The sequence below is a fragment of the Vigna unguiculata genome, chromosome 8, assembly GCF_004118075.2.
Source record: "Vigna unguiculata cultivar IT97K-499-35 chromosome 8, ASM411807v1, whole genome shotgun sequence".
In the NCBI taxonomy this organism is placed as follows: Eukaryota; Viridiplantae; Streptophyta; class Magnoliopsida; order Fabales; family Fabaceae; genus Vigna; species Vigna unguiculata.
Genome location: NC_040286.1, coordinates 23,842,202 through 23,914,290, shown reverse-complemented (window position 1 = coordinate 23,914,290; position 72,089 = coordinate 23,842,202). Strand labels below are relative to the sequence as shown.

Below are 72,089 nucleotides of genomic sequence, written 5' to 3'. Positions count from 1 at the left end.
ATTGAGTAACAGTGGAATAGAGTCTTTGGGGCAGCAGCGGGGGGATAATTTCATCAGCTTGGTTGGCAGCGACATCACAGCGGCGACGGGAACTAGTTTGAGTCTTGCGTTTTCTCGATGATTCAGCCATTTTTGGGGGATTTTTCACGATTTTAATGGTGGGTTTTGTGGAGAATTAAAAATAAGAAAGATTGCAACGAACGAAAGGTGATTCGGTTAAGAAATGAAGCAACAATGGTGAAAAAATGGTGCAGAAACGGGAGTGCGCGAGGGTTGGGAGTGGCTAGCAGAGACGGAGAGAGAAAATGTTAATTTTATAGTGGAAGACGACTTGTAATCAATTACAGGGTTTGTGTAATCGATTACGGTCATGATGTAATCAATTACAATGAGGTTTTTCTATAAAAAAAATACATAGTAATCGATTACTAGATGCATGTAATCGATTATAGAAAGATTTTTTTCTCGCATAAACCTACAGTTAATCGATTACGAGTACCTTGTAATCGATTACATTATTAAATTTTGCTTTTCAAATGATTTTTACTCTATTCAAAGGGTCCCTTAATCGATTAATGAGGGTCAGTTTGAATTTCTTCAAAGTCACATTTGATTTTCATGGTATCGTGCGTGTGTTGTGTATTGTTGCAGGGCGACAATAGTCAATTTCTTTGACAATTTTGTGGTCACCACGTTCCACTAATTCTGTTATGATTTGTAATAAAGGATTATAGGTGCAATCATGTATGATCGAGAAGTTTTTCTAGGCATCCAAATTGAACTCAAGACCGAAACCATAAGCACTCTTTGTGATACCAGCGCCTCTCAAAAGTACATCATAATAAATAATTATTAGTGAAGTTAGGATGGAGTTTGAGGATGAGGATGGGGTGTTTGAAGTTAAAAGAGAAATAATTTCTTCAACTGATATTGTAAACGTCACATACAACTCAATCATTGTGTTTAAAGGGAAAGAAGACTTACATTGCAACATTTGAAAAACATCTTCATTTGTCTTCAATTCAAATGTCTCATACATAGTATGTCCTTCAAAAGTGATGGTAGGTTGTTTTAAGTAGAAGTTGTTTATGGATGTGTTTGAGGGGCATGAAATGGTTGCGTAGACTTCATCATCAAATGATTGGTCAGCAGACGAAATGTATCAGATGGTATGAGTGATGTACCATTGCATGTACGATGAGTAATCACATAGGTGCCCATTCATGCTAAATGGTTCGCCTTGAACAAACGAATTGTGATCATTATTCCACAATGTTATATATTAATGATGATATTGTGTCCAATTAATATTCGTCCTTCCTCGGAGATTAATTCTGTGAACCTCATCCAAGTTAATTAGGTCTGGTGGGATGCTCTGTCGCCAACCAAATTGTTTGGCCACCTGGTCAATTTGGTGAAATTCCACAATCGCAAAACAGATTAGATGAACAAATGCTCGAATAATTGGAGAAACATTTATGGTGACTAAGCGATTCACCATTGATTGTAAATAAGGTGTCCATAAGAACTCCAACAATTAAGCTAAATATTATAACAAAGAAAAAACAAAGTTAAGATGTACAAAATTGTAGTGGAGAAAATATGATAATAAATCTATTTTGGTTGTATTTTATCAACTTTCTTTCGAAACTCGACTATTGTTGTTTGGTCAACCTGATCAGTATGTTTCAAAATCCAAATTGAATGTCGTCTTGTTCGGAGTACTCTCTCGTTTTCTTGCTAGATGTTGTTTGTAATGTGGTCGTCTTGATGACGCAAGACTAACATGTTTGTTGGAAGGTTGTTGTTTTCAGCCATAATGAACTACATAAAAAAAAACAAAATGAAACCATTTACAACACATCATTTCAACTTAATAAATAAAAAATATTAAACAAAATAAATTGATAAATTTCATCGTACCTATGAGATTGACATATGAGAATTATAACTATTTTTCTTACACTTGTAGTAGGTGTTGCACTTTAAAATAGAACTGCAAGTATGGGAAGACTTGAATGACATGTAGTCAGTGGTGCAAGAACCAATCCTATTTCAAAGATTATAAGAATTATTCTTACACAGTGCTCCATGATAATGTACTAAGACCCACCAATGAATGACGCATTGCAGCTTTTCTCCATTTCTCTCACGTAAACCAAGCATTTTTCTCACTCATAGGTACCTATTCTACTCTATCACGCATGCATATACTATCACCTACCATCTTCCTTTCACCACACATTGCAATTTTCATAAGTAATGGTGGTCAGAGATTATGTGCATTGAATCCCTTTTGTGTATGTTCATGAATAGTTCACGAAAAGATTCCCTTCATTATTTTAAAATGACAAGGAACGTGAATGAATAAGAAGAGAGACGTGAAATTGGAATAGTGGTGTGGCAGGGAAGAGAACGTGAAAAGACTAATGGCGTGGCAGTAAGAGTAAAACGTGCCAAGGTACCTGAACAGAAAATGAAGGGGGGTCAACGTTTTCTAGTTAGAAAATGTGAGGGGGGAAAATGTTTTCTAATAAAAAATGTGTGAGGGGACGTTTTTTAAGTAGAAAACGTGTTGGGGGCACTTTTTTAAAAGGTTTTTTTTTTTGTTTTTTTCTTTACACACCTCCCAACCCTCTATTTCGGTTCCAGATCCTCATATTCCTTTCATAATTAATATTATGTGAACCTCCTTCAAGTCCTTATATATACAAACACACCACCATTTCTTCTCCTATCAACTTTTCTCTGCATACACGCCAAACTAAGTAAACTTCACATCTATTATAACCCATTTCCAAATTATAATTAACATCATGAGTTCATGGAATTATGGAGGCTCTTCTTCGTCTAATTCAATCAAAGATGAACCAGCAATTTCAGACATCATAGACGAGTTTAGTTTTGATGATATTTTTGAAGATATTCCACACGATCATGAAATTGTTCAAATTCCTACGATGGAGTACAATCCAAATGTGGAAGTCTAACTGCAGGTAGGGATGGCAACGGGGCGGGGCGGGGACGGGTTTCACTATCCCATACCCATCCCCGTAAAAAAAATTCATCCCCATCCCCACACCCAAACCCAACGGGTATCAAACTTTTGTCTCATCCCCATCCCTACCGGGTAACGGGTATAATCTCGTACCCATACCCGTACCCATTTACTTACTACTTTAATATTAATTTTATAACTAATTTTTATAAAATAATAAAAATTACGGTAAAGGAAACATAATATTATCAAATATTCAATATTAGGAGTATGGTTGTTTCTTTGATATCAAATACTTTGAAATAAATTATAATTGTTTACATTTTAGATTACCAAATAAAATTTAATGAGAACCAAAACATTTATTAAATTTGCAAACATTAATGAAACCTAGTTGATAAACTTTAAAAATATTTTTTAAAAAAACTATAAAAGGAAAAAATATTTTTAAAAAAATATAAAAGGAAAAAAAAATTTAAATTAAAATATATTTTAAATGTTTGTTTACTTCAATTTTTTAAATTATAATGAATCTATATTTTATACACTAATAAAAGTTATAATACATCACTTGATCAAAATGACGTAAAGAACAAATAATAAACATAATAATAAAATTTTAACATAGATCTTGTATTCTTTGAATCACAATATATGTTGGATGGTGGTAAAAAAATATTCATGGCAATTACATTAAATTTTTATATTATAGTAAATAAAAATTATTTATACAATTATATTGAAAAAATTAAAGTATGATTGTAATGAGTTAAAAAATAAAAAATAATTAGATAAAATTTATCAAAATAGTATTCTACATGATGAAAATAAACAAAAAATAAAAATATTAAGAAATTATCAAATGTGTGTCTTATAAACAATTTGGAGACTATTGGAAGGAATCACACAAAAAGAAACAAATATATAATTAAGGCTATAAGATGAAAAATATCTTAGAGATCTAAGAAAACTTTTCAAATATCAACATATATACTCAATGGTTGATAAAGAAACGACGTAAAGAACAAATAATAAACATAATAAAATTTTATCATAGATCTTGTATCTTTTAAACTTCAATATATGTTGGATGGTGATAAAAAATATTCATGACAATTACATTAAATTTTTATATTGTAGTAAATAAAAATTATTTATACAATTATAGTGAAAAACTTAAAGTATGATTGTAATGAGTTAGAAAATAAAAAATAATTAGATAAAATTTATCAAAATAGTATTCTACATGATGAAAATAAACAAAAAAAAAATATTAAAAAATTAACAAATGTGTGTCTTATAAACAATTTGGAGACTATTGGAAGGAATCACACAAAAGAAAACAAATATATAATTATGGGTATGATAAGATGAAAAATATCTTAAAGATGTAAGAAAACTTTTCAAATATCAACATATATACTCAATGGTTGATTAAAAAAATGACGCAAAGAACAAATAATAAACATAATAAAATTTTATCATAGATATTGTATCTTTTAAACTCCAATATATGTTGGATGGTGATAAAAAAATATTCATGACAATTACATTAAATTTTTATATTGTAGTAAATAAAAATTATTTATACAATTATAGTGAAAAAATTAAAGTATGATTGTAATGAGTTAGAAAATAAAAATAATTAGATAAAAATTATTGAAATAGTATTCTACATGATGAAAATAAACAAAAATAAAAATAATAAAAAATTAACAAATGTGTGTCTTATAAACAATTTGGAGACTATTGGAAAGAATTGCACAAAGAAAAAAATGTATAATTAAGGGTATGATAAGACGAAAAATATCTTAGAGATCTAAGAAGACTTTTCAAATATCAACATATATACTCAATGGTTGAGAAATAACAAAAATTGTTTTAGCGAAATAAAAGAGTTCTTGAAATGAAATAAAAATTAATAATAATAAGTAAAGATTTTTTTTATATTACCAAGTAAATGAAATGTTTATGCTATTAAACACTTAAATTAAGAGTATTAAACATTCTCATGTGAAAGGAAAATATATAATAATTAAAAATATTAAAAAATAATAGAAATATTCAAATGTTAGACATTTTTTTTTAATTGACATACATCATTTTAACATAATTACATAAATATTATGATAAGATAAAAAATATATTGGAGATGCGAATGAGTTTCATGACAAGCCAAATATTTAGAAGAAATAAAAAATAAAAAGAATATATAGGGTTACTTAATTAATTATGAATATTTTAATAATTTAAACGATGATGGAAATATGGCGGGGACGAGTATTATGGCGGGGATATATTCATCCCCATTCCCATCCCCACACCCAATTGAAAAAATTGGGGATTCCCCATACCCATACCCATACCCATACCCAGTCAATGCGGGGATTCTCCGTCAAAACGGGGACGGGTTCGGGCAATACCCACGGGGACGGGTTTATTTGCCATCTCTAACTGCAGGAGCGCATGCACTTCGATTTGAAGGAGGCCACGGTATCTGTAATAAAACAATATCACATCACTAATGGATAGAACTTCAATGTTGTGGAATCGAAGCCCCATATTTACGTGGCACGATGCATCCATTACAACAATGGATGTCAATGGCGTTTGAGGGCTGCTTACAACAAAGTCAAACATCATTGGGAGATCAAGTCCATTGACGGACGACACACATGTTTCTCTACATTAATTTCCCAAGATCACTAGAATCTGGATTCCACTCAAATTGGTCAGGATTAGGGATGGCAACGGGGCGGGGCGGGTACGGGTATCATGATCCCATCCCCATCCCCATAATAAAAATTCATCCCCATCCCCATCCCCAAACCCAACGGGTATACAACTTTTGACCCATCCCCATCCCCACCGGGTAACGGGTATTTTCTTATACCCATACCCATACCCATTTTTTTATTGTTCCATATATCAATTAAATATTTTTTATAAAAAAAATTTAAAAATCACACCAACGGAATCATGATACTATCAAAATATTCAATATTAAAATAACATACTCTTTTTGATTTTCATGATGTCAAATATTAAGAAAAATATTATAATAGTATAAATCTCAAATTAAAGTATCAAATAACAACTAAATAAAATTCAAATAATTATATAAAAGCTAAAAAATTACACATTACTAAAATTTTATAATAACCAAAATATTTATTAATTTTACAAATGATCAGTGGTTTCATTTGCATTCGATCCACCTACACATAGAAAAAAAATGAAAAATTAGATATGATATAATAATTGAAATTGAAAATTTTAATTACTAGAATATAATGTACCTTCTTCATCAGATTCATTATCATAAAGGAGTAAAGATAATTAAATGTGTGACCCAAATTTGAGAATAACCATTTGAACATAACATAACGGAAAAAAAAATGTATAATTAAGATTATGATAAAAGGAAAAGTACCTTGAAGATCTGCTTAAACCTTAAAGAACAAGCCAAACAATTAAAAGAGAGTAAAAAAGTGTATAACCAAAGTAACAAAAAGAAGAGCTACAAAATAAGAGTCAAACATTTTCATGAAAATAAATAAATAAATAAAGATAATCAAATGTGTAACCTAAAAATTATTTCATAGAATGAAATTGAGGAACACCTATTTGAACATAACCATGTACAGAGAGTAAAAATTATGTAATAAGAAGAAGAAAAATTACCTTCAAAATTAAATCTTGAAAAACAAACCGGACAATTGAGAGAGTAAACAAAGTGTATAACAAAAAACAAAGAGAATGAGAAATATGTTATATATATATATATATATATATATATATATATATTATATTATATTATATTATATAATATTACTATGTATATATATATTATATGTGTGGATATCTTATGTTTATATATATATATATATATAATTATTTATATATATTATATTATATTATATATTATATTATTATTACTATGTATATATATTATATGTGTGGATATCTTATGTTTATATATATATATATATATATATATATATATATATATTTTATAGATATATATTTATTTTAAGTATATATTATATTATATTATATAATAATATAAATATAATAATATATATTATATTATTATGTATATATATTATATGTATATGCGTAGATATTTTATGCTTATATATATATATATATATATATATATATTTCTTTTAAATTTTTATAAATTTGTAATGTTATAAATTTGTTTATAAAAGATCTCACTAGTTAAATGATTAATTTGTTTTATACGTATATATTATATATATTATATTATATTATTATGTATATATATTATATGTATATTATATTATATTATATTATATTATATTATATTACATGTATATGTGTAAATATATATATATATATATATATATATATAAAAGTATATTTTATTTATATGTATATATACTATATTATATTATATTATATTTTATGTGTAAATATATTATTTATTTATATATATTTTTTAGATTATTTAATAAATTATAAATAGTTTAGTAATTTAAGCGGGGACGGGTATTTGGGCGGGTATATATATATCCCCATCCCCATCCCCATCCCCAGTTGAAAATTTCGGGTATTACCCATACCCATACCCATACCCAGTCAAAGCGGGGATTCCCCGTCAAAACGGGGACGGGTTCGGGTGATACCCACGGGCACGGGTTTATTTGCCATCTCTAGTCAGGATGAACCCAAGCATACATATTAAAAGCTTGGTCGCAGATATCAAAAGTCGTTATGGATATACTATGACACACAGAAGAGCATGGATAGCAAAGGAAAAAGCAATTACCATGAAGTATGGCGACTAAGACCAATCTTATAATGAAGTTCCCAGATGGTTACAAGCGGCCCAGCACACTAATCCTGAGACAATTTTCCAAGTTTCTTGTCCTCTAGTTAAAGTTGGTGGTCAGGATGGGACATCCTACTACATTATGGAACGTTGTTTCTAGGCATTTGGACCATGCATTGAAGGCTTTAAATATTGTAAATCTGTTGTTTAAGTAGATAGAACATTTTTAACCGGCAAATATCATGCCACCTTGCTAACTGTAATTGCTTAGGATGGAAATAGAAACATATTTCCTTTAGCATTTGTAATAGTAGAAGGTGAGACAAAATAGACACTGATTTGGTTCTTTCAACTACTATGAGAACATGTAACTCCTCAACCAATTCTATGCCTCATTACTGATAAGGGTAAGGGCATTTTGTCAGCCCTACGCTCAGAAATTGACTGGGAATCAAACAATCTTCACTATGTCTACTACATATGTCATCTGGCTTCCAAATTCAACAAAAGGTTCAAAAATGCAAATCTAAAGAAAGATTTCCTTAACTTGGGTACTACATTTTCCTAACCTTGCATTCCATATCTATAAAATTTTTCCTTCCAACTAAGCATTATTTCCTTTAATATGTGATTTCTTTTTCACAGCTTACGAAGTCAAACAACCTACTGTCTAAGCAAAACTTTCAGCTATGAAAAGTTGAACACATATGAAAAGTTGGATTCGCGGACCTTCTGTTCTTGTTAATCCTTTCCTCGTACCACATATAGGCCTTGTATTCCTTGCATATGAATATTGGATCACCAATATTTGCATACATTGTGTATAATAAAGTATATGGTTAGTAAATGGAGTTCAATATAGATGCAATAGAAACTTTAACTATTAAATACAATCTTATCTTGAAATCATGCTATGTGAAATTTCGTCATCTTGTTCTATATTTTCGTCTTCTATGTCTATGTTTACGTAAGGTGGTGAATCAGAAAACCTTACTGGTATATCTAAAAGGATGTTGTAGTTATGTCAACAAATATTTCTTTAGCAAATGTGGTACAAAATATAATTTACAAATTATAAGTTATATAGGTACAAATTTAGTAAGTACTACCTGTAGCGATATTTTCAATTGGTGGAGTTTTACTTTGATATATTGCAGCAGCATTTAGTATTGTTTGTGAAGATTTGACATGTTCATCCAACAACTTGAAACTTCTGAAATAGATTTTGACAATGAGAACTCTGATGAAAGAATTTGTAGTTCATTGGATTAGTTTTCCCCTAGGGTGGTTGACCTTTATAATATCCTGCTAAATCATTATTTGTTGGAATCTCTTGATTCAGGAAAGTCATCATTGTTATATCAGATAGTGGTCTGAAATTCCTTTTTTTTCGCAGGTCTTCATCAAGTAAGAGACTTTGACTGATTTTTGCACATTTCATTTTCTTTTCTTTAGCATCAACTTTCTTTTTAGTCTTCCATTTGTGCAAGCTAGATTCAATTGCATGTTCGGATCACTCATATTGGCCACTATGACAATAAAATTTATTACTAAAACAAAAACATTGTACACATTCACATTAATCTGTTAAAGTAAAAGACATTCATGGTGTAGATGGATGACTTTAAAATTTATCCCAATAGACAATTGATGATTTATTATTATTACATAATATAAAACTTTTACATTGAATTCCATAATAAAATAAAGACAGGGAGGATGTTCAAACAAAAAAAACATTAAAATAGTATTTAATCCATTATTATACCTCAAACTTCATTTACTAGACTTGTGGCCTTCTTTTTCCTTTACATTGCATGATGTTGTGTGTTTTACTCTTTCCCATCTTTAAACTTTTGAAACAAAACTTCCTAAATAAACTTTTCGTTCGGGGTATGAATAATGTGCGCCAAATAAAATTTATTTATTAACTTAATTTTATTAAATCCTTTATTATAGAAATAATTGATTGTATAGTATGCAGAGAGTTGAACTTCTAAAAGTTATTCTAGAATGTACTTAACCCAAATATCTACATCCATTAATTAAGCTTTAATTTCTTATAATTTATTTCCATCGTTATTTTAAATATACAAATAATTAGAGTTAATGTAGAACCTTCCATTTTGATAAATGTTGGCATTGCCTTAGAATTATATATAGTATTCAGTTTTAACTTTTTCTAAATGTATTTGGAACTTCACCATCCAACTTCTTCAATGAAGACTTCTAAGGGCAATGAAAAGGCTCCTGTCAAACTCTATTCCTTCAAAAATTTGTTCCAGAGTTCAATGACCTTGATATATCCAAAATGGGTAAGTTTTGAAGTTATGCTTCCATATTGCTTTAACACTATTTTCATTCCTTATATCTGTAAAAGTAATTGTTATTGTTAGATTTCTTGTAAAAATTAAATCTTTCATGAAATGTTCAACATCTAGACCGTATATATTTACTTTTTTTGTTTTTAAAATTGTTGCCTCATAAAAGTAGTCCTTTTTTTGTTTATAAGGATGAATCAAAAATATGATTCTTGGATTTTTGAAATTGTTTTGTAGGAGTTCGTTCAATTTGACGAAACTTTCTTTGTTTACTAGGGACAACACATGCTAATGGGCCGAAACTAATTTCGGGATCTGGTAGGAAATTATGTTATGGTTGAATTTGAAGATTCTTTGATGCAAAATCGACCATTTCGTATAACTAGTGAACTTGCAAATTTTTATAAGTTGGATGATCTGTACTAGTTAGTGATCCTATATTGTGGACACCGGTACTTTCAGTTTAGGGTTTTCAGTTTGTTTATTGACAAAATAGACTCCTGCATCCAAAATGGTTCATATTCTGCAACAACCTTTGTCTTCTTCAAGGTTTTTGACTTGTTTTAAATCTAACTTATTGGTCTCTGAGGTACTATTTAAAACTTCATAATATTGTCTTTAGTTATTAAATTTATCTTGATTTCTTTCCATTTTTTAACCTGGTTGTAGAATTTCATTTGCCTAGATGACTCATTTCTTCTTTTTCGGGGATATCAATTGACCTTTGGGAAAATTCAACTTATTGATCCATGTCAGAAGAAACATGATATTGGTATCCAGAGGTCGGACAATGGAGATTTGATCATACATAAAAGGGTCTTAGAGATATGTCAATACTACAATCTAAAGGAAAACAAAATCATACATATGAATTATGTTGACAAAATACCTTTTTATTTAAGGTTTTTTCTCCTCAAGGCATTGAGATTGAATATTCTCCCCAAATAGTTAGCAGTAGTAAAGATGATTTAAGTCTTGGAGCTTAAGACTCTATATAGATTTTTACCATTCAATGACAAAATACTTATCTGCATATGATGCAAAATCATCTTCACTGGTATTAGATTCTTAAACTTTTATGTTGTTGAGACTTTGGCAAATGTACCAAGTCATGCAAGTAATAAAAATGGTAAGTTCAAGTATCGTTTTTCCACAGGAATTGCATTTGTTTAGTTAACTAGGCGTACTTACTATTTTAAGCATTGAATCACTACAAAAATAATTGTTTTTAGTGGGGGTTATATTTAGCATTTCTAGGGGTTTTAACCCCCACTAATGGCTTTACCAGGGGCTTGCAATTCCCCTGGAAGAGCCAGCGTTGCTAACAGATTACTGGGGGTTTTTAGCAACCCCTGGTAAAGCGCAACTTACCTGGGGTTTTGAACCCCCACTATTGTCTGGGGTTTTTGAAACCCCCACTACTACCTAAGGTTTTCGAAACCCCCGATATTGCTTGGGGCTTTTGAAACCCCCACTACTGCCTAGGATTACAAACCCCTCCTACTTCCTGGGGTTTTTGAAACCCCCATTATTGCCTAGGATTTGAAAACCCAATATTGTCAGTCGTGGTTATTATGACATTTAACTATACCATAGTGTGTTTCATTAATTTTATTTGCTTTTTTAAATGAGTCATGTAATTATTTCTTAATTTTTAAAAACTATTACTATGTGATAGTGACATCCATTGCAGTTGAGTGGGTGTTGGGTTGTGATTATGTAACGTTAGAATTAGATTAAAATTGCATAAATAGTGTGTAAGATACACTTTAATGAATTTAGTTTTCAACAGGATCTGAAAAATCAAATTATGATAAAGACCGAATAAGAAAAAGTATATGATTCAAAACTTTAAGTGTATATTATTGACAGAGAAAAGAAAAATGGAGTTAATTAAATAGAAAAAAAAAAAAGAATCAGAACTAGTACAGAATAAGAAGCTATTTTTACATCCACTTAGTTAATTAATAGACTTTCCTACATGAATCTCGAGCCAAACAAAAAGTAAATCATATGTTTCAATGAGAATATACTGGACATCAAATAGAATCCACTAATTTTGACCTGGAATATTTTTATCAAGATGATGGCACACCATCTGTATACATGCATCATCATGAGTGTAAATTAACGAACGAATACACTAATAGTTCTGTGATTTATTTCATACCGACATATCATGATGCTCATCTATGGTATTAGATGTATAAAGGCACATTGGATTTGTCGAAGATTGCAGAACATTCTTCACACCACATACTTTTATGATATCTGGAGCATGGCCACCACCTGCACCTTCACTACCAATAAAATGTTTGAGGAAAATCCAGAATCAGCCAACTTAGAGTGGTAAACATATCCAAAAATATCTTTAAGATAACACATACCTGTGATAAGCATGAATAGTTCTTCCTTTAAATGCATCAATAGTATGTTCCACAAAACGAGATTCATTTAAGGTGTCAGTGTGTATGTTAACCTGTTATAATACAAGTTCATGATCAAAATCAACAACAAATAACACAATTAAATAAGTAACTAAGCCAAAGAAATTTGTGCATGGATATCATATTTTTATGCAACAGACAAACAAATGTCTATTGCAGCTGGTGTAGTTCCCCAATCCTCGTGCAACTTCAATTCCATAGCTCCAGCGCTGCTTCAATCCCATAGCTCCAATGTTGATTATGTCATGCAGTTCATCAAGTTGAGCACTGTTCCCCTGAAGAAATAAATGGAGGATTTAATTAACTTCATACTTATATCAAAATTTTCTACATAGACAAACAAAAAACTCAGAACAAGCATTATATATATATATATATATATATATATATATATATATATATATATATATATGAATAAAACAGAAAGAAAAATAACAGAGTGAAACAAAAGTTTACAGGCATGTAATATGTTGATTATTGCATCATTTCCATCTGATTTGGAGCTAGTGTACATGTCGTAGCACGTGTTTCATCAGCGGGTCTTGTTCCTCCTCCCACTAATGTTGTGATACCTATATACAATGCAGAAAAAGGCTGAATCAAGAAGTGTGTTTGTAATACATTTAAGAGAAGTTATATAATAATCACTTCAAAAAAAATCTTAAACCTAGCATTTTCCTTATCTACGTGCCCAAATCCCCTTGTGGTCACAACCTCCATGGCTACAATGCAATTGGAATCATTAACTGGACCATCAGCAATGTTATTACCTCCTCTGATGACTTTGTTACCTCCAATGTTGACAAGTACAAAACTTTTACATTCCCCTGCTGAAAGATTAAATATTTTTCAATTCATCATTTGTAATATAATAAATGAATACGGATAATAATTTATTATAATGCAAAAACTCAATGAACTACACATTATAAATTACTCTGGTAAATTTGAAATCTGGGATCAACAAAGCAACTTCTTTTAGAAAATAATGTGTTTGCAATCTTTAATTTTACTTTTCCATTTTCTTTGTGATTACTTTGATTTTTAATCTATCTATTTTTCTGTGTCTTTTCAGTTGAGAATCAATAATCTGTTTTTCTATCTTCAATTCGATAAAGTATCAAAGTTTTCTAGATTTTTTGTGAAAATTTTCAAGTAGTATTGGCTTAGGCTATGGAGGGGGTCCTCAATTTAATCTTTGTTTCGTGCACTTGACTTGAAAAGTTGAATTGTGTATATGTAAAAACAAATAAAAACAATCAAGTAAAGAAAAATCCAAAAATCATACCTTACTAACACTGACATATGTCCACTATATTGAAAAGTTGAATCAATAATTATAGCCCACTGGAGGTCCTTAATTATATGCTTGAATGTCTGCAAATAGAGAATTAAACCTCATCATCTTTTTTTTTAATCATTCCATCATAAAATTTAAAATATGACATAATTCCCAACTTATGAGTAACTAAACAAAACTAGAAACTGCTGCAACACCTGACAACTTTGTTATAGAGAAAACCAAAATCTTCAAGAACACAAACTAAGTCAGATTCACATGAGTGCCTCTCACGGCAGGAACAATTACAAGCACAATCAAAACCATCAAACCTAATATCGAAATGGAGTTTTGAACACCGTACATTCAATAGGAACTACACAGTTTAATTGAAATCAATGAGCTAACCAAAACCAAAACACGTTCCAAAATTTAAATTATGCTTCAACTCCATCCAAAATCAAAACAAATCAATGAGCCAGTCAATTATTCAAGTCAAAATTAAAAACTATTTTAACACCTAAATCAGGTTAATCAATAAGCTCATACTTCATAGAGTCGTGCCTTGACACGAACTCGTCGACCTCCTCTAGCAATTTCTCGTGTCTCGCATTTCACCTTGCCGGCAACTGCTCTTCCGTTGTCGTTGCTTATCCATTGGTGCTAAAAACCAAATTCTTCGGCACGCCATCGGAGTCTCTCTGCTTCTACGAAAAACTTGGCGGCAGGGAAACTAGAACCAGAGACTTGTCACCTTGTGCAACACTGATAGCGGTTGCCAAAGTTCGAATGCGACTTGCCTCAATAGTGGTTGCCAAAGGTACTAAACAATGCACCGCAAATTTGAAAAAATGCAACACCTGAAAGAAAAACTCTTCTCAGATCAAAAGCCAAAGAGAACAAAAGAAAAACCATTATCAATTGGAATATGCGGTCGGGAGAACGAGATTCGAAGAGAGTGATTGTAAGTTGGGATTCACATAGCGGGAAAGAAAAATGAAATGGAGAGAAATTGGGAGGAGTGATTCATTCAGAGAAAAGGAATTTTTTTTTAAGAGATGAAGATTTCAAAATAATTTTTAGGGCACTGGAAAAAAACAAGAGAGAAGAGGGAAAATGTTAAGCTCTCCACAAATGAAAAAGAGGATTTCTGAAAATATAGGAGGGAAATAAACTTTGTGGAGGTTAATTAGAAAAACTTCAGTTAGTTACCAGAGGTTTAGAAAACCTCTGTTAGTGTATTTGTTAGGAGAGGTTATTATAACCCTCATTAATAAACCCTATAAAAATTATAATTTTTTTGTAGTGAATGTAACCATAGATTAATTTGAAACAAGTGAAAACATAGATATTTCTAAACTTGAAAGTGATAAAATAATCAAGGCAAAGACTCATTGGGGTTGGAATTCATGACCAAAACTTTAAGCAATCATCTCACAATATATATCTCTCATCTACTCAAGCATTGACATCAAAGGTATTCAAGCCCTAATCCCTTAGGGACATGTTTTGAACTTTTATGTAAAAATACTAATCCCTTAGATGTTTAAACACAAAAGACACATTAAAAATGATGTCTAGAATGACCAAAAGCTTTGGTCTATGTCTAGAACCAAACCTCTAGGTTGTTCTATCCATGTTTAGGGTTCAAAAACACTTTCCAATGATTAGATACAAAAATGCATAGATATTCCATCATGCACAAAAATAATGTAGATAGAACACAAAGCAATGAAAGAGAATTTATTGTATAGATGAAACTACAATGAGTTTAGGTACATTACATCCAACCCCAATGAAATGGAGTTTAGCTACTCCTATACATCTAGAGCACAAATGGAGTTGGAATGATAGAATGAATGAAGAAAGATGAATCCTTTAAGCCTCAGCAGTGTCTTTGCCTCCATCTTGAGTTTCAACCGTGTTCCTCCAACCAAAAACTCTGTTTCTTTTCGAGTCTCGACACTTTTAATGTTTAAGCAAAAAGTGAAATTCGCAGGGTCAGCATACATTCTCGTTGGGCTAACAAGCCTTCCTCGCTGGGCTAGTGAGTATTGGTCGCTGGGCGAGCACGTCTAGGTAGCTAGGTGAGTGACTCCAGGAAGCTACTAGTGATTTTTTTTTCAATCTTCCATTCTTTTCTACAAAAGTCTACCAACATCAAAGTAAACATGTTTTTGAAATAAAATAACAAAATCCTAAATTCTTTCATGGGATTAACACAAAATACATGAATAAAACACAATTAAGAGGTTCTAAGAAGTGTAAATAATAGGTAACTATCACACTTATCAGATGTTATCACGGAATATTGTTTGATGTGTTTTAATTATAACCAAATTGTAACCTTTTTCAGTACTTGGATTCTGAATTTGCTACAAAAGCTTTGGTTAAAAAGAGGAAGTGCCACTTATTGGTCAATGCTGAAGGTGATTGTTGGCCTTATACAATTCGATGGTCTGGTAGAAGCAACAAACAATGTTATTTAACTTATGGGTGGAAAGATTTCTGCAATAAGAATGGATTCATGGACGGGACTATAATCCAACTTGGTATAGATAAGGACCTAACCATGTTTATCTATGTAATGGAGATAAAAATATAGTTGTGGTGTTCATGATATATTTTGTCAATAGCATGAATTATATCTATATTTTGTAAGTGTGTACATTCAACAATAATCATTTTGAAATATATATATATATATATATATATATATATATATATATATATATATATATATATATATATATATATATATTATCTTAAATATGCATCAATGTTAACTATTACATATCATTAATTGTGCTTGTGTTGTTATTCCTTAGTTTTAAATTTTGTATGTTTTTCAATGTTAATGTTTTACCTTTAAGAAAAGTGACACGAAAAAGTATTCAAGGAACGTTATACCTTCCCAATTCTAAAGATTATTTTTACATTTTATTGTTCCAAAGTTCAGTTTATTTAACAGCATATACGCTTTATCAAATTTGTACATCTACATAAAGAATATAATAAAATTAGCATTCTACTAATCATATTATATAATCATTGGTTTACAAAAAACTTTTGTTCATATAATAATAATAATATAACCATAATTGTGAATATAGATATTTAAACCATAGTTGCTACTTCTACGTAAAGAATCCAATTTTTGGGCACATAGATATTTAAACGCTTAACACCACTGATAGCATATGACATTTAATATGTGCCACAAAAATCTTTTTACATATTTGTAGGACTAACAATATATATATATATATATATATATATATATATATATATATATATATATAACGATAGTTAGAATATTATTAACATATGATGACATAAAATTTGGCAATTGTAGAACAAATTTACATTTCAATAAATATTTACATTTTACTAATAATGTTTGATATCCATTGGTGCTACCTAATTTACAACCATTGTCTATCCATGATAGCCAATTCCAAGCAAAAACCCAAGTGCACCATAAAAAAACATTAATATGGTTATGGCTTCCAAAATACACCACATCATGGTTAACATTCATCACTACACATTTAAAAATAAAATTATATATATATATATATATATATATATATATATATAGTTTCAAATATCACTGGCCCACGTTACTACTTTTTCTGTTTAATTCGTTTCTTAGTTTTGGTCCTAGAAAATTTTGCACTTGGTATATCGTCCAGGTGATCGCAATCAACTTCAAAGTCCAATAATAATTCATTTGTAGGGGTAACACAGAAATCAATATAAGGATCATGATATGTTGAACCACTCAAAGTCAATTGTAACATATCAAAACAGTATTGGTATGGCTTTAATTTTGGGAGTTATAAAAGATTCAATGTTTAAAGAAGTTATATATTATGTCTTACCATACAAATCTCAGCTTCAGTATTTTCATCACAACTTGTCTTACCACTAGATTCTTTAATCTGTGCATTTAAGGATAAAGTTCTTAGCACATGATAAATTTAGTATAACAAAATAAGTATAGAAATAGTTTCAATTACAGATACCTTTCCTGTATAAGTTGCACTTTTAATGGAACCAACAGTTTTAGATTGGGTACTTGAACCACATATAACTATGGGACTGAACTCTTTAATCTGTCATTTCCAGAACAATAGATTATTTTAAATTTAGTATCACCAAAGAAGTACAAATATATAGTTTGAATTACATATACCTTTTTTGCATGAGCTCCACTTTTAATCAAACCAACTGTTTTAGATTGGGTACTAGAACCACATAAACCTATGGGACTGGACTCTTTAATCTATCATTTCCATAAAAGTAGCTTATCATAAATTTAGTATCACCAGAGAACTATAAAAGTAGTTTGAAGTACAAATACCTCTTTTGCATGAGATCCACTTTTAATCGAACCAACTATTTTAGATTAGGTACTGGAATCACATATACTTGTGGGACTGGACTCTTTAATTTTTCATTTCCATAACAGTAGTTAATAAATCATTTATTCAGTATCAAAAATGAACTACTAACATAAATTTAAATGATTCTTACAACTTATGTCTAAGATTCGCATGTAATCAGAACAGTTGTTTCAGCTTCGTTATTAGAATCACATATTGGTACACCAAAAGACTTTTTACCCTGTGCATTCATAAATAAATTTATTACATCATAAAATCCATAAACATAAAGCAATTAATGACATATAAAGTACTTGACCTTTTCTATTTCGGGTCTACCCTTAGAATTTGCTTTGGTACTGGAATCACATGTACCTTCACCATTGGAGTCTTTAATCTACGTATGAAGAATGAAATAATTGAGTTATTAAATATATTTCGCTTTCATATAATTGTTTTGACTATAGTATAACAACTTAAAATGATGAAATAAATGAGTTACCATCTTTGACTCATGTTTACTTCTAATAAAAGCAATAGTTTCTAGATTGCTTGAAGCTTTCATCCACCGATGAAGATTTGTTCTTTGGTTGAACTCTAACCTTAAATGCAAGAGTACATCCTAGCAAAACATCTAGATCCTCTGGAAAACATTTTGGATCATCCTCCTCATCCTAAGAACAAGCAAAAAATAACCAACCTTTACACTTAAATTTACTTAAGTAATGGATCAACATAGTAATACTACCTCAATCATTTTATTCATTAACTCAACAGCTGATACACCAATCAAGTTAGTGCAGTCTTGATCCCATATAATGAAATTCGCATAACTGTCTCCATCACAGACCTATAATTCCAAATTATAACTACAACAAATGGATTTATTTAATTCAAACCATAGAACTATATGTTAACATGTAACATATTAAAAAAAATACAAACATAATTCCAAGTTTTTCATTATCAAACCCACACATAGCATACTTAAAAGCATTTATTTCTTAAGTCTTCTTCCTGCAGCCATTGCATACTGGATAACACCATCCATCATTCCCTAAATTAAACTTTATAGTAGTCGCAATAGTGACACAATACAATTTCTATATCAAACAAAAAAAAAGTTATTACAATACTAAAATTCAAAATTCAATAATCATCTTACAATCCATTAATTAGTGCTTCATTACCTCCTTCATTGTTGTGATTTCAGATATCGTACTAACAATAGCATTATACATAAATTTTTCATGTTCATTATACTAGGATGGTGAACTCAATTGGCTACCTTCTTGACTCAGACTAACTTCATTGCCAAAAGTCTATAATTCCAATATCTAAGTCATTGTCATACAATAAATGGTAAATAATGTTATAGGAACTAAATAATTCAAGAAACACATATTGTATCCATTGCTCCTTGAATCGGACCAATTAAGCATATTCATCACCCATTAACAACTTTGAACCATTCAAGGAGTTTGACATTGACACTAGCCACCTTCCTAAAAGCAACAATAAAATCATTATTACAAAACCAAAAGACACTGAAATTAAATTCGCAAACCTGAACACGATTTGATCTTAGCCTAAGTCAACATAACAACAATAATATACAAATCCAGGTCTCCCCTCCAATTACTCATAAATTTGAAGTAATAGGAATCCCACAACGTACACCCAATCACAACAGAACTGTAGAAGGAAACCACAATAGTTTATCAATATCAATTGATAAATGAAACCATAATAAAAAAAACACTATACTAAATTATTACTAACCTCAAATCCCTTATATGAAATACAACATTCTTAGATTGGGGATTACATCTCATGTTATCCACACCCTAATAATATCTAAAACCAATAATAACGTGAAAACAAAATCATTAAATATTTACAAGGTAATAAATATTGAGAAAACATATGTTTGATCTAAAAAAACCAACATTATATGTACCTACCATACACCAAATCAATAGAGAAATTTCCATCAACTATATCCTTGATACTTTTGAAGTTATAAATGTTTAGTGGAATACTTGAAATTTGTTGTTCTTTATAGTTGTTGCTCCTATGAACAATAACTTGTAAGAATGGTCACATACCCGAAATTGTCCTTGGTTCTTCAAGATTTTAAAATTATGCATTATATCATTGCATAATTTTCTTCCCAACTTTTCAACCAACTTTTAAAATATGTATGACCCTCAACCAGCTTTTCTTCCCACAAACCTAAATACGTACTGACAAGATTTTAAAATACTATGACCCTCAACCAACTTTTCTTCCCACAAACCTAAATCTTCCTTTTTTTATCATTGCAGGAATCATATCACCCTAAAAAAATAAGGTGAATCATAAAAATCATTCCACATCTAAAATGAAAACAACAACACAACACACTTTGTTTACCTTCTGATCCAAAAGAATCAACTTCATATGACGATTCGTATCCCAGTTATGAACAAACCACAAATCTTTTACTCTAACAGCAAGCTTCAAAGTTTCTTTCTTCTCATTAATATATTTGATCATATCAAATGTCCTCGCCATTTCAAGACAACAAACACAAATTAGACGAAGTAAAAAAATATATAAAACATAGACAATAAAAGTAAACCACAAACAATCAAGTCAAAAACACAAACAAATATTCAAAACATAACACTAAAATACATACCTGGTAAAACTTAGAGAAAGCAAGCACCGAACACCAACGTTTGAACTTCAAAAAACACATACACGAAATAAAATACATAAACACAATAGCAAAACTATAAAACAAACCAAAAACTCAGACATCAAAACAAAGCGAAGAAATGTCATACTTGATCAAATTGAGGAAACGAAAACCTAGACGAATAAAACGATAACGTAGACGAAGTAAAAACGAAAGTAAAACATATTCAATACACAATAAAAGTAAACAACAAACAAAGAACTGAAGAATACAAACACAAAATCTAAAATGATCTCAGAGCAACTGAGGTACAAGATCGAACCAAAAACTCATACACACAAACAAAGAAAAGAAAAATGATCTTAGAGCAACTGAGATACAGGATCGAACCAAAAACTCAGACACACAAATGAAGAAAATAAATGTCATACCTAAGGAAACTAGAGAAAAGAAGAAGCAAGAACCATATGCAGACGACGGAACCACCCAACACTACCCTTAAAAAATCGTCTCAAATTGAGCTCAAATTATTAATGCATGCAACATCAATCAAGTCATGCACAGTACTCCCTCCATCCAACACTCAAACAGGTGGAAAAGAGCAAATTACTTTTATCACCAAGCAATCAAACCAAATTGAGGCTGGAGAAGAGTATTACATGAGTAAAATACTCAGGATTTTAGTTTAGATCACGGGTGATGTGTTTAAAAGAAGGTAAAGTTATGAAAAAAACCTGTAAAATGGACTGGTGTCAATGAATTAAGTTATGATATTTGGGTAATATTTAGAGGTGTTTGTTTTTGTGTAGTGTCTTTTGAGAACTTAAAAAACTTGAACATTTTTCGATATAGGATGTTTACTAAACTTTCATGAAGATTTTCATAAGGACAATGTTGGCCATTTCAATGTGTTTCTTTAAGAGCTCAAACAATAAAGTAGTCTCACTAGCATGGTTCCCTGTGTTTTTTTTCAATTTATTGACATTCATTAATGTTTCAAGGTAAAAATACCATGCGATCTTTTGAAAAATCTTACTCAGTCTCATATTGCATTTCAAATGTTCTAACAAGAGTCAATATTACCTTCGTAAAATCGTAATGTTCTCTAATTCTTCCTTAACTAAGATTTGTCATCAGTTAGTACTTGAACCAATGAGTATATTTGCGTCTGAAGATGGTGCAATACTGAAGTCATATAAGAAATAAACGAGATAATAAATATATAATAATTAGTCATGTATATTTTAAAAATATTACCAAATTATACTATTTTAATAATTTTTTACTTATTATGTAAGTACGTGATTAGTTGATTTATTGTTTAGGTATTCTCATAATTTTGTCTATACAACTTATTGTAAACAAACTAACAATAAGACATAATTACTTCTTATTGACTCTAAGCTAAGTATAATGAACTAATAATCAATTAATCGTATGTGTCCAATTTTATGCAACAAAGGGAAATAAGAAAAGAGAAAGAGACATGAGATGAGAGAAATTGGTTAGATGAGATAAAAAGAAAAGAAATAAAATTATAATAGAAAATGGTCTAACAGATATTGGGTAAAACTCCTCATATCTACATAAATAAGTTCATTAACTCTACATTTACATTTCATAGTGGACCGTAACTTTGAAAGAAAATTTATTTGGTCAGCCAGTTGGAGGATAAAAGTCTTAAATATTTTATAAGAACTTAAAATTATAAGCATATTTTTGTGAAATATGAATAAATTTCATTGAACACATTAGCAATACAAATGTTTTTTTTTTTGCACTCACTTAATATTGTTACTGTATAGGGTGAGATCGTTGGTTTTAAAATAATTCCTCTAAAAAAATATTTTTTGAGATATATGTAGTTGTTATAATTGTAAAGAAATTGTTATTGAGCTATATATAGCTTTATCTTGTGCCAAATTTCTCTCCTCTATTATATAGAAATGCTTGCACCTCCTTTCTAATTTTTGAGAAGTTTAAATTCTCAAGGCACTTCAATTTTTCAATAACTTCCAAAATCACACTCAGTTCTTTTCTCAAATGATGAATTCTTTTACCTAATTTGGCTTCAACCTCATTTAGTATTAGTTGTTGTCCCTACTCAAGTTGATAGTCTTGTCATCATCAATATTAGCCTCAAATAAAAATTGATGGTTAAGGACTGTTTCAAGCCTTTCCAGCTAAGTAGAAATGTTCTTTTCAGAGTGACAATTTTTTGTGTAATTAGAGAGTGTAGTATATAGAATTTGTTTATTTGATAGGAACGACTAATTTCTAATTTTATTATCTTTTTAAATCAAGTGGCTTTATTATTTCTAAGACTTTCATTCTCTATTTAGATAGAAAAATGAGGAATTGTTCTAACTTTAGTGTATTGGAATCATTGGTAACTTAAATTTTAGCTTATTCGAAAACATTATTATTTCTCAATAGACCAAGTTAATTTTACACTTATCAAGTTCAAATAACTTTTCTATTACCTATAAATTAAATTACTTTTGTTGAACTAATCTAAATGTGAATAATCAATATTAATATAATAATATTCTACATTAGTTATAAAAAATTATAAAATCTATATATACATAACATTGTAATTAACATTAAGTAAAAGATGTTAAAATAAAGTATCTATCTTTGTCTAAAAGAGAAAAATTCAAATCGAATCGGGTCTCATGTAATCTTTTACCACACCAACGAATGGTATAAAAATCTCTTACAACATCAAGAAAATAAATATTAGCATCACATTCTTATTAAACAATGAAACCTAGAGTATCAAATAATAAATATATGAAATAGCTCATCTCGATGAGTACATGTGCCAGGGTCTTAGTTTGTCTAGAGAGGATTTAGAAAGTTGAGTATTTCAAGATGTTAGATCAAGTTTTTTTAGAACAATTAATGATACTGATTAACTAAGTTTTAGTTCACGACTTCTCTCTATTATCGGTACATGGTTTTGGTTTGCATCTTAATACAACCTATGAGTAAGCTCTTTCATAATGTTGCTTATAAAAAAAATAAAAGTAATAAAAACTCCTTTTTAAGGTTTAAACATAGGAGAATAATTTAACCGAAAAGACTACCTCGTTAACCTAAGTACCAGATTCAGATATCCTACTGACACTCCCATAGTAGCTAGCAAGAAAGATACTTCATAATATTATAATGTTGGTGGAACAATAAGACAATTTCTTTATAAAAAGAAATAGAAATTGTTAGCACACTTTCATTTTGGTTGCGTTGTGGGGGGAAATGTGATGTGGTTCATGTGAAAGGCGTTTTGTTTTGTATCGATTTGTGAAGAAAAGGACAAAGTTTTTGATAATAGAGAGGTTGTGTCTCCGTTCCTAACCAAGGTTCACTGAATGGAATAACTGGAACAGATTCCATGCTCTGCTTTGGGTTTAGTTCAATTTCCACCTTCCAACACAACTTCAAAACGTAGAATTAGTGAAAAGCAAAAAAATATTTGTTCACATTCTGTGATTTACTTGGTGAAAAAGTTAATTATTACAACCTCAAAGCATCACTGTTTCACCAAAACCAACCTAAATGAGAATTTCTACTTCAAAGGCTTCTGATTTTGAACCTAAAATCTGCGTTACAATTCCGACACACTCACATGGATCATGTTTTGCACCTTTAACAACACAAATCAAAACGGACATTATTCACATACAGAGTACCAGCGTGAGTTAGTGTCTTATTTGAAAGTAATTATGTATCGGTTCTTTTTAATACGTCACTGGATTGATTGAAACCAGAAACAAGGTAGTATAATTATTAAAAATAAATTAAAAAAGAACACATATATAAATTGAGATACAAATAGAATTGAATTACATAGTTGGACGAACACCAAAACATGGACAAAAACCTAAGTCATTCTCCCTGGCCAAGCAAGAAAAAAAACTAGCTGGCCAAGGCAGAGAGATTTACAACATATTGACTTCACAGTCAATGTTCCAATGATAAACCAAAATAAAAAAATAAAATAAAATAAACCCAATTATCCAAATCCTACATATGCAACACTGCAATCTTCAAAAATTCAAATTGCAGCGGAGCCCCTACCACCTACCACTATACTAAATTATTATTATCATAATTACCGACAAAACATTTAAAAAACATGTGTTCAGAGAGAATCCCAATCGATCTCATAAGAAGGAAATTTCTGCAAATTAAAATGTGCAGAAGCATCTTCCCATTGCGGCTCGCTGACATCAAAGGTGAGATCAGAGAGCAGAGAAGAATCCACAGAGCCATCACTTTCAGGAGACTGAACAGGTTCGGCTTCGGCTTCAAGTTCAGGCTCGGCCTTGCAAGCAAGGTTCGGGTTGGCATCCTGGTTCGGATTCCGAGCCTCCTTTGGAGCTGCCTTTGACTTCTTCGATGATGATGACCTGCCACCCTTCTCCGTCTTACCCTGCTTCGGCATTTCGGCCAGGCTCTGACAAATGGCGTCGAGCTTAGCGTCCACGGCGGACTGCAGAGGCTTGTACTCGCCGAGGCAAGAGCCCTTGAGGTTCGGGAAGTTGAGCCTGGCGAAGTCGCCTCGGAGTCTGTACGCGGCTTTGTCGTACGCCAAAGCTGCTTCCTCGGCAGTGTCGAAGGTTCCGAGCCAGAGCCTGGTTCGGTTCTTGGGGAGCCTGATCTCCGCCACCCACTTTCCCCAATGCCTCTGCCTCACCCCGCGGTACAGCTTGGGGGGCTTGGGAGGCCCACCCACATGCTTCATTGCCACGGGCTTGGGGCCCAGGAAGTTGAGGGAGAGGGAGGTCTGGCTCTGAGCCTGCATCTGAGCCTGGATCTGAGAAACCTGAAACGGGCTTAGGTGGTTGAGCCCGAGAACAGAAGCGGGTTGTTGTTCAAAGCCTATTAGGGTTTGGGTTTGGAACAGGTAGGAGGAGGAAGGGTCTGAATAGAAGAAATTAGGGTGTGGAGGGAATGAGAGAGGGGAAGGAGAGTAGGAATATGAAGTAGAAGTGGAAGTTGAAGGTAAAGCTGAATCTGAAGATAAGGAGGGAGTTGAGGAAGGACTTTTCATAAAAGGTTCTAGAACTTCCATCAGCTCACCTCTGAATGGATCCGACTGAACTTGAGGTTGTCCGTTGTAGAAATCCATCGTTGCTGCCATACAAAATTACCAACTACACACGCAAATCTTAGATAAAAATTTCGTTCCAGTACTCCAAATTTGAAAATTCAAAAGCTTGGATGAGGTTTATAATAGACAACCTCTTTAATCCAAAGAAAATTCAGAAGAGAAAAAAAAAAAAAAAAAGAGCTTTGAGGGATCAAAAACAACCCTCGTGGCTGAGAAAAGAAAAGAATGATTTTGAAGTAAAAAACCGAAAGAAAAAACCTGGATCTCGATTCTGAAAACACCTGGCTTTGGAGAAATCCTTTGAAGTTTGATTCTGTGAGAGAATATGGCAAACCCAAAAATCACGCGCTGAAAGACAGATGATTAACAGAAAGGGATTCAGAGAAGCGGGGCGTTACAGAGGGGGAGGGGGGAGAGTAGAGAGAGAGAGAGAGAAAGAGAGAAAGGCGCAGAAATTTTGAAGGAGAAAAGGGAAGTGAGGAAGAAGAAAATGTTTGTTTGGTGAGAATCTCTCGGTCACTCTTGGGTTTGTGGTTGGGAGTGGGTGTGGTTATATAGGAGGAGGCGAAGTTGAATATGAGTGTTGATTCATAAATTAATTGAAAAGCAGTGAGAAGGGTGAATTTTGGCAGCAAGAAAGACAGCTAAGTATGATTAACGTGGGAGCCAATGAATGAAAGACACGCGCCGATGGTTGTCTGCACAAGACACGTGGCCACGCCATGCTTCAGGTGTGGCTGTCTTTAACGTTCCTGCGAAGCCAGTTTGACCGTGTCTTTGCGCGTTCACACCTCACTCTTCATTCAATTCCAAGCATCATTTTTTTTTCCTCAGCGTTAGCTCGTAACTCTCACTCGATATATTCCTTTTACTTCTATTTTTTAACTCAATAATTTATTAAATTGTTGTTCTTTTATAATTTCGTTCATTGCATTTTTACACAATTTTTATTTTTAGTATTTAACCTTTTCTTACTCTTTTAACTTTTAATCATTTATTTCAAAACATTTAATTATGCAAATAAAAAATGATTATATGTATAGAGATATCGAACTGAAACTTTCTGATTTTTTAATAAATTATGAATTATTTTTACAAGCGTTTAAACGATGGAACTGATATCGCTAGGTCCATACAATTATTTACTTTTAGGAATAACTACTTTTAGAACTGGCCGTGCGGATTTTTCTTTTGTTTTTTTTATTTGAATAAAAAAGTAATATAATTATAATTATATTTAAATAAATAATTTATTTATATTGGTAAAAACGCATGTGTTCATTGTCTAATTTTAGAAATAAGTATAAATACTTTTTATTTATTTTGTAGATTATTTTTTTATTAAAAAAATATTGTAGTTTAAAAATAATTAATTTAAAACAAATTAAATAAATAAACAGTTAAATTTAATAAAACAATTATTTATTAAAGGATAAAATTGAAAATAAAAATGTAAACACCAAAATGAAATATTCTTTTATAGATAAATATATAATGAATTATACTAATAAAAATACTATCAATAACAATAATATCCGATACTAATAATAATAATAACAATCACAATAATAATAAAATTAAAAAATAACATTTTGATATGAATTTGTTTGTTTTAAATTATAAAATTAATACTAATTTATTAGTAATGTATAGTAAAACAACGTAATTATATGATTGAAAATTATAACTTCAAATTCGTAAGACGTTGCATACATAAATAATTCGAGAGTACAGGGTTTGAGATGTGGAGGTATATAATACCCAGACACATCCATAACAAGTAAAAAGAGGTCTCACATGGCCTAAAACAAAGTACAAAGTCTCGTCCAGAACGAGAGAAGTTTAAACTACAAAAACTCCATCAGTTGTGGGCTTCATAATGAGCCCGATACTCATCCATAACCATCAAGCTGCGGCATCCCTATTATCGTTACCACTGCCAGGGGTTTTCACATCTGCTCACATCAATAAGATTGATGATCATCGCAATGGAGGAAACCACACACACAATCATACAAACAAGCAAAGGGTAAGCTAGTGAAAAAGGTTCTTATATCATAACACTCAACATACAAGTTCATAGTCAAACATAATTAACATACATCCACACAAGAGGTACCAAACTATATAAGACACCAAGAGGTTCGAAGCTCATTCAGATTCAAGTCAGCTCAACCTCATTCTCTGTTCCACGTAAGTTGTTCTTCTGCTCATGCTCTTTCTTCTCCAGCTTGTTTTCGTGGTTCTTGTTAGGGTTCACCGTAGTAATCTCGTTTTCATTCTGTGCCATTGTTCTCAGCTCTTAAGTATGCTCCTAGAGCTGTTGGGTTCGTTGTCGTAGGTGTCTGTGCTTTCCACTAGAATATGTTCAGGTGAGGGAAGCTAGGATTTTTCATTCTTTTATAAATAATGTGCCTGTTTTGGTTTTGTTGGGTGCTCTTGATGATTTGATGTACTTTTGATGGTGTGAAAATAATTTGTGTACTGTTTTTGGATGGATTTTTGGCTTTGCATGCGTGAGAGCGGGTGAGATCTGCTATGCTCGCCTAAGCGAGCCGTTTCTCGCCCAAACGGAAAGCTATTGCCTAAGCGAGAATAGCAGTAACTCGACCCCTTTTGGTTTTCGAGTGCTCGCCTGAGCGAAGGCCTCTCGCTTGAGCGAGATGGGCTAGCTTGAGCAAGAACTCAAAATACTCTTTGTTTTCAATCTCGCTTAAGCGAAAGCTTTTCACTTGAGCGAGAGACCCTTGTCGCCTGAGCAAAAGCTCCTTAGCTTGAGCGAGATTGACAGCAGAGTTGTTTAAATGCTTGTATGCTCCCATGATAGATTTGTTTACCCTTTTAAAGTATGAAATATGATGCCAAAATTTTATACAACGTGCTTGTGTTTTCTTAAATTTTTGTTGTTTGGGATTTCGTGTTTTTACATGTTGAAACCAGTGAAAATCTGTCAGTTTAGCTTAAGCGAGATCAGTCTAGCTTAAGCGAGAATTTCTAGCTTAAGCGAGACCAGTTTAGCTTAAGCGAGATCAGTCTAGCTTAAGCGAGAATTACTGCAGAATTTTAATTCCTTACTTTAACTTGAACTTGTGGATTGATTCAATTACTTTTAAAAGCATGAATTGGGCGAATGGGTATGAGTAGAATGGTTTATGGCCTGTGATTGATAAGTTTAACATGACCTTGACATGTGACTTGTATAGGATGGTTGGTTATCAAAGTGGCATGGTTTTGGTATGATAAATGATTCAATATTGATTGTTGGAAGCATGATGATTGGGTTGGTTAGGACGTAATTCCACGATAGTTTCGTGGTGGTGCCTCATTTGGTTAGGAAGTAATTCCATGAGCCTCTAGGTGAGACTTCATGGTGGTGCCTCAGTTGGTCGGGACGTAATTCCATGACCTTTGTTAGTGGGAGTTCATGGTGGTACCCCATCTATATAATTTAGTAAGGATTCAAGGTAAGGTTGCATCCTGACTCTCTAAGGAGTCAGTTAGTTTCACATAGAGCGGACTGACTCTTGTGGTGAGAGTAGCAGAAGGTCTGAAACCCATTAAGGGCTAACCTTGTGTGGGGGGTTGAGACATTATAACACTTAGCTCGGGGGAGAGCAGCTCGGTAGAGCAGGGAAGTCCACCACAAGTGCAAGCATCCGCTGAATCCGACTAATTATATGTATCCGGATGAGCCGTGTCTGAGTCTTAGTGTATTGTTTGGAAGGTCAAAACATGATTGGTTGATATTTGTATCTTTGGCTATGAAAGTTGTATGCATTGGTATGATAAAGATCGTTTTCTACTATAGCTTACCCTTTTTGCTTGTCGTATATTCTGTGTGTGTGGTGTTTTTTTTTTTGCAATGATCATCAATTTATTGATGTGAGCAGATACGAGAACTCCTCGTGGTCAACAGGATAATGGAGATTCCGCTGCTTAGCTTTGGGTTGGATTTTGTCGTCCAAGTTTCTTTTAGGGTTGTAGCCCATGTACTTGTCTGCCCCTTGGGCAATTATTTTGAATACTGTAGACTTTTACTCCACTTTGGTCACTGGCATCTTGGTGTGCCTAAATTTCTGTTCAGGTTTCTCTTGGTTAAATGTTAGGAGTAGTGTCTATACTCCAGACCTTTATTTCCGATATTATCTTGTGTGATATGTCCTTTAATTAGCGTGATTAATTAAATGGGGTGTTACTAAAATTCTGAAATGTTAATTCTTTTAATTTTATAAATTACATATTAAGATAAAAATCAAATCAGTAAAAAAAATATGACAATCATATTACTTCAAGTGATCGTAAAGACTTTAATTGTAAAAAAAATTAAATATTTTAAAAGGTTTAATTACGTTTTGATATTTAATAAACCTAGAAACTTTCAACTTTCAATTGAGTTTCTACACTTTGACTTTTTTGTTCCATGACAATTATATCGTGATAATTAGGGATGTCAATAAAATTCGTACTCACATGTATCCGTGGATAAAACCAGCAGCAGGTAAGAAATAGAAATAGATATATTGTAAATAGATACCTGCAGGTAACTGATACAAATATTTTTTATACCCGCATGTTAACGGAGCATGTACGAGTATCATAATATTTGTACCCGGGGATACCCGTACCCGCTATACTCTAATTTAAATTAAAAAAAATAAAAAAATATTAAAATATTAACATATTGATTCTGAATGCAATAGAGGGGCCATGACACCCTTCCATCTTTTTCTTATATTTATATAATTTCATATATATTTTTTAATATTTAATATTTTAATATATATTTATATTCTAATAAACTTTTATATATTTATATGTATAGATGAGAAATAGTTTTGTTTTCCACATTTATTTTTTGATTTTATTTTTAAATATTTTTTAAATCAAAAAATTATTTTATTAATATTATTTTTGAAGTGATTATTTATTTAATTTAATATTTTTTATTTGATTAGTTTTCAAACTTAAGCATTATTAATGAAAATTAATTATAATAAAATAAAAATTATTTTATATTTAATTTTATAATTATAATGATAACAATAATTATAATTTTATTATTTTTTATTATTATAAAAAAAGTAAATACAATGTTTTTACTAGATTATATAAAAATTTTGGAATTACTCTTTTGGTTTCTATTTTTGTTCAAAAATAATAAGTTGGTCATTGAGTTTTTTTTAGTCTCAATATGGTCTCGATTTTGGAAAAAATAATGCAATTTTGTCATTTTTTTCATTAAATTTTTTGAATCGGACCAATGTTTTTTCATCAAAATTTTTAGATGAAAAAATAGATTAAAAGAGTAATTCAACTAAAATTTGGGCACCCCCAACATATTGACTGAAGATCCGTCATTGTCTGAATGAGTTAATTTTTATCAATTAATTTTAAAAAAAATCATTTCTTTGTAAACTATCATTCAACACTATTTAAATGGGTTATTTGGACTTCATTTGGAATTTATGGATGTTATGTACTATTGTATTTTATTTAAATTTACCATTAAAATATGTTGTTAAATATTTTTTTTTTGTAAATATTTGCAGGTACCGGTGGATAATAAAAAATTATGTGAGTACCCGCATTATAGATACTCGATGAATATGGGTACGGGTATAGGTTGGATATTTATCTAGCGAGTATGGTACAAAGTGAATATTTATCCAGCAAGTAGGGTAAGGAGGAGCTACTACATGTATCGTATTTGTCCCGTTGACATCCCTATTCATAATATATCGTTGCAAATTATCATAATGACGGGAATCTATCCCAAGTATTTATTGTTTTATTTAGCTAACATTATTCTTAAAGTTCATAAAAATTATAAATTTATAAAATTAAAAATTAAAAAATTAAAGAAATATATAATATCACAAAATAAAAAATTATAAATATATAAAACTATGAAACATAAAATACAAATATATAATTTTATGATTTAAAAAATTTATAATTTTATATTTTATAAAATTTTAAATATTTTATAAAACTTATATTTTTACAAAATTAAAATTTTACATAATATATTTCTATAAAATTATATAAAAATATAAAAATATAAAATATAATTTTATCAAAACATATAAATATAAAAATGTAAAAGTATAAATTTATCTATTTTATATAAAAACATAAAATATAAAATATAATTTCTATAATTATATTTTTATAATTATAAAAATATAATTTTATAAAAATATGATTTTACAATTTTATAAAAATATATAATTTAAAAAAAAATATAATTTTAAAAAAATATAATTTTATAAAAATTATAAATTTATACAAATATAAAATTATAAAATTATAAAATGATATAATTATAAATTATACAATTACGAAATTATAAAATTATAAAATTAAAAACTATAAAATTATAAAATCATTAAATTATAAATTTATAAAATTATGAAATTATACATTTTTTAAATCACAAAATTATATATTTTTATTTAATATTTGATAATTTTATAAATTTATAATTGATACTTTTTTATTTGTAATATTATATTTTTTTAATCTTATAATTTAATGTTTTATAAATTTATAGTTTTTCTTAGTTTTAAGAATAATTTTAGATGAATACAAAAATAGATCTTTGAGATATGTCATTATGATACTTTACAACTATATATTATGTATGTGACAATATTTAAACTGTGTAATGTAATAGTGTAAGATAACTATCATCTCATATGGATAGGGATGTCAATGGGGCGGTTAGGGTATGGATAGTAGCTCCCCGTACCTTACTCGTTGGATAAATATTTGTCCCATACCCGTACGGGTATTCGTTATGCGGATATCTGTTTTTTTTTTTTCATATTCATGGGTATCCACGTGTACCCGCAGATATTTGCAAAATTATTTAAAAAACAAATTTAATCATAAATTTTAATAAAATAAAATAAAATACATCACTATCATAAATTTTAAATAAAGTTCAAATAAACTCAAGTTGATATAAGTCCAAAAAATTGTAAAAGTAAATATAAGATGACATTCAATACAATGGAAATTCTTCTTTAATTAGTGTTTTGATCAACAAACCCACTTCCTTCGACTGATTTCCAAAAAATAAACAAAATAAACAAATAATAAACCTCAATTGTCACGTGCCAAATATTCTTATTTTGATTCCATCATTTGACAACAAGCATACTATAAATGTCATTGTTTATATAAGGTTTGATGTATATGCCTAATTTCAAAGAAAGGAAAAGAAGAATGTCAAGGGGTGTAAGTTTAGCGGGTACGGATATCTACGGGTACGGATACTATGATATCCGTACCTGTCCCGTTAATATGCGGGTATCAAAAATACCCATACCCGCGGATAGCGGGTATCCATTTTTAATATTCATTTCCTACCCGTTGCGGGTTTTATCCGCGAATATCCGCAGGTACAAATTTTATTGACATCCCTATGATGATAGAGAAATCTAAGAGCAGAGACTCAATTGAGAATGTTTGAAATTTTGAAGACTCAATAGATTACCAAAATTTAATAGGGACTCAACTGAAAGTTCACAAATTTATCAAAGATCCAAAACATAATTAAGCCTATTTTAAATAAAAAAATTTTCTAATGAAAATTTAGTTAAAAAGATTTAAATTTATCATAAATTTAAAATTTAATTATATTAACTATTTATTTTTATAATAATAATATAAAGTAACATTTGCATTATTTAAATTGATAAAAAAATTAAATATTAAATGTTGAATTTAAAAATATAATTAAATTTATAAATGACTTAATAAAATTTATATAACTTATTAAAAGTCTTAATTAGAGCAGACTGGAACCAGCAAGGATTTTCTAATGAAAATTTAATTAAAAAGACTTAAATTTATCATAAATCTAAAATTAAATGAAATTAATTAATTATTTTTATAGTAATAATAATATAAAGTAACATTTGCATTATTTAAATTGATAGAAGAATAAATATTAAATGTTGAATTTAAAATTATAATTAAATTTATAAATAACTTAATAAAATTTATATAACTTATTAAAAGTCTTAATTAGAGCAGACTGGAACCAGCAAGGATACGCGTCAGGGCGCGTGATGAGAGATGGGAGCATTAATTAATAGGGTGAGAGAAAGTAGAAAAGTGGTTGATTATTGTAGAAAAAGTTTTGAGAAATTTACTCATCTTCATGAATTGTTGTAAAATCTCTCGACTTTAATATGGAGATGCATAAAATTTTAGCTTAAAATGAAAATTATTTTTCTGTTTTAAATACATCTCCTTCTGTAATTATAAATATAGTAATTTATTCAAATGTAAATCTTATAAAAAAAGAGTATGAAAATAAAAATTATAAAATGGTTTTAGAAAAGAGGAGGGAAAAAGGTGAAGTAGCAATAAGTAGAGAGATGATTGATGGAAGAAGAAAGGTTTGACTTCATGGTTGCATGCAAAGGTGAAGAAGGAAGCAACCAGGAATGGGTGCAAGGAATAGAGTAGACTAGAATATGGACCATCCCTTAAGTGTTACTATTGCAACTTCCACTTGCACCCTAATTTATTTATATTTAATCATATAATAAATAATTTATTTAATGCATATTATATTTTAATGTTCTACATACTAACACTACATATTTCAATTTAATTGAGATGTGTGAACGTGAAAGATAACAGAAGAATTTAGATCAAACTGTTTCATTTATCAGTTATCTAATTTTAAAAAAATTATTAAATGTTGAAAGTAAAAAATTGATCGTATGAAATATTTGAAAAGTTTTTAATACTTTTTTATATTTTGATAATATTTTTAGTAATGGATTTTGTGAATAGAAATATAATCAAAGTTTGTGTTATGATCAAAGTTAATGAATTAACATATAAAAATAATATTACAAATATATTAAACGAAATTATAGACATCCAAATTTATTTCAATACTCTAACATCGTAACACACCACACCATAAACACCTTCTACTTATTTCAATTACATCATCATGTTTTTATTTTTCATTTTTTTTAAATATAAAAACAAGAAGTGTCTCCTATTTCACAATTTGTTTTGTTTAAAAATACGTTTAAGTTCTACAATCTCAAATTTTTTCTATTTAGAAAATAGATGAAAATTAGTCGATGGAAGAAGATTTAAAAAAAAAACAAAACACAATAAAATAAGATTAGGATTAATCGAAGTATGTTTGAAGCATACAATATATTTTAAGAGATGAAGCAAATTATACATGATTTTTTCAATGTAGTGAAACCTTTTTAGTGAAAATGCTTTTCTAAATTGATAGTGAAATCAAGCATTACAAAAGGATGATAAATGATATTAATTGAGTAGGTTTCGAATTGAGAAGTTCACTAACCAACAAACATAAGTTGAGTACTGAGGGAAGGAACATATTAATTAATTTAGTTGAGTGTTACACAACTAGGCATATTGGTCAAAATTGATGGGAATGTTATTTGAGAAGCCTTCAATAAAGTGGAGATATTTAGGCTACTTTTGATAAAGTATGTATTGAGATAATGTAACAAAATAAGGAATTGTTAAATTATATCATGTTAAGAAATTAAAAACAAATTTTGATCGAAAATTATATGAAAATGTATTATGATATCGTAAAAAGTTATAGTGTGTTACTCTTAATACAATTTTTAAAAATTTCTTAATTTAAGTCCTTTGAGGTACAACATAAAAAGAAGTAACCTTAAGGATAAGTTAGCATTTTAAAAAATGGTGAGAGATTTTTTCACTAGGTACCTAGTAAATGGATAAGAAGTATATAGGTTAAACCACTTCCTAGAATTTAGGGGTAGGAATTTAAAGTGGAGTAAATGCATAACCACTCTCTGTTATCATCGTTTAGAAGTGAAGATTTGTATTAGCTTACACGTTAAAAGAATTAGAAGATCAATATAAAGACTCCATGTTCAGTAATAAGTTTTAAAACATTTAAAAATTATAGTTTTATGTGTGAGATTAATTTATTTTTTAAAAATCTAACTATATAAGTATAACTTAACCTTATAACATCATATTTAATAATAAGATTTCTACTTATTTATATCATGTAAATCAAACTCACACATAAAATTATAATTTATCTTTTTTATTTCTAGTTGATATAAGATTAACACCCTTCACGTCAAGGTATGTACATCTTTCACATGAGACAAGATATTATAATGAGTGGTTTAATAGTAGGTGACACAATAGGCTAACAAACAACAAATCTTATTATTATGATATACTTAAGATGATTTTGATAATATCTTAAAAAGCAAACTTTAAACCTAACTCAATTATACGAAACTAACTTGTAAGATGAACTTTGCACTCACTTATATATGGTAAAAATCTGTCCTATTTTTAGCTCATATGAGATCTTCAATGTTTATGTTTTACAAATTATATTTCCAATAAAATATGTTTATAAATAATATTACTTAGTTGTATTTTATATCAATTTGAAAACTTTCTTTGCATGTAGTGACATATATTGATTAATAACTTTGGAAACTAAAATAATATATTCAAATTAAATATAAATTTAATGTTTAATCTCCATGTAAATTACTAAATTCTATTATTAGCACCCCAAGTGAACATTTCTTATAACACCAACTATCTAAGAGAAAATTTCTTTTACAACCCACATCTATCTTACATCCATAAAGAAACACTACAAGAAAATTACTGAATAACAACCAATTCTAGAGATAAAAATTATATAAACTAAAAGTTATTGGTATATAAAAGAATGTCTATTATGAATAAAATATTATAATTGGTTTGTAGATTAAAATCTAAATTGGTATCTAAAATTAGCTACCAATATTTTAGTTACAAATGATTAAGTGTCTAAATTAGTCTCTAATCTAATTTACAGACTAATAATTGGTAGCTAATATTATAGGCCAATTTAGATTTCAAAAATCAAGTATAATTTTGTATTTAGAGATTATTTTAGGTATCAATAATTTTTAGTTTATAAATTCATATCTAGATTAATCAGTATAATAATTAATTATTTTGAATTTCTAAAATTGGTTGTTATTTAATAATTTTCTTATAGAGAATACATACACAATACTCAAAGAGGAAAAAACTTCATTAAATTTAAGGACCAAATTTTAAAATTATCTTAAAACTAATAAAAGTTTAACTATTGCTTTTTTCAAGAATGTGTTAGTTAAAAAAAGGGAAGAAGTGCAAAATAGGTTTAGTTTTTATTATAATGACTAGTTTTAAACTCATGTTTACACACATATTGGGTTAATGTTTGTTTGTGTGTTTATTTAATGAGACTTAGAGTGGTTGATGAAAGAAAATAAATATTTTTAAGTTTATACTTTGGTTATGAATAGAATCAAGTTTAGAAAGTCAATATGTATGTAAAAAATATAAATAGTAGAAGTGCAAAGGATAAAGCATATGCAAATATATAGAATAGACTCTCTAAAAATATAAAGGATATGTAAAAATATGTATAATAAATTCACTAAAAATACAAATTAGTGTATGAACAAAATGATCTAATGTGTATTGTTCGATTCGTCTAATCAGTACATTGACAAATTCATCTAATATGTGTTTTTAGACTCGTTTAATTAGTATATGGACACATTCGTCTAATGTGTATTGTTATACTTGTTTAATTAGTATATGAACAAACTTGTTTCATGTATATTACAAGACTCATATAATCAAGTAATACATAGAATTGTAGAATCGTCTAATGTGTATTAATAGACTCATCTAATATGTGTATGAGCAAACTCATATAATATATATTGGTAGACTCATAAAAGAAAATACCTTAGGACCAAATTTTAAAACTATTATAAAACTAATAGAAGTTTAATAATTATTTTTTTTAAAAAAAATATGATAGTTGAAAGAAGGATTAAATATGTTTTTGGTCCTTTCACTTTCAATGAAAATTGAAATTAATCATTTTTCAAAAATTTTGTTCAATTTAGTCCCCTAACTTTAGTAATGTGTGAATTTAGTCCTTTTAACCAAATTTTGTTAAATTTATTTGACGTTTTAAACACTTTTCATGATAGCATTTTAGTTGTTTATACTGTTTGACACATTTTCGCTTCAATGTTAATTGAGAACTGTGTTTGAAAAGTTGTGTGGATATAGTCCTCTTAACCAAATTTTGTTAAGTTTATTTGACGTTTCATGACGTTGGATACATTTTCGTTTCAATGTTAGTTAAGAATCGTGTTAAAAATATTAAATAAATTTAACAAAATTTGGTTTAAAATAACTAAATTTATGATTAAAAGAATTAAATTCATATATTTTTTAAATTAAAAGATTAAATTGACCACAAGAATAAGTAAGTTTAATTTTGAATGAAAGTTAAAAGATAAAATTATATATAACCTACCAAAGGAAAGAAGTCTACTGTTCAGTTTTTATTTTAATAATTTTTCGATAGTTGGAAAGAGTGTGCCACGTGGATGCGCAAGACAGGCACTCAAATTGCGGCGAGTGTGGGCAATTTTAGACCCAAGCGCTGATACGTAAAGTGTGAGATAAACGGCATGGTTGATGGCGCCTTTATTCTTGCGTGGAATACACGCTCTAGAAGAAGCGTCAGCGCAGACTTGATGCTTTCATGGGACTCCGCCTCCAAAATTTGCTGGTTAAGTTAGTTGAACAAAGCGTGGAAATGAACAATGACTAGGTTTTTCGTTTAAACTAAAGTATTAAAATGTTGTGCCACAAACAGCTTCTTATCTTATCATTCATCACTCTTTTTCCTACTAACATGGCTGCTACTGCGTATTCTGCTTCAGCACTTCATACTAAACAACTATTAAAGCAGATTCCATTCATAACTTGTCAACATTTTCTCCTTCTTCATTCATTTTCTTTCTGTTCATGTCTACAATAATTACCTCAAATTCAACTGCACCACGTGACAATAATTTCGCACTTTTTTTTTTTCTTTGCTATCAATTATCAAAAGGAGAATTAATTCTTCCTCCATACACCTCCCATGCTTTCAATTTCATTTATATATAATTACTCACACACCAACTACAAATGTGCCTATCTTCTCACTTCACGCTTCTTTCCAAAATATATTTTAAGCAAAAACATCCACTTGCCTTTTTTACTTCTAAAATATGTTGTTGGTGATACGTTATTATAGATATCGGACAATAAAAAAAAGTATATTTCTCTGTTTTTTTTCCTATATAATTGTCTTTATATTTATATATACCAGTAAAATATATGCGTGCGTTGACATTTTTTTATAATAATAAAAGCTAATAAAACTATAATTATAAAAATAAATATAAATAATTTTTATAATTTGATTATAGATAGTTTTTATTTAATTTGTAGATGAATTTTATTTATTTAATTTATAAAGGTTGTTAAATTTTAAAAGAATAATTAAATAAAAAAACAGTTAAATTAAAAAAATTGCTTAAAAAGTAAAATTAGAGAAAAAATGGACAACAAAAACAGAATTTTTCTATATATATTTTTCAAAATAGTGATTAATCTTATCAGGTTTAAATATAAGTAAATTGGTCTTTTAATCTTGAAGATTAAGAGTCCCAATTCAATATCGTATTAAGTTAATCCAAACTACATAAGATAAAATAAGTTGAATTATTTTCTTAAAAGTACACGATCTTCAGTCTTAAACCGATTAGACAAAGAAACTAATTTTATAATGATCCAATCCAATCATATATCAAACTAGTTCATCTAATCATACAAATCGAACTACTCTTTAAAGATATACTTAATTTTATTATATTTTAAATGTTTGATACCAATATATATTCCTAAAACTTTTAACGTGATTAGAAGTTGTAAATAAGCTTGAGCATGAGATTGATTTTTATATGCTAATAAACTAAACTTGATCATTCAAAGTCTTTAATTCTTCTTTGGTGTGTGATAAAGAAATCTTAAGACTTTTTCTTATCACAATTTATGTTGCCTAGTGGTGTAGAGGTCTATGTGCAGATATTATCTTCCCTATTCTATCTTATAGCATGAGGTCATCCAATGGAAGAAGCATAACTTTTCGTTTTTGTTCTTGAAATAACCAACACCAACACACATAAAGAGGCCTTTTTCGTCAGCATGTGTATTTTTGAATGAGACTTCATATATTCTAGCAAAAGAAAAAGAAGATCAATTGGCCATTAAGCAAATTATTTGTGGAGTATGATGGCAATGTGCGATGTTGTGATGATTAATTTTCGCTTTCAATATCTTATTGCGGAAACATGCGAAGAAATATTCACGGTACGTGTATGGAATTCCTAAAAAAAAGTCAATTCAATTATAGGCCACTTGTGTTCCAACTTGCATCTATGCTCTCGACGATGCAAACACATTTTCTTCATTTTAAATTTCGACTTCTTATTTTTTTTCATGGCAAAAAATATGTTACAACCTTAAGTATGTTTCGATAAGATAATTTTGTTAGAGTCGATCATTGTATTTAAGAAATTGTCTGATTTGAAATTTGGATCTATGTCAGTTATATTCTTTAAAGGCATTTCAAAAGTTGAAAAAAAATGTATGTTTAATTTATTCTGACTTACTCTTAAATTATATGAGACTATTGAAAGTATCAAAACAATTATGTTAGTGTCTTCTTGGGATTTGCAACCACAATGAGTTTATTTGATTTTTATTTGGGGAGAGTGTTGTTTTTCTTCAAGTCCTCTTATGTTTCATAACCTCTTCACCTATATGTAAGGATGCTCTGCTTTAGATTTTGATCATTAACTCAACCTTATTTCAAATTAGCGATTCACTCAAAGGGTTCGCTCTAAGTCATTTCACAAAGACATCTACAAACATCTCTTCATTAGGTTGGAAATTGCACACAATGATATCACAAAAGCAACAGAGGTAGTCATTTAGCAACTCATTCTCCTGTTGTTTTATATTGAATAAATTTACGATTCTTGGTGGTTTCTCTTTATTGGTAGCAAATTGTTCAAGAAACTTTTGAGAGAAAATGGGAAAAGTGGTAACCATTCCATAAAAAAATTCTATTGAACCATTGTAAAGTGGTTCATGTGAAAGTGGTGATGAACATTGTACATTAATCAATTAAGAATAAAAGTAGGTTAATAATGAAATTAACTAATATGTTTACATATTTGAATATCCTGGAACATGAGGTTCTTCTTTGTCTCTTCAACCTCATCCCATGTAGGAATGACAGTAGAAACATGTCATCGAGATATGAGTGGCATTTGCACATAACAACTTACTCGAACGAGTATTTATGTCAACTTGAATTCTCTCCTTAGCAATCCGTCCCACAGTTATCTAGGGTCAGGTTAGAAATGTACCTAGTTGACTTTTTTTGCTTCCCATTTAAAGTACATCTCTCTTATATTTATTTTAAAATATATATGGTAAATCACCTATAATTTATTCTATAAGATTTAAAACAAACTAATGACTTAATTATTAATTCACTCCTTCAAACCAAAATATTAATTACTCTATATAATATTTACTATTTTGTATATTTTAAATTTCAATCTTAATATTCAATAATTAAATTTAAACATTTAAAATGTAATCAAATATTCAAAATTTAAAACTTAGACATCTAAATAACATGAATACAGTATCAATTATGAACAAAAATAATTCAATGGAGACATTCATACATTTTCATGAGTGTGATCTCCAAGAATAATCACAATATCAATTTCAAAAAGAAAATGGAGATTTAGACCACTTACCTTATACATACCGACCCAGTGGTAGGTAGGTGCGGATCCGATGCTAAGGTAGATAGCATGCAGGCCCACGAGTACAAACACTCAATCTTGAAGAGAATATGGAAATGTTACGATTGCATTAAGGTCTCGAATAGTTACAATGTACAATATTGATGAGATTCATCGGTGTTTATGAAAAAGGAAAATGACCTTGAAGGTAATAAAGTCAAGAGGGATGCCATGTAATATAAAATAGGATCTTGTGTCCAAAGGTAGGGATATCTAATCTTGAACTCAGTTGTAGTGCATACAGAGAATATCAGACTATTACTGACTTGAGCATCAGAGTGCCTACAGGTACTCCACTCCTAGGAGCATGGATTAGAAGCAACTAGAAGGTGAGTCGTGAGGGCAGGAGAAAGAAGATCGAATGCTCTTGAGATCGTTTGGTTTCATATATACAATAACAATGTGTTTGCTTAGTAAAAATGATTAAATATATTTTTAGTCCTTAAATTTGAACGAAAAATTGAAATTTGTTTATGTTCCAAACTTTCATACAATTTGATATTCAAACTTTCAAAATAAATAAATATAGTTTTTATAATCCAGCAATGTGATTTTTTTTTTTGTTAAATGGTGTTATAAAGTAACATTTGAGTAATTTACACGATTTAAAACATTCCAGATCAAATATTGGCTTGAAATATTATGTAATACGTAAAAAAAGTTAACATCATTAAATTAAAATGACTATGTCCATTTATTTTTAAAATTTTATGATAAAAATATATTAAAGTTTTAAATAAAAATGAATTTCAAATTAATATACAAGTTTAAAAATTAAAAGATATCTAACCTCCTTGAAAAAATATATATAAAGTTCAAAGTTTACCGGTATGTTGATATCAGACACGTCCCTTTGGTATTTTAATAAAAGGTTTAGATCGAGGATAACTCTACAATTTAAACCCCGAAACCATTAACCTCAGTGTATGCTTGTCGTGAACACAAAAATTAATGAAAGGAGTCTGTTTCTAATAATAAGAAAAGTAGAATAAATAACGAAAAATTGTGTTTATCGATAGTGTTACTTTTTTCTTTTGTTTAGTTGTCATGATAACCTTTTGATTGTGAATGCTACCAATTGCTCAACTGTTTTTTTTTTGTTTTTTTAAGCCCTAATGCTCGTGTCACACAACATCATTTCAGAATTTATGTACACAATTTCTAGTATGTGAATTAGGTAGCTTATGGACAAACAATTTCATAAATTAACTTAAAATCAATTTATCTACGAAAAAACCCTTTCATAGATTTTTTTATATATTTTATTTTCAATTTGTACACACACTCATTTGAATTTGCCAAAAAAAGAAAATAATATTATAATTTTCTTGAAGTCTTTGTAGAGAAACTTCTTTATACGTACTCATAGTTTTAACTTTTCATTTGAGACTCAAACACACCTATCTCTCTCTCATTTTGATGGTCACCCATTTATTTTTATATTGATGTTAAATATAAATTATCATCAAGTGGTTAGAGGGTAATGAAGTTGATATAGTGTAACACATTAACGTAAAATGAAGCATTACTAACTTACTAAGAAAGAAGTTTAGCTAACGTACGTGGGAAGAAAAATGGCGGATATGAACCCATGAACCAGATTTAGTACTTGTGCATGCATAATAATAAAGCAAAATTGGTAATTAATTACTTAGTGTATTAAGTTGTTAATTAAGAAGTTATTAGCATAATCCCACACCACATGGAGCGTGTTTGATGGAGACAGTTACCCAATAGTGATATAAATTTTGATATTGATGTTTTCCTTTGATATTATCTTTTTATTTACTTGTGGAAATGAGATATTTAGTTATATCGTGTATTTTAAAGGAAAACAAAAGTGATAGTTACATAAAGAATGGTACTCTGTAGTTGTTCATGGTATTTATTTAGATAGTTTTCATTTAATTTTAAAATATAATGAAGAGCAAAATAGGAATATAAAATATCTGTATCAGAAATAGAAAATCCGTTTATATATTGTTATATATATTTTAATTTTGAGATATATAATTATTGTTTTTTCTTTTTTAATTTTAAAATATAATTAAAAGTAAGATATGAATATAAAATGTATTCATTAAAACAGAAAATGATTTATATATTGTTAGTTATTTTCAATTTTAAAACATAACTAAGATTAAAATAAAAATACTAAATTTGTATCTCATCATATATTATTATAAAAAAAATTCTTCTCCTAATTTTCAAATATTATCGAAGTAAGATAGAAATATAACATACGTAAATAGATTAATATGAAATAATAAATCAATAAAGTTTTGTGTAAAAGTTTTTATAAAATAAAACTAGAATAATTTTTTGATTTGAAATTAATTTGTTAAATTTTTAGAATTTATTTTGTAATCTATAAATTTATTTTATTTATTAATTCGAAAAATTCTTACAGAAAAGTTGAAAATTGTGTAAGAAAGTGAGTTTTGGACTTTTGAATGACGGTGGGTCCCGCTTCAGTCACCATTTGTTTTCTGTCTCCTCATTGTCAACAATTTTGCTTTCAACGCGGTTTCATATGATGAAAGATAAAAAGGTTAGTCACAATTCCTTATGCGATTTTCATTTTTTTATTCAAATAATTTAAATTCTAATTGAATTCATAAAATTTATATTTTTAATTAAGTTTAACTGGAATTTAAAGTACTATTATTTTTAATTTTTGTTAGAATTTTTTTTTTCAGTATAGATAATAAGATTCATCTTTAAGATTGTTATAATTGGAAGATGATTATTTATCGTTGTTTAAGAGGTTGGAGCCTTGAGTTTGTCGGTGCAAAGAATGTTCAATTAATTTGAAGACAATGAATGGCTCAAATCACGTTTTGATGGTTATGTTAACGCCATATCCGTTATCTTTGGTATCCGTTATCTTTGACCAAACGGAGCATCCTCAAATGAAATGATGCAGTAATATTTAGATAAAATTCTTAATATTTATTCAACATTAAACTATTATTGACAATTTTAAACTGTTAAAAAAATATTTAATTTAATTTTCTAAAGTTAAAACTAGTGGACCTGACCAAAATTAGTTATATCAATTATTTTGCAAGCATTCAAAATAAATTAATCTTACAAAAGATAAAAAAAAAACAAATTGAGATAAAAGTTGGAGGCCAAACACCACTATTTATTTTCATTACTTAAAATTAACTTAGATATAAATTAAAAATATTTAAAAAAACTAATAAAAATGGTGTTTATTAATATGTTAATACTATAACTATTTTTTTTATTTATACCTAAAGAACTATTTTCGATAATTGATCGATATTCATTTTTGTTTTACATATTTCACCAACAATTTTATCCATTTTAATATAAATTATTTTATTTTTAAATTTTTTATCTATTTTTATAACTTTTTAAGAATATATTTTTTAATTTAATAAAATTTTAAATTGTGTATCAATTTTGTATAATAATAATAATTATTATAATTATAGTCATTAATTTTTTTATTTTTTATTATCATAAAATAAAAATGGATATACTCGTGCTACTAGTGTCTTTTAAAGTTTTTATGACAAAATTTATTTAAATTTATTTTAGTGTTGAATAGAGAAGAAAGAAATAAAATAGAATGAAGATAAATAAACACTACATTAAATAATGCTTTAAAAAATAAAGAATCAGATGGTAATAAAAAATAATGAGTTTAAAAACTTATTGTGATGTTTTGTGGACCGACTTGATTCATATGTTTTCGGTACTTAAATTCATGTATTATATGCGAAATTTATACTATATATAAAGAAAAGAAGATTATTTTAAACAACGGTAATTAATTTTTGATGTATTAATATAAATTACTTTTTTAGTTATTTTGTGTTTTAAAATTTATACCTGTTTTTTTATAATATTTTTTAAGAATATATATTTTTAATTTAATAATACTTTTGATTTTCTATCTGTAATATCCTAGAAAATGGCGTTTTAAAAGTAATAATGGTTTAAAAATAGTGAGACTCGATTATTTTAATATTAAAAGGTTTAAGTATAAATAGAATTGTTATAAATGAGTTTCATTATTTTAAAACACACAATCTCTCTAGAAACCACTTTTTCTAGAGTTCTCTGACTTCTCTCTATAGGTTCTGTCTCTCTGGTCGTTTGATTGAAGAACCGAGACCATATGATTGATCCTCTCGACGAGCCCTTCAAATTGTACCGATCAGTTTCTCCGTTCGTGTAAGTTAAGTTTTCGCTCTCTTTTTTAGTCTTTTTCTGTTTTCTGTTGCATGTGAGCCTTCTTCTGCTTGCATGCGACGTTTTAATCATCAGTGTGAGTCTTTGTTGATCAGTGATCATAATGGTATGTCTTGATCGTTCTTGTGATGTTTCTATGTATAGATAGAGCATCCTGTGGAGTTAGAGGTGTTGACGTTTTTAAGGCATTGACGTTTGTAAAGTTATCTAAACAGGATAACAGGTAAGGGAAGCTAACTGTTTTGCTTGAATTTCGTATAGAAACCATTATGATAACTTTGAATTGCATGATTGAGTGTTGTATGAGTGCTTGAACTTTGTAATTAAGTGTATGATTGGACTGTGCTAGATTTCTTTATTGTTGCATGTGAGAACAGATTGGGAATCTGGTATTTTCACCTAAGCGAGCAGCTCTCGCCTGAGCGAAAATACCAGAAACTCATCCTCTGACAGTTTTTCTTCTATGACAGACAAGTGAAGATTTCTTGGATGCGTGGTATGTTTCAGGGTGATTAAAGGATTCAAATTCAAAGTCAACTTGAATTGCTACCTTTACAAGGTTTGGGTGAAAGCATAAATCTCAAGGGTGACTTGGTTGTTTTCCCAAGCTCATTCTGGTGGAATGTGGTATCATAGGAAGTGATGTTCCTTGTTTCAAGAAGGTGAGTAAATGGTTGTGCATCAAGTATGGAACAAGTTGAAAAGTGAAAACAGAGTGTTACCGGTATGAGTGTTTATCTAGTAAAGGCCCATGAAGAACATATGCAAGGGATCTCGGTGGTGAAGGAGTTTTAGTTATGTTATGAAGCAGATGTTAGAACAATTACCGACAAGCGATGGGGTTCACTATTGCATTGATATTTGAAACGAAACCATTGTCAATAGTTTTACATTGGATGGTTTTGCTAAAAGTGTGGAGTCAAGACAACAGGTGGAGGAGTCCTTAGAAAAGCAATGGTTTAATCGCAGTGTGTCATCGTGAGTAATCCAATCTAACAAAGTTTGGAAAGAAAAGTAATTATATGTTAAGATCTACGACCATAAGTGGTTAAGATGAGTGGAAAACGTATTAAGGGAAGGGAAATTCTAAGAGTGACTTTAAGTAAGGTTTTACAAGCAAGTCGTTATCAAGGTTTCGTGACAAGTTTCTCAAGTGTGAAGAGAGTCGTCAAGACGTTGAAGAAGAACATGATCAACGCTTCAATGATTGATTATTCTTTGCGGTTTATTGTGGTTAAACACATCATATGTGAAAATGGTTATTGATCAGAGTGACACAGCGAAATAATGGTGGGATATACTTATCAATAGTGGGAAAACAAAAGAAGAGGAGGTATTTTACTCATGACCAGGTGGTTGATGTAGTAGTAAGTTCTCCGAAACAACAAATGTGTTAGTGTTATGAAGATTTGTTAAAGATGTTTAGTGATCATCAACAACTAGAAGTATAGAGTTGCATAGAAGGAGGTGGATAGGAGACGAAAGAGATGAATCGAGCTATGGTTTTGAGTTATGCTATCGCCTCATAAGTGGAAAAATACTAATATATGTTTTAAGTAGAAAGAGAATTGTAATGGTTAGTTCGATGATGAAGAGAAAGAATTGATGGATGGATGGTTGCAGGTTGGTGGTTTAATAAATGCTAAGGAAGTGTCAGAATTTAGTGTCGTTATTGCCGCAAGTGAAAGGTTTAGTCTAGAAGTGGGATAGTATTATTATAGACTATGTTGCCCTGGTCAAAGTCAGTATGAGAACCATGATGTCATGAGGATGGTGGTGGATAGGGTGGTCGAGAATGTTATGAAGTTGTGTGTGATCAAGTCAGATGAGTGGTACCTCAAGGAAGAAACTAGATAATGGGAAGTGATAACAATCGCGTTTTAGGTTGAGATCGGTTGCAAATCTTTAAACTTTTGTGAAAACCTACCAGAAGTAGTGGAGAACATATGGAAGGTGAGACGGCATATCAGACATAAGTGGGTTGGTTAGGTGTAAGGGACCATTCGAGTTTTAAGGTAGAAGGTGGAGAGCTGCTTAGAGAGTAGTGACTAATCCAATCTACACTGTTAAACATACATCGCTTAGCACAGAGGCAGAGTTTTCAGTAAGTTTAGGTGTTGCAATCGTTAAGTCAGTCATGTTTAGGTGGTTGTTGTAGAGAACATGAGGAGAGCATGGTTTTCTTTCTATCTAACGAGTGAATTTTCGAGAACGAAAATTTTTCTTATTGGGGAGAATGTAAGATCCTAGAAAATGGCATTTTAAAAGTGATAGTGGTTTAAAAATAGTGAGACTCGATTATTTTAATATTAAAAGGTTTCAGTATAAATAGAATTGTTATAAACGAGTTTCATTATTTTAAAACACACAATCTCTCTAGAAACCACTTTTCTAGAGTTCTTTGACTTCTCTCTACAGGTTTTGTCTCTCTGGTCATTTGATTGAAGAACCGAGACCATAGGATTGATCCTCTCGACAAGCTCTTCAAATTGGACCGATCAGTTTCTCCGTTCGTGTAAGTTGAGTTTTTGCTCCCCGTTTTAGTCTTTTTCTGTTTTCTATTGCATGCGAGCCTTCTTCCGCTTGCATGCGACGTTTTAATCATCAATGTGAGTCTTTGCTGATCAGTGATCATAACGGTATGTCCTGATCGTTCTTGTGATGTTTCTATGTATAGATAGAGCATCCTGTGGAGTTAGAGGTGTTGACGTTTTTAAGGCGTTGACGTTTGTAAAACTGCCTAAATAGGATAACAGGTAAGGAAAACTAACTGTTTTGCTTGAATTTCATATAGAAATCATTCTAATGGCTTTGAATTGCATGATTGAGTGTTGTATGAGTGCTTGAACTCTGTAATTGAGTGTATGATTGGACTGTGCTAGATTTCTTTATTGTTGCATGTGAGAACAGATTGGGAATCTGGTATTTTCACCTAAGCTAGCAGCTCTCGCCTGAGCGAAAATACCAGAAACTCATCCTCTGTCTCTGCGCGAGATCTCACCTAGGCGAGCTAGTATCGCTTGAGCGAGAGTCACTCTCGTCTAAGCGAGACAACTTAGCTTGAGCGAGAATTCGCCCATAGTTTGGGTTGTCCTCTGTTTCGAGCCTCGCTCAGGCGAGAATGACTCTTCTAAGCGAGAGAGCCCTTTTCGCCTAGGCGAGACCCTCTAGCTTGGGCGAGAACCTCTGCAGCTGAGTGTTATTTCTCTGTTTCTAATGGATGAAGATATGTTTAAATGTTTAAATGTGAACTTAGTTATGATATGCATGAATTGTTATGACTGGTAATATGTGTGGTGAAATTGCATGAAGTTGGAATATGAAGAAGATGTGGTTGAACTAGGATTTAAAGGGAAATTCTAAGAGGAATGTTTTAGTGTATGTAAGGACATAAGGACTCCGTATGGGTTGATATCTTGAAACTCCAATAATCATTCACGCTCAAATAGATCAGAATGGATTATGTCGTGAGGAGTAGCAGGAGGTCCTAGTCTTTGGACTTGATCAAGTCCTAGACGCGAAGGGGACTTACCCTGTGAGTGGTTGGGTGATAACCCTTGTGTCCAAACTCTGCAGAGTTTGGGAACCTTCACAGGTGCAAGCCACCCAGAGATTCAATGTCGCTTACATAATCCGGATATCGAGTCTAGAGTAATATATCTGCATTGTCTTTGTGGTGGGCTATGTGATTCTGGTGAAAATGATAAAGATTTCATGATTTCTGTTTATAATTGAACTGTATGATTCCTTTAATCAGATTAGCTTACCTTTGCTTTCTGTGTGTCTGTCTTGTGTTGTATGTTTTCCTTTTGCGATGATCACCTATTCGGTGGGAGCAGATGTGATTGCAACGTCAAAGGCGCTTCTGGAGGATGAGGAGCCATCGTTTTAGGTTGAGGAGGAGGTTTCCAGTGGGAGCTTTAGCAGTGGTCAGTTTAAGTATAGAGTTTATTAGTTTAGCTTAAGTGTATAAGTGATATATTTTTATAGTCATATCTTTTGTAAGACTGTATTAATATATTGTGTACACTGGATTATCTATTTTGGAACTATGATGAAACTCCCTATTTTTATTAATTTTAAGCTGCTAAAATATGGATGTTACACTATCTATTTTGTATAATAATAATTTAAATAATTAATTTTTTATTTTTTATTATCATGTTATTAAAAGTGGACACACATACATGGGCATCCATTAATGTCTTTCAAAGTTTTTTTGACAAATTTGATTTAAATTTACTTTAGTGCTCAAATAGAGGAAAAATAAATAAAAAATAAATAAAGACAAATAAAAACTATGCTAGATACTATGATATGAAATAAAGAGGGAGATGGTGATAAAAAATAATGTGTTTAAAAGCTTATTATTGTGCCAAATAAAGTTATCAAAGTAGTCTAAATTTGGGACCACTTGATCCATTATATGTTTTGGACACTCAAATTCACTTACCATCCGCTAAATAAAAAGAAAAAAAATTAATTAGAAAAATACTATTAAATTAAAGTTTTAATTTTTTAATTCAATATGTTATGATTCATGTGAAAACTTGTAATTGATGTCAAAAGTAGTTGTTAAAATTAGAAAATTTTCAAGTACATCATAGTTAAGAAGAGAGATGGCAAACATTTTAATTTTTTTAATTCATTATAAGCTATATATTATATTAAATTTTTAATTTTGTAAAATTAAAAGTAGAACTTTTTTAATTTTAAAACTTAGGTAACTTCAGTCATTTAATCTATCAATATGGGTGAGACATATTACACTAATATATATATATATATATATATATATATATATTTCTCGTGATAAAAGAATATAATTATCGGATAACTGTTTTATCTTATTGATAGATAGTAGTTAAGATCACAAAGTTGTTTAAGAGAAAAATCTAAGTGCAATTTGCAAATAACAAATTATAACAAAATAGAGGAAGAACCTATAAAAATGATATCATCAACATATATAATAACATAGATACACTAGAGCCAACAATGATGGATCACATTTGCTTTGAACAAATTGAAAGCCCATAAGAGTGGAAGTGAGTCACTCATACCGATCTCTTGAAGCCTGTTTCAAACCATAGATAGATTTTTTAAGTTTGCATATCAAATTGAAATCCATGTGCTCAAATCTAGGGTTTGAGCCATGTAGACTTCTTCATAGAGAATATCATTTAAAAAGGCATTATTAACATCAAATTGCTTAATAGACCACTGATTTGTAAGAGTAAGGATGAGACATATATATATATATATATATATATATATATATATATATATATATATATATATATATATATATATATATATATATATATATATATATATATATATATAAAGGAAAAAATACAATGGTCTTGATATGCATAGAATGAGTCATCCTATTGTATTAGAAAGCATAAAGAAATAATAAAAAAATATAACAAGTATATAAAAAAATTCAAATAACATTAAGTTTGTCATGCAAAAGGAAAAATGAGATTGAGAGATGAGTTTAGTGAGAATGATAGCTATTTAATCAACAATAGGAAGATGAGTGACAATTAAGGATTGATTGAGGAATTCTTTAGGAACAAAGAAGATATCAAACTTTATATGTTTGATGCGTGTGTGTAGAACCAAATTATGACTGAGAGCAACCGTGCTTTGGTTATATAAAATGACCAATGTGGTATAATTGATGTGAAGTTCCTTGAGAAGGGATTGTAAGCAAAGAATTTAAGAGGCAGTAGTAGCAAGACTCTAATATTCAACCTTAGCACTAGAATAAGTTACCAATGTTTTCTTTATAGACCACCATGAAATCATATTTTGTCCAAAAAAGATGCAGACACATGAAGTGGACCTTCTATCATCTATATTCAAAGCCCAATCGACATCACAATAAGCGTGTAAGGTGCAACAACCTTTTCAGAGAGATGTAGCAGAAAGTTGTAAACCATGAGATATAGAAACTTAAGTAGCGAAGTATGCGTTTGACAATGCTCCAATGATCTAATAGAGGTTGAGCCAGGAATTGACACACTTTGTTGATACTATAATTAATTTTAGACCTTGTAACAATCATATATCGTAAAGCACCAACAATGGAGCGATAAAGAGTAAGGTCATCCATATAATTTGAATCAAGCTTGGACAATTTCGGTCCTCCTTGAAGAGGAGTAGAGATACCCTTGGCATCAATCATGCCAACTTTATTAACGAGATCAAAGATATATTTTTCTCGTGATAAAAGAATATGATTATTGGATAACTGTTTTATCTTTATGTTAAAATAGTAGTCAAGATCAATAAATTGTTTAAGAGAAAAATCTAAGCACAATTTGCAAATAACAAATTGTAACAAAATAGAGGAAGAACCTATAAAAATGATATCATCAACATATATAAGAACATAGATACACTAGAGCCAACAATGATGGATCACATTTGCTTTGTACAAATTCAAAGCCTATAAGAGTGGAAGTGAGTCACTCATACTAGTCTCTTGTGTTGGTAAAAAGAAGGAAGTCAAGTGATTTTGAATGATGATCAAGCACTAATGAAGACAAAGTGTTCAATTATGCAAATGTTATCTTGTAAAATAAAATAAGTGTATTGTAGAATAGTTTAATTAAACTTAGAATCAACAGCATGGCATTTGTCTTTCTAGAAGGTTTCTTATTTTTAGAAAAACTACCTTGATAATCGATTATCACTATTGATAATCGATTATCTGTGCAGAACTTGTATTTTTCGAAAACCTACTGGAATAATCGATTATCTCCTGAAATAATCGATTATCCTGTTCAAAATTTGCTTTTCAGGAAACCTACTGGAATAATCGATTATCCTTAGTGATAATCGATTATCCTTGGCAGTTGGAACATAAAGATTCAGTTTTTAACTTAAATTTCGAAAACCTACTGGAATAATCGATTATCCTTAGTAATAATCGATTATCCTTGGCAGTTGGAACATAACGGCTCAATTCTTAACCTAAATTTCGAAAACTCTATTTAAGGAACTGCAGTTCAACTTCAAACAAACCTTTTTAAGATTCAGAGTTCTTTGGCTGTGACTGCAAAGTGTGGCTCTGTGAGATTCTTAAAGAAAGCTTGAAAAACCTAGTGTGAGTGAGCGATAACTTTTTCTAAGTGAGTTCTTAGAAGATTGAGTGTTGTGCTGTTGCTAGGAAAGCTGGTCATCCTCTGTGAGATTCAGGGGGAGTTTTGTTCATCTCTTGTGGTTGTTCAAGAGAGGTGTTTTCTAATCTTTTCTCTCATATAATCTGTTGTAATTTTGATTATTATAGTGATTGAGTTAATCTCCTTGTTTAAGAGATTAACAACTGGACGTAGGGTCTTTTGATCCGAACCAGTATAAATATCAGTGTGTATTCTCTTCCCTTAAACTCCTTATTTATCTGCACTTGCATTTAAAGAAACTATTACTTTAAGTTAATTAATTAAATTTTGAGAAAAATTTTAAAACCTGTCAAGAATTTTAAGAATCCAATTCACCCCCCTCTTGATTTTTGACCATTGTTTAGTCATTCCGCTGCGCGATACCAACATCTTGAAGCCTGTTTCAAACCATAGATAGATTTTTTAAGTTTGCATATCAAATTGAAATCCATGTGCTTAAATCTAGGGGTTTAAGCCATGTAGACTTCTTCATAGAGAATATCATTTAAAAAGGCATTATTAACATCAAATTGCTTAATAGACCACTGATTTATAAGAGTAAGGGTGAGAATTAGGAAAATCGTGGCAGGTTTATTAATTAGAGAGGATGTTTCTGAATAATCATATTGATGAAATCCTTTTGCTATAAGATGTGCCTTGCATATGTTGACAATGTTATGTGCATTTTCTTTGACATGAAAACTCATTTGTAGCCAATGTATGTGCAACCAGGAGGAAGAGAGGTAAGCACCCAAGTATTGTTTTCCAATAATGTGGCATACTCATCTTGCATGGCTTTTCTCCAAATGGGGGAGGACAAGGCTTGCTTGACGGTGGTTGGTTCAACAATAGTAAGAAGCGATGGAAACTTTTTAGGTTTAACAATGCCATCTTTGAATGAGTTTGCATGGGATGAGTGGAAACGGTGGATGGAATATTGGAAAGAGAAGGTTCAGTAAGTTAAGGTATATGACTAGACTGAGAAGGTGGTGGGACAAAATAGGCTGGTGGATCAGTTGAGACAAAAAGGAAAACAATAAGATATGGAAGGGTAGCATGTTGAATACGAGAGTGAGCACCAAAGGATGGAAGAACTTGAAAAGGAATGGAACGAGATGGAAAGACTAAATATGGAAGGGAGGTTGTATTGGTGATAGAAGGAAAAGTATTTTCATAAAACAAAACATCTTTGGAGATGAAAATTTTACCTGAGAATCATGACACTTATAACCTTTGTAAGAACATCATTGTGGTATCTTCAATGTGAAAAACGAACTCCCCAACATAAGGAAACTAATATAAGGATAATAATAAAAAAATAAATAATATAATTTCATTTTTTTTCTTCTTCCTCTTTTATTCGCTATCTATATTATTATTTAATACTACTTTAAATTAAATTATAAATTACAGATTATAAATAAAATATAAATTATAATGCTAATATATTTTTCTTTGAATAAACATATAAAATTAGAATAACTAATTAAAATAAGTTAGTATAATAAAAAGATTCATAGACACATCAACTTTCTTTTCACCAATATCTTTATAAAAAAATTGTTAAACAGATGGAAAAAAATCAATTGTTAAACTAGAGCTGTCAAAATGAGTTAGACCCCGCGAGCCAATCTGGTCCACTACGGGTTCAGATCGGGTTGGGTTGAGAAGTTTTTACAAATTTCAATATGGGTTGATTTTTGACCTGACCCACCTAGAATTTGGTTCACTCGGGTTGAACCCGTGGTGAGTGTTGGCTCAACAACCCATAAATAAAGGGTCACACAAATATTTTTTGTTAAGCTGGGTTTTGCATTTGGGTCATGTTAGGTTATTTTTTTTAGCCAACACATAAATAATTTGTATTTTTGTGATTTTGGTTTGTATTTGGATTGTATTGAAGTTTATTTAGATTTTAATTAGAATTATAATTTAGTTTTGACCGAAAATAATTAAAAAATTATTTTTTTTAATTAAGTGAACCTGTGAGCCAACTTGTTTAACCCACCAACCTGTGGTGGTTCGTGATGACTCGTTAATAAGTAAGCTGTGTTGGATTGACTCATTAAATAATCAACCTGTGATAGATCAAGTGATGTCAGACTGAATTATCGATTTTGACAGCTCTTTGTGAAACCATGTCTAAAGTGAGAACACATGAAAGTTTATAAATTCTTCGTATTAAATCTTGAGTTTTTGTTGTGTGTTAGTGAGTATAAGTCAGCTCGAAATTAAAGCGTAAAGTTGAAGGTGGAAATGTAGAGTGCTGACTAGGTCTTGTATAAATGATCCGCGTTCATCACGAACAACATGAAAACGAATCAAAATGAAAATAGGAAAGGAGAAATCATTTTTTAACATCAAAATAGGAAAATGTTGTTTCTTTTTTATTTTTTTAGACTTTTCAAATATATAAGTATGCGATTAAGATAAAAGGCAAAAGAAAAAAAATTGTTATTTATTATTATTTGTATTCATTGTGAATGTTTTTTTTTCTTGATAGTAAGATATTTATGCTTAGTATCAAATAATTAACTTTTTACGTGTGTCAAAAATTTTATTAGGTTTTTTATATTAAATTTAAATTTAGTTCTTTAATTAATTTTTTATTATTTTACATATTAATATTTATATTAGTTATATATATATATATATATATATTATATTGTGGGTGACATTAATTATCTTATGATAGAGATTAAATAAAGAGTTACAATCAAATCATAATGTTTGAATTATTACATTCTTAAATAAAAAAAACTACATCATAATTAATAATTATAATTTTTAACTTAATGATTCAACAACAATAATAATATTTATTATTAATTTTTAATATATATATATCAGGAATGACAAAACATGAAAAGTCAACCACTTTTGTCTATTCCCATGATGACCAACGGGCTAGTCCGTTTCTGCTTCACTTTTACATTTTACTGTTTTGTTCACTTTTATAGATCTAGCTAACACATCTATCCTTCTCTCTTCTTCTTCACTTTGACAGAGTCATATTCTTTGTCTTCTCCATTTTCTTTACTCCTTCAAAAAATCACATCTTCGTTCATCTTTCAACCAGTCATTCACCACCTGGGAGGCAACACGAGTGACATCGGCGACCACGTTGGGCTTCTCTATTTATTTATATCATTTTATTCAATTTTAATACATTATCTAAAAAAATAGTTAAATATATTTTTATCTTTAAATTTTAATATAAAATTAAAATTTGTTTTTTTTTTCAAAATTTTAATATATTTTGATCTATAATTTTTAAAAATAAATAAACATAATTATTTTTAACTAAATTATGTTAAATTTTATTTTTGACGTAGCAAATATATTTTTCAAAGTTATTTTTAACTAAATTATGTTAAACTTTATTTTTGACGTATCGAATATATTTTTCAAATAACATTTGAAGTGAAAACGTATAAAAAGTAAATATTTCAAAAAATATGATCGACATAAAGAATGTGGATTGAAATGTATTTCAAATTGTCTTCCTGATTAGGTTTGGAATTGTAAATTGAAAATAGTTTTGAAAACCTATGTCTTTTTTTATTTTTTTAAAATTTCAGTTATAATTTCAACAAATAAATATAAGCTTGTGCTCTAAATTTTAAATTTTAAAACACATATTTCATATTTTTATTTTACTTTTAGTTATATTTTAAAATAAAAAATATCGACTAATAAAGTAACAAAGATATAAACGACATAATTCTTTCAATACTATATTCATTATAAATTATCTATTATTTTTTTATGTAATCATTGTGTTTTTTTTTTCAAATGTATAGAGCACACTCTTTTTTATTGGCCTACATATTATTTCTATTTAATTATGTTTTTAAATTTAAATATTGCGAATCAAAATTATTGTGTTATACAACAATAAAAAAAAATTGTAGAGATTTACATTACTTATCCACTTCAAATAACCCTACCCACTACTGCTACTACAGAATATAATTTCATTTTTCTTTTCCCTCTCTTGCATAACCATGCAATCTATATTATTTATTTAATATTGTTCAATTTAAATTATAAATTACAAATAAAATATAAATTATAACAATAATATATATTTTTCTTTGAATAAATATTTTAAATTAAAATAACTAATTGAAATAAGATAGTACATATACATATATCCGCCATATTTTACAAAATAAGTTTAGGTTACACGTCACTATTCTCAAAATATTTCAATCATTTATCAATCCCAAAATCTTATTAAAATAAAAAAGAAAAATAAAAGGAAAACTAAACACAAAAAAAATACACTAAATTTATGATAAAAAAATCAGATTGCGAGAAACGTTACTAAATTATATCAATTATAAAAAAAATCTAAAAAAAATATTAAGATAAAATATTAAACTAATTATATTATCATTTATGAATATAAATTAATTTATTATGATTTTCATGACGAAAAAAGCGAAAATATTTAAAGTAGATATAGTTACAAAAATGTAAATACCATCACTATCTCCCTATCCAGCTGGGTGGTCCATTTTTTCAGTAGTATTATTATAGAAAAAAGTTGGGAATTGGAAGTACGGAAAAATGGGTCGTATAAACGTGAAAACACGCAAGTTTCCAAATTCTTCTATTACCACATTACTGGTGCTTGTTGAACCACAAAATCTTGAGTTTTTCTGCTGTTAGTCCTTATAATAAGTCAGTTCCAAATTAATGTGTAAAGTTAAACGAAGAAAAAGAAACTGGTGAATAGGTCTCTGGGGAATGATCCCCGTTCATCACCAGAAATCATCAAAATTAAATAAGATGAAGGATTAATAAGTTTAAGGGTAACATAAATTTAATTATTTTTATTCAAATATTTATTATATTTTTTAATTTATCAAGTATTTAAAATTCAATTATAAATTGTTTCGGGCATAGGGACTTAGCTATCTAAAAACACTCAATTTATCTTTACTTTTTCTTCGTTACAGTTTGGTTGTCTAGACGATTGGGTACCTTGTCTATAAGGCTCCGATGCTTAAATCAGTTTAAGTCCGTTCAAGTGAATACAATTAATGTTGCAATAAATGCGAAGTAAAAGTCCTTACCGACTTACTTTGGGTTCCTATTTATAATGTTTGACATGGGTCTATAATTAGGGTTTTCTTAATCATGATCCAATTGTTTTTTAAACATGCTTACCCACTTATATTACTTTAATATATAGGTTTAGTTTTGATGCAGTCGCCCGACCGAAGGGTCGTGCGTGCTGTCGAAGCCCTCATAGTTATGACGACAAATTTTCACTAGAATGAGCCTTTATGGCCGCTCGGGTCTGTGGACTCCTTAAAATCACTTCCTAAAAATTATTACATCAACAACTCACAGGATTATCCGCCTTAGAGTGGATCTGGTTAGAAATGTTAATAAGTCATATGGTACATAAATATTTGAATTTGTGACGTAGTTAAAAGTTAATGAAGACCATGATAGGAACACGGAAGGAAATCAAATTTCAACATTAGGAAACTAATCAAGATGTTGTTTCTTTTAATCTTTCAGACGTTTTTTTCAAATATATAAGTATGCGATTATAATAAAAAGCAACAGAAAAAAATGTATTGTTATTTGTTATTATTTGTATTCATAGTCAATATTTTTCTCGTAATACAAAGATATTTATGGTTAGTATAAACTAATTAGTTTTCTATGCGTGTTAACATATAATTAGGCCAATTTATTTTATTAAATTAAAAATTAATTTTTATTATTTCACATACTAATATTTATATTATTTTTAAATTTAGTTTATCTTTTTAATATATTTATTTATATAAGTTATTTAATTTTAATTATTTTATATAAATTTAAAAATTTTAATTTCAAATTTTAGAGAAAGTAAAATATAAAAGAATAGAGAAGTTGCAAGATTTTAAAATGAGACCTGAAAATGTAGAAAAAATATCTAGAAAAGGAGAAGAATAAAAAAAAAAACTACCTAATGAATGAACATAAGTCATGACATATTGATATTTTAATTTGTGTTAATTATCGCTACTCAATATGTATTCAATACTTTAAGTTACTTACTTATTATTGATGAAGTATGTAAGATTCTCTTTTTCCGCCCTAAAAGCTAAAGGGCCTAGTCCCATCTATTGGGCCTAAGGGCTAGCACATAGGGTGTCCAAAGACCCCTCTTTCAGTCTCTTCGCTTTCCATTCTGCTGACTTTGCCAAAAACAATCACTTTACTCATCCCCTCTTTCCCTCAACAGTGTTCTACTAGGGTTTGGACCTCATTCGTCTTCAAGTTAGCTCAACCCCATTTTCTGCTCCACATAAGTTGTTTTTTAGCTCATACTCTTTCTTCTCCAACTTGATTTTCGTGGTTCCAACTAGAGCTCACTGTAGGAACCCGTCTTTGCTCTGGTGTTAGTGTTTCCAGCTCACAAAATTGTTCTTGGAGTTGTGTGTCTTCTGCTTGTGCCTACACCCTTTGCAATAACTTCTAATAAGGTAAGGAAAGCTAGGGTCTTTCATATTTTTCTGTAAATCTTCCTATTTTCAACTTTGTTTCGTATTTGTATGGCTTGTGCGCTACTGCAGATGTATGAAGTGCCTCTATATGTTGTTTGGCATGAAGGGTCTGTTGATACGTGCTTGAACAGTGGCAAGATCTGATGTTTTCGCCCAAGCGAGCTTGTCTCGCCTAGGCGAGAATAACAGAAGCTAGCCCAGGTTCCTGATCGAGCTCTCGCTCAAGCAGAGAGCTCTTGTTTTGAGCGACGAAGCATCTCGCTCAAGTGAGAGGGTCTCGCCTAAGCGAGAACTTGTGGGAGCCTGTTGTGGTTCACTTAGTTGTAGCTCAGGCGAGAGACCTCGCCTTTAGGCAAAGAGCAGTCTTGCTCAAGCGAGGAGGTCTCGCCCAAGTGAGAACTCGTGAACACTGTAGTGCTCTCTGTTGGCAGTCTCGCCTAAGCGTGGACCTGTAGCTTGAGCGAAAGACCTCTTTTGCCTAAGTGAGGGTCCATAGCTTGAGCGAAACTGATGCATGAATTTGTATTCTTTTCCCTATTTTTAGTTGTTGGTTGTATGATTGGTTGGGAGTACCCTATTTAAAGTCCAAAGAATGTGAATATGCATGTGAATTCTGATTGCATGGGCTGGAATTGATGAGTTTGGTATGATCTTTCGTATGTAACATGATTGGATGGTTGGTTATATATATTGGCATGAGATTGGTATGCATGAAAATTCTATGTTGGGTTGGTGATGCATGATTTTGGTATGGTTTAGGACGTAATTTCATGAATCTCTTGGTGAGATCTCATGGTGGTGCCTCATGGTCAGGACGTAATTCCGTGACCCTTTTTGGTGGGAGCTCATGGTGGTGCCTCATGGTTAGGACATAATTCCATGAAGGTTTCGCTGGTGCCTCATTATATAATTTAGTAAGGATTCAAGTAAGGATTACATCTTGAAACTCTAAAGAGTCAGTTAATCTCATGTAGAGCGTACTAACTCAAGTGGTGAGAGTAGCAGGAGGCTCTAGTCTTTGGCATGATAATGACCTTAGATGTTTGAAGGCTAATCTTGTGCGTGGTAGGGTGAAACCCATTGGCAATGACTTTGTAGAGTAGTAGAGGCCACCACAAGTGCAAACATCCAGTGATTTTGACTGATTATATGTATCTAGATAATTGAGTCTTAGAGTCTTGCATTGCCTGCTATCACATGTTTGGTTGATTTATGTACCTTTTAAATTGTATGCTCAATTGTATGATAAAACCTTTTTCACTCTAGCTTACCCTTTCTGTCTGTTTGCGTGTTTTGCGTGTGGTTTTCTCCTTTTGCGATGATCATCAATTTATTGATGTGAGCAGATGTAGAAACTCCTCGTGGTCATAAGGGCGATGGAAACTCCGCTGCATAGCTAAATCTTGGGTTGGATTCCCTTGCTCAAAGTACACTTTTAAGGCACTGTGGCCTATGTACTACTTGGCTCTTTGAGCATGTATTTTGAATAATTGTCAAACGTTTTAATCTTGTTCTTCTATTTATGGCATTGTGGTGTGCCTTGGTTCCTTTCCTAGTACTTTTTGAATAACTGTAAGGAGTGATATATATACTCCATAACATTTCTCTTTTATTATAATCTACGTGACGTTTCATTTAATTAATCATATTTATTAAATGGGACTTTACAAAGTATATAATATATAATAATTTTATAATAGCAATAATTTATAGACTTTTATGTTAAAAATATTTAATATATTTGATTTTATTTTGGACTCAAATAATAATAATTATATATTTAATATATTTATGATAATTTTATATATTTTTTAATATGTATATATCATGTATCATATCATATTATTTTTAAAATAAATATATCAATATATTAGATATGTATTGTATCTGATACAGATATCATGTTTTTGCATCACATGATAGAACATGGTATAAAGAAAAGGATAAAAAAAGCTCAATATTTTGATTTTTTTTCTTCAAAATGGCATCATAATCTTTCATACAAATTTAATTGTAAATCATTTGTATAAATTAAACATTACAATTTATTCTTTTCTCAAATAACTCAACCTTTTATTACATGTCCAAAGAAAAAAAAATCTAAATCTGGATCCATTTTCTTTTTTAGAACTTTTGATGTATAAATAATATAAGTTGAGAGGTAGCCCTAAATCCCAGCAAAGGTTTTGCAGTGTGATCACAAAGTGCAATTGATCAAAGTGTATACGTTTCTCACCAAGAAATGTTTTTGTCATGTTCTACCCATTTTCAACAATTTGAGTTGGAAAAGTTGGAAGCCAGAGTCTCCATGATTAGAACGAGGGAATGCTTCCATTGGATTTTATTTTTGCCGGTCAAGAAACAAACAGTGTAGATTTTTCAATTTTCTGGTTCATTCACCAAGTGGCGTGGCAACTAGCAAACCCATTTAATCAAATCTTGCGTTGTTGTTTTTTTGTCACTTCCCAAGATATACTTCATAATTGAATTAGATTTTGTGGGGTAACGGCGTGATTTACTTTCTTCACGGCACTGCTCTTGACCCTCTGTTTCTTAGATAATCATGAATATCTTCCAATGCCATTGTTCAATTTCGCGTTTGCACTTTCAAAAAGCCACAAGGATTGTGTGTTCATTGGATGGTTTTGGTTTGTGATGTAATTTGCATTAAAAAATGAGTGAGCACAAAAGGGTGAATCTGTGTTTATTAATTATAGTTGAATTGAGTGAGGGCCAGGGTTGGAATGTTTCTCAAGAGAGAGCAGGTAGCATGCGCCTAAAGTTCCTCATTCACCTTCTTTCACAACACCTTTTCTTTGCCTTTTTTCCTGTTTTACAAATTTAAAACAACCACACTACGCAATGCGTTTGCTTCAATCCTTTTATAGTCAATTTACCATAATTACCCAATTCTCAATTCAGATTTACTTGCTAGATCTTATCTTACAAAGATTTATATATAGATATTGAAACTTAACTTACAAAATTAACTTATAAGATAATATTTTAATTCATATTATATACTGTAAATTCATATTATATACTGTAAATTAATTTTATTATTCGTTGATATGAGACTTTCTACGTATTTTTTTCACATCAAAATATATACATCTCAAACCAAGGACTAGATATTAATGGGTAGTGCGGTAAAGATACAATAGTGAGTAGAACAATAAACCAACAAACAACAAACTTTGTTATAATAGGTTCTAACCAATGACTTTGATATTATGTTATGAAATTGACTTTAAGTCTTACTCAACCTTATAAAACCAATTTTGTAAAATGGAATTAGACTTAAATGTTCACTTCTTAATATAACCATGCCAAAAATAGAGTTATAATATTCTTTTTAAACATTATTTGAATGTAGTGGTTTATAAGTTAATTTTCTCATTTCTAAGTAACAGACTTAAACTCATAGTTATATTTAGGTATAATTACTGATTTAGTCCCCTAATTTTTTGATTTAGTTCAATTTGGTCTCCTTATTATTGGTTAGTTCAATTTAGTCCCCTTATTATTTAAAAGGGTTGAATTTGGTCATCTTCGTTAAGTTGAAGTTAACACCATGTCCATACAGGACACGTGTACATTGATTAATGAATTAATGATTGTTCATTGATTTGATACATTTACTCATATGATTCATTACTCTTTATGGTAAATATTTGTATTAACTAAGTTGATTTATTTCCTTTATGGATTACATATTGTATCTATAAATAGGATTCTTCCTATCAATAATAATACACAAAATGAGTTGCTCCCTATTCTCTATTCTCTATTGTTTCTTCTCTATTATCTATTATTCTCTCTATTATTTACTTTATTTCATAACACGTTATCAGCACGATGCTCCAACCAATTGAGGACTAGTGGAAGCTTTTTCTCTATAACGACAGTGTTATGCGTGTCTCAATCCAGGCTCTTTCTAATCCTTTCTCAAATTATAATTTTACCTTATATTCTTCCTATTGTGATAAGAATTATTTAACTTTATCAATTTTCATCTTCGTCTTATTATTTTTATTTTTATTTTGACGGTAATTATTATTATTATTATTAATATAATTATTTTATGTGCTAGTTCTAAACACACGAAATGTTGCAAAATTTGGATTTATGACCCTTGATATTACAAGGAAGAATTCCTTATATTGGATTTTAAATGTTGAAATATATTTAGATGCAATGGATATTGGGATACCATTAAATAAAGAAATAAAGCATCTAAGCAACATGACAAAAATATTGTGAAAAGAGATTTCACAAATATTGTGAATTTATTTCATGCCTATGTATGGCTGGTTGGACAAAGCAATAAAGCTTTTAATGAAAAATCATGAGATCCGCCTAATATGCTCCATTCCCAGAAGTGAATGCGACAATCAATATTATGAATTTATTTCATGCCTTTGTATGGCTGAACAAAGCAATGAGCTTTTGACCTCAAGAAAATCATGAAACCTGTCCAAATTGGTTCTGCTTCATTCCCAGAAGTGAATGCAGCAACATTTGATTTATATTTTCATGATCGTGATCATGATCTTGATTTTGGACATGGTTATAAAGAAAATTTCAAAGACACATTTTGTCACCAGAAGTGGTACAATAATGTGAAAAAAAGGAAAAGGAAAATGTGAAAATATTGACAAAAAGATGAAAGTATATATTATCATTACGGTGGTAAAGGCCATTTGAGTTGTACTTATTGTACACCAAAGCATCTTACAAATAATGAGAAGAACATAGAAACACAATTTGCTTATGAAGATGGTGATTCTGATTATGGCCATATGGTGCTACTCATCTTGATATTGTTATTTTCTTTGCTAAAGCAAATGGAAGCATTGATCACCTCATTGATTATGAGAGTGTTAAAAAAAAATCTCATATTGATATTTACGTTTATATGAAAATGAATGTTTGCACTAGTACCAAAAGAATGTGCCTTATTGATAGTGCAACAACTTATACAATTCTCAAGAGTAATAAATTTTTCTCTTGTTTGATAATGTGAGACATCAATGTTAGTATTATTTATAGTACTACAAATATATTTGAAGACTCTAGAAGAGCTACTATACTTCTACCAAGAAGTTGAATAGAAACTTATTAAGTTTCAATGATATTTGTCTAAATGGATATTATATTGAGACAAACAATGAAAAAGATATGAAATATCTTTATATCTCTATGATTGAGTTGAAAAAGAAAGTGTATTGGAGAAATTATCAACATTCTCTTATAGTTTGTACTACAAGTTTATTAGTACAATTGAAATGCATGTCATGGTAAACTAGAAATTTACAAATCAAAATGATTGACTTATTTGACATGATCAGTTATTATGATGCGAAAAAAAAAGGTTGAAAAACTCATGTGGACACGTTTGAAGCGTGGTAGACCTATTGGTTCCAAAGATAAAAACTCTTGAATGAGAAAGTGAGTTAATATGCAAAATGACCTAATCGAAAAGGTTGAAATCCCAAAAGATTCATTTGACATAATTAATGGTTCGGTTCCAGAAGAACCTCAAGTACCTAAAATGGTTGAAATGATGAAATCTTAATAAATTATGTCATGAATCATAGAATATGGAACCAAAATAAAGTTAACATTGACGAAACTTTTACTTATAACATAGCGATGAATGACAATGAGGATCAATAAGCAATGATCATTGAAGATTGTCGGCGAAGAAAAGATTGACCAAAATGAAAATATGCAAAGAAGCATAATTGTATTTGCTTACTGAACGAAAGGTTTTTGAACGTATAGTTCGCACACCTGAAGTTGTGAAACTTGTTGGGTACATATGGATTTTTGCGCAAAAATCAAATTAAAAATGATGAAATTGTTAGATACAAAGCATAATTGGTTGCTCAAGGTTATTCACAAAACCTTGTATTGATTAGTGAAAAAACATGTTCACTAGTATTGGATGCAACAACATTGCAATATTCGATTATCCTAGTTGCACAACAAGGTTTGCATTTACATCTAATGGATGATGTTAGAACCTATTCGTACGGTTCTTTTGAGAATCATATTTATATGAAAATCCCTGAAGGATTTTATTTGCCCAACAAGACAAATTCTAAAGAGGGTTATTCAATAAAATTGAACATGCTCTTTTATTGATTAAAGCAAGGATGTGTGTGGTATAACCATCTTATTGAGTTCTTATTGAAATAAGGATATGGAAATGATCCTTTTTGTCCTTGTATTTATATGAAAATATGAGAAAATCAATTTTTCATAATTATTGTTTATGTAGATGACATAAACATTGTTGAAACTACTAATGAACTCACAAGGCAATTGAAAGAATTTGAGATGAATGATCTTTGAAGGGCAAAGTCTTGTTTGAAATATGAAATTGAGTATTTAAATAAAAGTTTTTTTATACATCAAGAGGCTTATATGATTAAGGTGCTTAAAATGTTCTAAATGGACAAGTCATGTCCATTATGCACTCCAATAGTTGTGAGGTCGTTAGATGTTGATAAAGACTCTTCTTAGACCTCAAGAAAATGATGAAGATCTTCTTGGTCTAGAAGCACCATATCTTAGTGTTATAGAAACACTAATGTATCTTGTGAATTATACTCGATCTAATATTGCATTTGCTATAAATTTGTTAAGCAAGATATAGTTCTTCAACTACACGAAGAAAATGGTTTGGAGTAAAACATATACTTCGTTACTTTAAGGGTACTACGAATATGAGCTTATTCCATCCAAATGATTCAGATTCAGACCAATGGGTTATGAATATGCATGTTATTTTACATATTCTTACAATGTCACAATGGTTGATCACAAACAAGATGTTTGTTCACATGTGGTAGCACAATGGTTTCATGAAGGTATATGAAACAAACCATAGTAGCAACATCGTCTAATCATACAAAATTACGAGGAAAGTTGTGAATATGTTTGGTTAAAGTTTCTAATTCAACATGTGCAAGAAACTTGTGACTATCCCCGAGAAAGATGGAATCAACAACCATATATGAAGACAATAGTGTATTGTTCAATTAAAAAGATGATATAGATATCCAAAAATTCGTTCATCTGAAAATATGACAAGTCTATTTGTAAAGTTTTTGCCAAGAAAAACTTTTGAGCAAATGACTCACAAATTCGGACTCTGTCACCTTAATGATGTAAGTTTACATGAGGGAGAGAAATAGAATATGTGATGAACAATATTGTATTAAAGAATACATAATGTTGTACTCTTTTTCCTTCACTAGGTTTTTTTATCCCAAAGGGTTTTTCCTAATAAGGCTTTAACGAGGCACATTCTTTATCAATGGACACTCAAGGGGGAGTGTTATGAATTAATGATTGTCCATTGATTTGATACATTTACTCATATGATTCATTACTCTTTATGGTAAATATTTGTATTAACTAAGTTGGTTTGTTTCCTTTATGGATTACATATTGTATCTATAAATAGGATTCTTCCTATCAATAATAATACACAAAATGAGTTGCTCCCTATTCTCTATTCTTTCTTTTATATTATCTATTATTCTCTCTATTATTCACTTTATTTCATAACAATAATATTCTTTTTAAAGATTATTTGAATGTAGTGGTTTATAAGTTAATTTTCTCATTTCTAAGTAATAGACTTAAACTCATAGTTATATTTAGGTATAATTACTGATTTAGTCCCCTAATTTTTTGATTTAGTTCAATTTGGTCTCCTTATTATTGGTTAGTTCAATTTAGTCCCCTTATTATTTAAAAGGGTTGAATTTGGTCATCTTCGTTAAGTTGAAGTTAACACCGTGTCCATACAGGACACGTGTACGGACATGTGTCAAACCGTGAAATTTTTAATTTTTTTAATTTTTTACATTTGTAAAAAAATAAAGTAATTTGAATATTTAAGTGTAGTGATTTGATGTATAAATTCAAAAAAATTATTTTAACATGTATATATAAGTTATAATTAAACTTATTTAATAATTTGGTTTCAAATTGGAATGAACAAAATTGGACCGTTTTAAAAAATAGGGTATTAAATTGAACCAAAAATTTAAATAGAGGACTAAATTGAAGACAACTATTACCATTATCACGTGTCATGACTATAAACTACCTCATGGTATGATGGTAACCTGACACAAGGCCGTTTATTAAAAATTCCATGGCTTGACACATTTCTTTTACGAACACGGTTAACTCCAACTTAACATAGATGACCAAATTGAACCTTTTTAAATAATTGGGGAACTAAATTAAACCAACCAATTATAAGGGAACCAAATGGAACTAAACCAAAAAATTAGGAGACTAAATCAGTAATTATACTTTATGTTTATAATAAAATTTTTAGTTCCTGAACTTTGATGCAAAATTGGAATTCGTTGCTGTATGAAACTTTGATACATTTTAGTCCCTAAACTTTAAAAATGAATTGATATATAGTCCTTTAAACCTAATTACGTTAAATATTTTGACATGACAAACACATTTTCCAATAAATATAGAATTAGAACAATATAAATAACTTAAATACTAACATAAAACGAGTTTAACATGTCAAAAAAGAATTTAATATAATTAGATTAAAAATACTATATTCATTATTTTTAATGTTTGAAATTAAAATATATCAAAATTTTGAATTTCAACAAATTTTAATTTCACATCAAAATTTAGAAAATAAAAACGTACTTGAAGCTAAAATAGAATTGAACTTGGTAAAATTTTGAAGCGTTGGAAGATTGATGAGTTGGAATTTTCTTAATTGCTACTTCAAATTTAGTATCAAGAATCAAAGTCCTGTATCGAGGACTTGGAGTGGGAATCCTGGAAATTCTTACCATTATTAGTTGAAGTGTCATGTTGCAATGGTTTGAATCAAGGAAGCAAGTAACATCAATTGTTCTCGACGTGAAAATCGAGACTAGTGACACAAGAATATTGATTTTGTATACTCATATATTTGAACATTAAAAATTGACTATCTGGAATAAAAATCAACACATAGGACCCTTGAATATTGGAAAATGTGATGAAACACACTGTTAACGGTGAAAGCTTGTTTCAAAAATCAAAGTTGTGATTTTCGAACATATGACTTTCTACAGTGAGTCTTCATCTACAAATCTTTTTATCTTAATTTTATTATAATAGATATTTTAAATTGTTGTGTTATTTTAGAATTTTCATCCTGATTATTTTTAGATTTTTAAGAGAGTTAAAATTTTCAGATATAAAAAAATGTCATGCATAAATTATCATTAATGTGTTGTTTGGTTGGTGAGATTGTGGGAGTAAAAGATAAAGGAAGAAATATAATCAAGGTGTAAAACTAAAATGTTTATATTACGTGAAAGAAATTAAAAAGATATGACAAATAGGAGAAAAGTTTGTAAGTATATATGATTTATTTAAAATAAGATGATAGTTGATTTTTTTATGCAATGACCATATTGTCATTATTTTCAATTTTACTTATTAAATATCAATACATAAGTCAAATTTTAGTTGGATTTACATTCAAATCACTACTAAAAAATCACTACTAAAAGAATATATATTTCATGTTTTTTTGAATTTTTTTATAAAAAAAATTTGCAAATTTTATTATGAATAATAGTTTACAATAATTTACTACCAATTTTTTATAAAATATTTTGCATATAAAAATACATATTTTCTGCAAATTGTTTTTTGAATTTATTTTATAAAACAAACTTACAAATTTTATTATGAATAATGGTTTGCAAAAATTTATGATAACTTTTTTTAAAAAGTTTTGTATAAAATATTTTTCACAGCAAAATTTATAAGAACTACTTACTAACAAAAAAAAAAATAACAAAATTACTCATAAAAAATTATCTATTTATTAAAATTCATAGAAAAAGTTAAAAAAAAAATTTCTTCCAAAATTTTACAACTTTTACAATTTTTTTTTACGAAATATTAAAAATTCCGACCGATTATGATCTATTATGCCACAGTTAATATATTTATATTTGACCACATATTCCACATAATCAATTATAGTCACAACATTATAAATTATATGGGCATAATGAACGGAAAAAGGATATGTTTCCTGCGTAAAAGAAGGTCCAAATTCATGTGCAAACAAAGAAATAAATATCAAAATGTTTACACGGGTACATCTCGAAGTTATCCGAATTTTTTGAATGTCACTCCAAATTTAATCAAATATATATCATCATTATGTTGAAGTCTTTGAGAAATGCTAATTTACATATTGAGCATCCTATTATAGCACTTATCTATAGTTAAAAGGTAAAAATATTCTAAAAATGAGTATGAAATATTAAGAATGCATTAATATAAATTTTATTCTACGAAATACAAATTTATACTAATTATAAGAAAAAGAGAAGAAAATTGTTGGAAAAATAATAAAGGCTTAAATACCATTTTGGTCCTCATTTTCACAGTGTTTGTTGTGAATGGTCCTCATTTTGATAGAATGTTTAAAATGGTCATCATTTTTATCGAATGTTTAAAATGATCCTCATTTTCGCAATTCGTATTTTATTTGGTCCTTCTCTGTAACGCCGTTTAAATCATTAACGGAACATTGTACATGTGACACGGTTTGTATTAGGGTGTGTTGCGTGTACTGTACAGGTGTACAGGTGTGGTAGTTAGATATTTGGGGTTAAACAAGTGAGCTAGGGTTTTGGTAATGAATGTTTGGGCAGTTGGTAAGTTTTGGCAATCTTGTTCCTCCATTCCCAATTGGTGTTGCTACAATTTTCTTCTTCCTGCAATCCCATTATATAGGTATGTTACTGTCCCAATCTTCTTCCTTTACCTCTGGTTGTAATCGTTGGAGGCAACCGTGTTGTATCACTTCGTGCATTGTTGGTGGTTCAACGAGAAATGGATTAACCAATTTGTAGCTGCGGAGAGATGACAACTTTAAGGATGGCAAGAACTCCAAATAATATTGGTAGAAAATTTTGGGTACAATCTATTTTTATTTTTGTGTTAATAATAAATTGGTTTTATTTTTTGATTTATTGATTTACAGAGTGGTGATTCCAATAATGTGGGCTGCAACTTATGGTGGTATTGATGAAAATATGTCATCATCATCACACAAATGAGACAGATTAATAATTTTAAAGTCCAATCTATTTTGTATTGTTGTTAAATGAAGAAATGAATTAGTTTGATTATGTTGATATTAGTCCCAACATGTTCAAAATGACATCTTAATCTAAGCATTGAAGTAAGTGATATAAATTCATAACATTAATTAATCATCATCAAAATGCACTACATCAATATTTGACAAAAGTGAAATTGAACGAAGTTTAAGGAAAGTCCAAATGCAGTACAATGTTTGACTCTCCACTTCATTCCGAGCTCAAGAAAGACGAAGATGAAAAAATTTTCCTAATTGCAAAATGTACCCTAAATTGAAAAATTAAAGTTAATTAGCCACTTGTACAGTACATGTAACACACCCTAATATAAATCGTGTCACTTGTACAATTCTCCGTTAATGATTTAAACGACGTTACAGAAAAGGACCAAATAAAACATGAATTGCGAAAATGAGGACCATTTTAAAGATTCGGTAAAACTGAGGACCATTTTAAACATTATACCAAAATGAGGACCATCCGCAACAAACACTACGAAAATGAGGACCAAAAAGGTATTTAAGCCAATAATAAAAATATTAAATAACAAGAAGTAAAACTAGGACCAAATTTTCTCCATGTAAATAATATGCAAAAATAATGATATGCTAAAAATATAGGAATGGAGAAATTAGCATACATCAAAACTTTTAATGTGCAAAAACCTTGATAAGGAGGAAAAACCCACATAACCTATACTACAAGAAAATGTTTTAGTAACAATCAATTTTAGTGATCAAAAGTAGTTAGTCACTATAGTGACAAATTTAAATACCAATTTACAAAATAAAAAATTATTGGTTACTAAAATAATCATTATTATGAATAAAAAATTACAATTGATCGCTAAATTGATGACTAATTAATTAGAGACTAATTTAGAAACCAATTCCTTTGGTAGGAAAAACCAAGGTAGGTAATGTTTAGTGACCAATTAATTTCCTTTGATAGTTAAAACCTTGGTAGCTAAATTTTAGAAACCAATTTAGAGACCAATTATATTTTTTCATTCATAATAGTGACTATTTTAGAAACTAATAATTCTTTAATTTGTAAATTGGTAACTAAATTGGTCACTATAGTGACTAACAACTTTTGGTCACTAAAATTTGTTACTAATGAAGTATTTTCTTGTAGTGCTAGTCCAGTAAAATCTTCCATTAATAAT

General features: G+C 29.6%; 1 protein-coding gene and 1 pseudogene across 1 annotated transcript; both read right to left on the bottom strand.

Annotated features, from left to right (window-relative positions):
- Positions 1-12,170: 12,170 nt before the first annotated feature.
- LOC114195015 lies at positions 12,171-13,056 on the bottom strand (annotated as a pseudogene).
- Positions 13,057-24,717: 11,661 nt separating this feature from the next.
- LOC114194502 (ethylene-responsive transcription factor RAP2-4-like) lies at positions 24,718-26,577 on the bottom strand. The gene has a single exon (XM_028084767.1). It carries the CDS (start codon positions 26,061-26,063, stop codon positions 25,062-25,064), a length of 1,002 nt encoding a protein of 333 aa, XP_027940568.1. The 5' UTR covers positions 26,064-26,577; the 3' UTR covers positions 24,718-25,061.
- Positions 26,578-72,089: the final 45,512 nt, after the last annotated feature.

Coding starts and splice junctions, on each gene's coding strand:
- LOC114194502 (XM_028084767.1), bottom strand. CDS start 26,063: ATGGCAGCAACGATGGATTTCTACAACGGACAACCTCAAGTTCAGTCG.